The sequence below is a fragment of the Petaurus breviceps genome, unplaced genomic scaffold (assembly GCF_028583685.1).
Source record: "Petaurus breviceps papuanus isolate PSGF00001 unplaced genomic scaffold, PetGlider_PUasm1.0 37, whole genome shotgun sequence".
Lineage (NCBI taxonomy): Eukaryota > Metazoa > Chordata > Mammalia > Diprotodontia > Petauridae > Petaurus > Petaurus breviceps.
In genome coordinates, this window is record NW_027186296.1 from 48,948,124 (window position 1) to 49,020,212 (window position 72,089).

At 36.7% G+C, this 72,089-nt stretch overlaps 2 protein-coding genes and 1 pseudogene across 6 annotated transcripts; all 3 read left to right on the forward strand.

Annotated features, from left to right (window-relative positions):
* Positions 1-2,369: 2,369 nt before the first annotated feature.
* TARS3 (threonyl-tRNA synthetase 3) lies at positions 2,370-36,906 on the forward strand. Its single transcript, XM_069098442.1, has 19 exons — positions 2,370-2,762; positions 6,899-6,991; positions 8,007-8,197; positions 9,405-9,528; positions 13,785-13,906; positions 16,678-16,795; positions 17,955-18,019; positions 20,271-20,349; positions 20,725-20,871; positions 22,326-22,424; positions 25,658-25,824; positions 26,726-26,888; positions 27,659-27,796; positions 28,494-28,571; positions 28,660-28,760; positions 31,364-31,468; positions 34,257-34,329; positions 34,645-34,759; positions 36,279-36,906. The coding sequence occupies exons 1-19, from the start codon at positions 2,481-2,483 to the stop codon at positions 36,425-36,427; spliced, it is 2,409 nt and encodes an 802-aa protein (XP_068954543.1). The 5' UTR covers positions 2,370-2,480; the 3' UTR covers positions 36,428-36,906.
* Positions 36,907-41,212: 4,306 nt separating this feature from the next.
* On the forward strand, positions 41,213-49,693 carry TM2D3 (TM2 domain containing 3). Of its 5 annotated transcripts, none has more exons than XM_069098446.1 (7): positions 41,222-41,357; positions 43,732-43,907; positions 44,314-44,471; positions 46,121-46,295; positions 46,789-46,864; positions 48,296-48,352; positions 49,016-49,693. In XM_069098446.1, the coding sequence occupies exons 3-7, from the start codon at positions 44,340-44,342 to the stop codon at positions 49,179-49,181; spliced, it is 606 nt and encodes a 201-aa protein (XP_068954547.1). In that variant the 5' UTR covers positions 41,222-41,357; positions 43,732-43,907; positions 44,314-44,339; the 3' UTR covers positions 49,182-49,693. The 5 variants fall into 5 exon arrangements, with proteins under 5 accessions (XP_068954544.1, XP_068954545.1, XP_068954546.1 ...); XM_069098447.1 differs by lacking the exon at positions 41,222-41,357 and adding an exon at positions 43,299-43,465; XM_069098443.1 differs by lacking the exon at positions 43,732-43,907 and having other exon boundaries at positions 41,213-41,357.
* A 4,150-nt stretch (positions 49,694-53,843) lies between these two features.
* Positions 53,844-53,958, forward strand: LOC138169699 (U6atac minor spliceosomal RNA; annotated as a pseudogene).
* Positions 53,959-72,089: the final 18,131 nt, after the last annotated feature.

Here is a 72,089-nt window from a genome sequence, read left to right on the forward strand (position 1 = left end):
AACCCTTAGGGTTGCATTAACAAGCTAGAATGCTGTGTGTACCTTGATTGACCCCCATCAAGCATTGGGGGAAATCTGTGTTTGCCTTAACTGTGCCCTATTGAGGCTTGAGGAGAGTACATGAGCTGTACCTGTCTCAATTAACCCCATTGAGACTCAGAAGTAGTTGTCCCCCCTTCTCACCAGCCCCTGTGAGAAGGGTGATGAGGGAATGCTATAGGATTTGGTACTAAGATTATTAACCCCTCTGAAGCTGTCTTCCTGTCCTTCCTATCTGACCCAATCAACAGTGAACCTGTGCTAGCAGCCCTCCTCTTTCACAAACTCTAAGGACCATGGAATCTTTCCATTTAATTTTTCATTTATATTTATCTCCCCCATTAGAATGTGAGTTCCTTGAGAGCAGTACTTTGGCTATTTCTATTTCCAAACCTCTCATGCATCCAAATGCTTCCCTCTACTCATTCAGCTACCACCTTAGTTCAGGCCCTTATTACTTCTTAAGCTTCCAATTGGTCTCCCTGCCTCAGGCCTCTTACCACTCCAGTCCAGCCTACCTACTGCTGCCAAAGTGATTTTCCTTAAGTGCAGATCTGACCATGTCACAATGCTATTCAATCTAACTACAATAGCTCATAATAGCTTTTAGGATAAAATATAAACTTCTCCATTTAGCTTTTAAAATCTTTCACAATCTGTCTGCAGCCTATCCTTCCAGCCTAAATGAACATTACTTCCCCCTCCTATACTCTTCAATCTAGTTAAACTGGCTTTCTCTCTGCTCCTCACACACGGCACTCCATCTCCCCATCTTCATACCTTTCTTTTGGACATTGGCCATGCTTGGAATGCACTCCCCTTTCCCCTATGGCTCATATAACCTCTTTTCCTTCAAAATGCAGCTTATGAACCACCTACAAGAATCCTTTTCTGATCCCACCAACTGCTAGCATTCTTCTACAGTCATTTTGGGGAAGGGTCCAGGTCTGCCAACTTTCATTCCCCTCCCAGCTTCTGACTTTCTGGAATTTAGCTGCCTTGAAACTGCCCTCTGGTGCCTAGGGCCTCCTCACTCTGAAACATCTTGTAGGATCTCCATTTTGTGGAAAGGCCCTGGTGGTCTTCACCCTGTCCCTATAATTCTCTCCTCCCACCCCCACCCTCCATTTTCAGCTCCCTTTGGCATGATACCTTCTTCCATTAGAACATAAGCTCCTTAAGGGCAAACACTATTTCTTTTTGCTTGTGTTTGTATCCCCAGCTCTCATCACAACCACTGGCACATAGTAAGCGACTGGCACATAAATAACGGTTTGTTGCCTGTTTGTCTATTCTCTTTGTATTTCTGAATACCTATATATGTAGAATATAAGCTATATGTCCATGGTACATGCTAACACAGGGCTAAATATCTGCTGATTGATTGATAAAAATGTTGAACAGAATAGGACCAAGGAAAGATGCCTGGTTCACTCCACTCTACCTTCCTATAAAAAAAATTGACTCATCAATTACTATTTTTCTTTAATCTGATCATTGAACCGGCCTGAAGCCACCTAATTATGCTTTTATCTCCTCTCTCATTGCCTTCGGTCCACCCTTTGTCAAAAGTTGTGCTAAAATCTAGGCAATCTAGACTGCAGCATCCCCCGATCTACCAGCCTGGCGACCCTGGAGGAGCGTTTGCTTTACTTAGGCAATAGCTCCTAGTCTTGCACGACTTACACCAGGCTTTGCACACTGTAAACACTCCGTGACTGGGACTGCTGCCCCCTGCTTTCATGGTCGAGTCTGAGGACAAGGGAGAGGAGCACAAACCAAGCCGCAGGGCAAGAATGAGCACAGTGTTTTCAAGGGGCGCTGCTGGGGGCTCAGGGTCGGCGCTGAGGAACGTGGGGGGAGATCGGGCCGCACCGGGACACCGGAGGCAGGCTGGGGGAAGCCTCGAACTTCATTGTGTGGCCAGGGGAAGTCAAACCGCCCCGCTTCAGAAAGATAAACCACCACTGCGTGTCCTGCAAAGTGGGTGGGAGAGAAAGGGAGCATCAGCAGGTCGTGCACACTTGGGTCTGCGTTAAAGCCGACGGACCGACTGGTGGGTCCAACGTTGGTGACGGGGAAAATGGTGATCTCTTTTTCGGAAGGAGAAGTCCACAGAGGGAGGTGGCAGGGAGAGAAAAGGCGATTCCTGTGTAACGGCTGCACAGGCGCCAAGTCCCCGGGGCGCTCTTGCCTCCCTTTCCTTATCCGTACAGTGAGCGGCTCGCCCTCGGTGACCTCCAAGGTTGCTGCCAGCTCTACCGCCTGGGCTGCTCCAACCCCAGGAGTCCCGACGGAGGGCGTCAGTGACCGCGCCCGCGCCTGCCCGCGCTCCGAGCTACCGGAGGCTCGGCGCCCCCAGCGCAGCCACACCCGCACCTCCCTCCCTGGCCCAACCCCCCTGCGGCCCGCGGGGCGGCGGCGGCGACGGCGGCGGGATCATGGCGGCTGACGCGGTGGCCTCTCGCCTGGCGCGGCAGGAGCAGGACATTCGCTGGCTGACTGCGGAGATCGGGCGCCTGAAGGAGCAGCAGCCGCCGCACCCTGGGCGGGAGCCGGGGCCGGAGGTCTGGCCGCGCTGGGCGGGCAGCCCCAGCCCGGAGCTAGAGCGTCTGCGCGGCGAGAACGAGAAGCTGCGCTACCGGCTCCAGCACCTGCGGCGCAGTCTGGAGGCTGAGCTGGGCCGGCGGCCCGAACAGCCCCGCGAGGCCGCCGGAGCCCAGGTAAAGCGATGCCGAGGCCGGGGCGGCGGGGAAGTGCGGGCCGGGGCCGGGGACGCGGGCGCGCCTGGGCCTTGACCTTGACCGCGGAGCCCCGCCCGCACCCGGCCTCTGGCCTAGAGTGACATCTCGGGTCTGGGGATTCCCCGAGACTTGGGGCGGGGGCGGAGGCTGGCGCTGGAGCGCAGATTACTGGGTAATATTTCTTCCCTGCCCTCTCTGCGTTCCCTCTTCTTCCCGTTAGGCCCAAACGCGTGCAAGTAGTAACGGTAGCAATAACATTGCTCCTTTGCTATTGAGGATGAAGGCACTGACTTCAGTCCTGCACACGTGGGTTGCGTGGTTATGTCCGGAGCAAGCACCATGCTAGGCCCTGGGGAGACTAGGAAGCAGTCCTCCCTTCTACCTGAGCTCTCCGGTTTTCCGTAGGGTGGATGTCTGCTTCCCCAGTCACCCTCAAGGCTCTGCCAGGGGCTGGCTTCTCTGACGTCACAGGGACCACGTGTTCAATTCCCATAAGTAGATGACTAGCCACATGTCCAGTGCTCCTCTGTCTCCCTTGCTACAATCCCTCCTCACTGTCTGCTTGCTGGACATGTCACCTGGATAGACACCTTACATGAAAATGTGAGCTCTTGGAGGGAAAGGTGTCTCCTTTTGTTTTTTTAATCTTTGTACTTGGAACTGATACTTAGTTGGCACTTGGTAAATTCTTGTTGATTGATCCCAAACTTAACTGTGCAAAAGAAAACACTTGGCCCTCAAGCTCATCCTTCTCGTCCCTCCCCCTATTCCCCACCCCCAATGCTGACAGGTGGCATGACACATCCTGGGGAATCTCGTTTTTTGTTGAGGGTACCACTGTTCTTCCAGTTACCTATGTTCTATAACATGGGAGTCTTCCTCAACTGTTCACTCTTCCTCATCCATCTAATCAGTTAAGTGTGGTTGATTCTACTTCCACAGCATTTCTGATATCTGTCCCCATCTCCAATCATGTGCAAGACGTCAAACTTTTCACCAAGACTATTGTAATAGCCTTCTAAATTCATCTCTCTGCCTCATATCTGTCCTGCTTTTAATTCATTTTATACAGTTTCACTCTCTGCTCAGGAAGGTCTAGTGACCCCCCTTCTTGCCTGTAGTTTAAGAACCAAACTGCAAAGGCTTGGAAACAGATGGCATGGTACATCCTAGGGAATGGCTAGTAGGCTACTTTGTTTAGAATTTACAGTGTGTGATATGAAGATGGGTAGAAGCCATATACATATTTGTATACCAGGCTGAAGAGTTTGTTTTGTCCCAGAGGAAACATGGGCTGGTCTTATTATTCTTGCTGACCATCCAGGGTCCTGTCAAGTACTGTCAATTCTCTATAACATATTTTATATCCTATTCTTCTGTACTCATTGGGCCATCACCCTAGGTCAGACCCTTATCATCTTCCATTTGGACTATTGTACTTTCCTGTAAATTAGTCTTCCTGTTTCTGGTCTTAATTCATTCTCCACACAACTGCCAAAATAATCCTGGGTTGCTCACCTGGGATCTATAAACTTGTTTTTGAAAAATATTTTGATACCTTTATTTCACTATAACTGATTTCCTTTGTAATCCTATGTATTTTATTTTGTGCATTGCATAGGTTCATAGTCTTCATGAGATTGCCAAAGGAAAGAAGGAAACAAACATTTATTAGGTGCCTACTGTGTGCCAGGCACTCTGCTAAGCTAAGGATTCCATGACATAAAACCCTCCGTTCTCAGGCTATGTGAAGTATAAATATATGTATGTGTTTATATATATATATATATATATATATATATATACACATATATATACATATATATATATGCACATATACACATATTTGCAGGTTGTCACTGTTCAGTTGTTTCAGTCATGTCTGACTCTTCATGACCCCATTTGGGGTTTTCTTGACAGAGATCCTGCATTTTACAGATGAGGAAACTGAGGCAAATAGGATTAAGTGACTTGCCTAGGGTCACACAACTAGTAAGTGTCTGAGGCTGGATTTGAATTCAGGTTTTCCTGACTCCAGGCCCAGCACTTTACAGTTTGCCATCTAGCTGTCCCTATATTTGTTTATATGTATATGTGTAAATTGGCTCCTGAAATAAATACTTTGTAAGAACAGGGAGTACTTTTACATCTCTCTAGAGTCTGCATGGCCACCACTTACAACTCACTTTGTCCCTGATAAAATTGTATTATGGACTAGATGTCATCTCAAATCTTTGATGGGGGTTTCATGAACATCCACATCCACTTTGGGTTGCTGGCAATAATGAAAGGGAGATAAATTTACTCCAATATAGGAACCATTGATAAAATAGAATTCATTCTTTCTTTTTCTGGTTTCATCAGTTGCTTCCTGGGTATCTCTCCTTGCCCATAGACATTTCAAATTTAACATGTCCAAAATTGAGCTCATCCACTATCCTGCTAAACCCACCATGCCTCCAAACTTCCCTTTTTTAATTATCTCCCTCCTCACCGAGATTCATAACTTTGGCATCATCCTTAACCTTTCCTTCTGTCTCATCCTTCATATTCCATCAGTTGCCAAGTCCTGTCAATTCTCTATAACATATTTTATATTTGATTCTTCTCTACTCACTGGGCTGTCACTGTAGGTCAGACCCTTATCATCTTCCATTTGGACTATTGTACTTGCCTGTAAATTAGTTTTTCTGTTTCTGGTTTTCTTCATTCTCCACACAACTGCCAAAATAATCTTGAGAGACAAGTTTGACTAAATTGCTTCTCTGCTGAAAAACCTTTGAGAGCTCCCAGTTAGTTGCCTCTGAAATAAAATAAAAACTCCATAGCCTGGCATTTAAGGCCATCTATAATCTGGTTCTACTCTACCTTTCTAGTTTTATATTTCTCCCCAATATGCGCTCTATATCTCACTTTCCTAGAATGTACTTTCTTTTCTTATCTCCTTAAAATCATCACTTTCCTTCAAGGCTCAGCTCAGATATGACCTTTATGAAGTCTGTGTGTTAATGTTCTGCCCTCCACAGATTTCTTTTATTTGCTTTCTGTGTACATGTTGCATACCTTTAGTAGGATGTAAATTCCTTGGGTGTAGGGACTGTTTCCTCTCTGACTTTGCATCCCTGGTGCTTAACACAATGCCTTAGAGATACTAGGTGCTTAATAAATGTTTGTGAAATTGGGTTGTTATTGAATCATATTAGGAGCCAGTATGCTAGTCCCTGACAAGGGTAGGCTCTGTATTTGGCTTATTGTATTATTTGCCACTTCTACCTATCCCCTCTCAGAAATTTTCTATAACAGAAAAAATATCAGTTTTATGTGCTTGGAGAATGCCAAAGTATCCCTCATTCAGTAGACTGTTCAGTTAAACTAAATGTTCTGATGGTTTCTCTTCTGGCTACTCTACATAAAATCCCCAAACGCCATTATTCTTATGTCTTAGCCCCTCCTAGCCTCAGTCCCTATCCCTCCTGCTCTACCCTAGGCCTGGCTGAGGCCATAGGAGCCACAATAAGTGATAAAGGGCTGAAGGAGTCCTCACTACCATTTCAGTACAGGTAAGGCGCAGAGTGGAGGAAGAGGATTTTTCAAATAACCAATTTATTAAGCAACCTCTTTGTTAGTTGGGTACTGCCTATATGTAATGCCCTCTCAAAGGCATTCCATCAAGTATGAGTGCAGCCTATAAGTATCATCATAGATGAAAAATATTCATTGTTTCTAAGGGGCAGCTTTATAACTATTTTCTAGTGACATGAGTGGTTATTTTTCCAATGATGAAAAATCCCAAAACTCCAAAGAAATTTGTATCTCTTGAGCTAAGGTATATGTATCAAGTCTGTGATGAAGTAAGGATTGATGGTTGGTTAGGCCATTCTTTCTCAGTCAGTCAGTTGAAGAAGTTTCAGCATAAGTAACAGATATGAACTTTGTATTTCTAGAACATGGAATTCTTGTTCGGTACTACCCCCAGGAACTATCAGTAATAATAAAGAAATAAATAGCTTATATTTATGCAGTATTTTATTGTCTTCCCTCAGGTATCTCAATTACCTTGTCTTGTCCTGCTTTTTGTCATCTGTATGAGTGCTTTTTAATATTCTGTCTTTTAGCTTCCTTCTACCACAAACCAAAAAGATGTCCAAAATAAAAATAAAAAGGAGAAGAAAAAAGAAAATGAAATTGTAAATGGCCTGAAGAGTGAGGTAAGTAATTATTAATAAGATTATACTAGAAAGGGCTACCTCTGATTTTTAATACTTTGAGTTAAAGTGTGATTTATCTAGGTACCTTAAATTAAATAATTTATAATAATATTGTACGTAAAACTGTGCAGAACTTAGGTTCATTTTTATATGTCTTAAATGCAGTAGGGTATCAGTTATAATAACTTGCTTCAAAGATTTGTGATTTCTTCTGTATGGGTATGCCTTTCACCAAGGTAGATCATAACCCTTCTAACTTTTAATGAAGTTCTGTATTTGAAAAATTCACGTGAAGGCCAGCCCTTTTGTGAAATAACTTTGCTAACTTAGGCAGGTCTTTTGGGGACAGATGCTCAGTTATTGGATCTATACTTGAAACTTACATAAGTAGTTTACTCAAGTTGAAATAGTTGCTCCTCCTTTATATAAATCAGCCTGTTAGCCAGTATTTGTTGGCCCTTGTGTGACCATCTCATCTAAGAAGCATTTATTATGTATCTACTATTTGAAATACATTGTTCTAGTTGCCTAGTATACAAAGACAAAAAGAACACTGTTCATGGTCCTGAGGAATTACAATCTGTACAACTAAAACTAACATGAACAGGCCAATTTAAGAACAGTGAAAGAAAGTATAGAGTGTACTATCAAAAATCTTAGTGTAATTGTAAGCTTTAGTAGCATAAAACTGGACTCAGAATTTTGAGACACCCTATAACTAATTAAGTGCTGATTTATATAGTACTAAGTAAGTAAGAAAAGAGAGAGTAATGGTCTGTAATTGTCATGGAGCTGTTTATGGAAAAGGTAGAATTTGAACTGTGCTACTTAAAGATAAATAGGATTTGGACAGGTGTAGAGGAGGTAGAGAATCCAAGTGAGGGAACAGTATGAGCAAATGCATGGAAAACGGGAAAATAGGGGGTAGGAAGAACTAGCCAAGGGTCCATATATGGGAGTAGTAAGAAGTAAGGTTGCCTATGTGTTTATGTCATTGTCTTGTAATGATTTACAGTTATGTAGTGGGCCAAACTTCATAGAAGATAGACTGATGCTTTATGAAACATTGAAGAGAGAGCATGACACCTTGCTTGCCCATAGAGCAGCAAACGAGAGCAAATTGATCAAAATAATGCTGATTGATGGAAAAATAGTTGAAGGGGAGTCTTGGAAAACAACACCATATCAAGTGGCTGCTGGAATTAGGTAAATTGTAGTGTAAAGAAGATCATGGGTACTAATTAAGTAATTGAACAAAAGACTGATGACAATATTTTTTCCCCTGAGAATGCCATTTTCTTTGATCAATAAGAATAAATTAATGAGAAATAGGTTCTTCACCAACACCACCTTTGGACTTCTTAGGAATGCCATTTAAATTCAGGAAAAGTATAACTCAGAATATAATCCTGTTTTTTTCCAACTCCAGATACTCAATTTTTCAAGTCATAATTAACAAAACAGTTTGTCAGAGATAACAGAGAAAAATATCTTCTCTTTTCCTTGACTTAATAATATTGTATTATTTGAGTTTTTGGAAGCTTTTGACTTCTTTTTAAAAAGTAGATAATTTTCATGAGTTTTGTGTATGGGCATATGTATATGTGTATGTTTCTGTATGTACACACTTAGGGGTGGAAGAGGAAGGTTATGATCTGGACTAGAATTCAGAAGACCTGAGTTCTGATCCCAGCTACATCACTAAGTATGTGATCATTGGCAATTCACAGAATCTCCGAGCATCAGTTCACTCATCTATAAAATGGGCATGATCATATTCATGCTGTCTGCCTCAGATAGCTGTTGCAAGGGTTAAACAAGATAATGTATGTGAAAACATTTTGAAAGGTATGAAGTGCTATACATTTAGGAGGCAGTATGGTACATAAAGAAGCCAGAGAACTAGGTCCAAAGCCAACTTTTATGTACTTATTATTTAATAATATATTCATATTAGTGACCTTGGGCAACTCTCTGAACCTCCATGTCCTCATTAATAAAAGGAGGGGGTTGGATTAGATCTCCTCTGACATCCCTTCCTACCCTAGAGCTGGGATCCTATGAAATAAAAAGCATTATTATAGGTCCAAAATCTTTTTGCCCCAAAAGGACAAAATTATGACATCCTTGAGATTATACAAGAATTTGGCAGAGGCTCAGAAGGTAGGTCCAAAAGAGGAGTTCCAAATATTTTCTAATGGCAACATTACTGAGTCATAGCCTTAAGAGATTACTGTGAAGAGAACAAGACTTATTTGAGTGTGTGACATATTTAAATGTTATATTACTTTATGTATATGTATTTATCCTACATATGTAGCATGTACTTTTGCAGCCTGAGTTGTTTTAATCTTTGTATACAAATAACATTGGACAGTAGAGTTTAATTTCAAAATTATTTTTCCTTCCTTAGCCAAGGACTGGCTGATAACACAGTAATAGCCAAAGTAAATGATGAATTGTGGGATTTGGATCGTCCATTAGAAGAAGATTCTACATTAGAGTTACTTAGGTTTGATAATGAGGAAGCTCAAGCTGTAAGTATATTTTAAGAACTGATGTCTAAATTTTACTTAAAAGCTCATTATGTAAATAGCAGTTCATTGAAATTTAGAGAGAGATATGGTCTTGTGGTACTCTAAGACAGTGGTGCCACACAAATAGAAATGAATTCCTGAGTCATATATTGACTTAGAAAATCACAAATTAACATTATGGCATAATGTATTTTTATTTATGTTGTTAAATATTTCCCAATTACAGTTTAATATGATTCAGCCAGCTGCACTTTGGGAGTTTTGTGAACCATGAGTTTGGTACCTCTGCTCTAACAGTTAACATTTATGTAATAGATGTTTAATATACTACAGATAGTTCTTGTTTTATTTAAGTGGACTGTTCTGCAGACCTCTATGTAAAGTTATTTTTACTTAATTTGAACTAGTCCACTGATGTGAGGAAGGAAAGCCTATGTAGTGAGGGGACTGGCACAACACATGGTTCAAGGACACAGAGGGTCTGGGGACAGAGAAGTGACAGTAGGATGAGGATCACACAAACTAGGGACAGAAACCTGTTATCCTAGCACAGAAAGACAGAAGAGAGGCTTTTTTTTTTCTCTCAATGAATATTTTCTCTCTATATGCTACTGAACTTGTTTTGTAGACAGACCAGTTCTGCTTAATTTTCTTTGTAGAATAAGAATTAAATTCTGATTCATTTAATTCTAGAACTTTTCATGGACACATGCTTTTATCTTATGTTTTTTACCCATGTGAACATAATGTGTCTTTGATTACATTAACAGAGCATTTTTGTTCTTGTGTCTATTTATAATATTCCCATTACTTGCCAACAACAAAATATGAATTTAGATGCTAGTCAATAAATGAACATTTGTCAAATGCCCATTGATAGACAGAATTGTACCAATGTCCTATACTTCAAGGAAAGCCATTATACAAAATCCAAATTTACAGAAATATTTATTTTATTAAAGTATTACTTACTTTAGAAAATTTATTTTGGTATTTGTTTAAATAACAGATTATTTTATGGTAACAAATTCCTTTATGAGAACTTCATTCACAAATCTCAGAAGGCATATATTATGAAGGGTGAAACATACCTACAATTAGCTCTATGCTGTAAATTAAAGACTGAACCCTCCCTAATTTTGTATTCTAAAAAGGAAATAGAGAAATGTACTTCTCAATCTACATCTGTATGGATATAGATATATACATATGTGTGAGTATATATATTCACATATATTTATATCTGTCTCTATTATTGCATTTCTATGTAGCTATAGCTATATCTTTCTATCTTATCTACCCATCTACCTCTCTGTCTCTGGGACTGCATGGTCCTCAGATCAACTGATTTCCATTATTATTGTTAAATTTTTAGCCAGCTACATATATTTCTATATAAACTGTAAAGATCTATATGTACATATAGATCTATAATTCATTTTAGTAGCACAGAATGCCATTTCATGCCATTTAGTATAGAATGTACATATGTAGCTATACGATAGTATAGGTATATATAAATGCTTAGTATAGTATAGTTATATATTAATATAGGTACATACATTTATATATGTGTATATATACACATACATACATACATATACTAAATAGCATTTCATGTTGCCATAAGATGATTTTCAAGCTAAAAATTCATAGAACCATAGAACTACAAGAAACCTGTAGTTACAGATCAGTCTGATCCCCATGCAAAGTATAAATCATATCTATATCATTTCAGTTAAGGAATCATCCAATTTCCTCTTATCTGCCATGACTGAAATTTCCAGTCATTCTAGATAGTTAGGGGCAGCTGTAATTGTTAGGAAATTTTTCTGTAGATTGAACTGAATTTTACCACTGTGCAACTTCCATTCTATGACCTCAAACCAAGCTCATTCCCTCTTCTGTATGATATTTCTTTAGGTATTTGCAGACTGCTATTATGTCCTGCCTTAGTCTTTCTTCTCCAGGTCAAACATTTCTAGTTGTTCAGCTAATCCTTATCTGTTTTGCTTATGCTGGATACATTAGTAGCCAATAAAAAAGGTATATTTATATTTCTGTCCATTTTTTCCAAAGGTAACAGCTACATTACTAAATCATATACCTGATAGAAAACGTGTGATTTTAGAGCTAGAAGGGACTGCAGTGTTCCTCTAATCCAGTGGTGTCAAACTCAAATAAAAATGGATCCCTGTGTGGCTGCATATTGACTCACAAAACTACAAATTAACATTATCTATGTTGTATTGTATTTTTTTGTTTTGTAAAACATTTCCCAATTATGTTTCAATCTGGTACATACAGGTTGTACTTTGTAGACTATGGCCCCAATTGTGGCTCCCAGACTAAGAGTTTGATACCTTTGATCCAAACTGTGTCTCAGAGAGGTTGGCTGAGTTGTCCAAGTTTGTGCAAATGATTTAGTACCAGAGCTATCTAAGAATTTGAATGGTTAATATTGTTGGACTGGTTTGAACTTTCTGGTCATATCCCAGGGGTTTACACGTTTAGCTGTGGTGCACAGTTGTGATCTCATGCCCAAGAAAACATAAACACCTCCCATTTGGAGGTGTAAAAATTCACACCTCTAAAAATAAGAGAGGATAATGTTTTGCATCATATGTTGTAGGTTTTGTAAAGTTTTCCCAATAATACTATATGAACTCTCCCTATACATTCAGGATACTAATAGATATGTTATTGGCTTCTAAACTTAATATATGCATGTATGTATATATTATATATGTACATACATATAAGATATTGTATATGTACACACAACATATGTAATACATATATAATATGCATATATTTTACAGTTATATAGAATCAAAATTGAAAATAAAAAATTAAACTTTAAAAAACTTTACCCCATTTTAAATAAAATTGGTTATGCTCAGGATTCAATTGCCCATTTACCTAAAAATATGAATGTCATACATCAGTGGCTAAATGTTCTATAGAGATATACAAAATTATTTAATGTATGTGGATTATTTTTTAGTTATTTTAATATCACTGAAAGCAAATACCTTGCCTGATTCTCTGCCTCATAGACACAAAAATGGGTCAAAGTTCTTCATAAAGTTATTTTGTTTCTATGTTCTGTGAGAATCGTAGGGGATTGCATCTTCACTCTGTACTAAGTGATTAATTCACTGATTCAACAAGCCAGTCAATTGGTAGATATTTATTAAGTGCTTCTTATGTACCAGGTATTGTCCTAGGTATTGGGGATATGACGACAAAAATGAAACAGTTCCTGCCCTCAGAGAGCTTACTATCAAGGTGATATCATGTGTATATTGAAATATATACAAAATAAGCACAAGGTGATTTGGGCAGGGAGTGAAGACAGTGGCAGCAGGGAGATCAGGGAAGGTCTCACATAGAAAGGGGCAATTAAGCTGAGCTTTGAAGGAAGCTAGGGTTTCTAAGAAGCAGAAGCGAAGAGAACAACTATTTATTAAGGGAAAATTGCTGTGAAAGGTGCTGGGGAAGACACAGGGATAAAATAATATATGGTCCCTGTAGTGTGAACGGGAAAGTACTATTTTAACATGAATCCCTGGCTATAGGAGAGGCCGGCGCAGAGGCCATAACAGACAGACAGAGAGCCCATCTTGGGACCAGGAACACTTGGTCTCAAGTCCTGTCTCTGACAATAATGGTTGCGTAGCCTCTCCTATAGCCTAATGCTAGGGCTCTAGGCAACAATCAAAACTGTAAGAGAAAGGTGCCAACCTGCCATTATATGGAGTTTCTTATACTAGGCAAATCACAGTTCCAGTCCCTAACCTGATTCTGTAGGAAGAACAGCTCAAGCCTTGGAGCTAGACAGTAGACTTTGCTGGGGCCCAGTAACAGAGAGGATATGGAAGAGCCTCTTCTCCTCATGTGCAGGAGTAAAGGACTGAATTTCTTGCTCTGTTACATAAATGAGCATTATTACTGAAAAGTCAACTTTTTTTTCCAATTTTTATTAAATCTCTTTATGGATGACATGACAGAACTTCATCTGTATTTATTCTTCTGTCATATTTAAAGATATTGATTCTAGTGTTGCATTTGGAGAGGATTACTAATATTACTAATTTTTGGATCTCTACAGGGTTGTTGGGATGTTTAAATGAGACAATATATGTAAAATGCTTCATAGACATTAAATGTTATATTTGCTATATAAATGTTAGCTATTTTTATTATTGCAATTATTTTTAACAATATGAATTCTTTCTTTATATGGTCTATAGGTGTACTGGCATTCTAGTGCTCATATTCTTGGAGAAGCTATGGAAAATTATTATGGAGGCTGCTTGTGTTATGGCCCACCTATTGAAAATGGGTTTTATTATGACATGTTCATTGAAGACAGGTAACATTTGATTAATTTAGTGCTTATTGTAAGTATACTGATTATCAGAATATGAAGAATATTGATTGAAATGGATACAAATCAACTAATCGTATTCTTTTTATCATTTCTGGAGGGTATTCATTTCAGTTAAAGAAACATTAGGCACCTAGTATATGCAGGTCACTGTGTTAGACAGCTGGATGTGATAAAAAGTTTAGTTTAAAGATATCATCTTCAAGAGGCTTAAAGTCTGGTAGGGAGCCGAGACATATATACACAGAAAACTATATAACAAAAATATGTGTGTATGTATACATATACACACACACACACACACACACATATATATACATATACACACACACATATACACACACACACACACACACATATATATAAATAGAGAGACAGAGATATAGATATATATGTATATATATCTACGCGCACACATACATATGTGCATCAGAGATAGATTGATAGAGGGCTATGGGAAATCCAAAGGGAGAAAGGTTATTAGCAACTGTATAGCAAAATACTAGACACATAGTCACTGCTTAAGAAACACTTGTTGAATTAATGAATTTGGGATAGGCAGAAATCTAGGAAGGCGTCCTGAAAGAAGTAGCATTTGAGTTGGGCTTTAACATGAATAAGAATACATTAGGCCAAGAGCACAGGGTGAACAAAGGCTTGGAGATCAGGAAGTGTCTGTATGAGAGGCTTTGAATAGTACACTTGGGTTCAAGCTTGAAATATATAGAAGGACAGTATTAGTAGATAAGACTTAGAAAACTGAGCTATTATTATGCCAGTATGTACTATGGGCTCAGTTCTATGCTTGGCACTGTAAAAGAAAAAAAGAAAGTCAAGTCATGATTCCTGTGTTTAAGTAGGAAACTAATCACTCATTCTCATGACTCCTTTAGGGGACCAAATATAATGATTTGTCAAGATAAAAAGAGAACAACACAAATCAACAAATAGTTTGGTTTGGAAGGAATTCAGGAAAGGAAAAGATGAGTATAGGTTGGAGGAGTTAGTAAAGGGCCTCAAAGAGGAACTTCATAGATGTGAAACTTGAGAAGGCCCAGAAAGACAATCTAGACCAGCGGTGGGGAGCCTGCAGCCTCAAGGCCACAGGTGGCCCTTCAGGTCTGTAGTAGCAAGCACCCTAGCACACGCAGGATGGCTTGCTAGCACAGGTTCTTTGAGCTGCTTTGCTAAAGGAAAGATAACTTTTAAAGGGGCCAACAATCTTACTTTAATTACATTCTCTGGTTCAGGGGAAAGGTCAGCACCCTGAATATGGAGAAAATACAAGCAGAGAAATTAGCACAGAGATTCAACAGACAGGGCTCTTACTGTCTGAAAAAAGTAATACAACCACCTACATACATCACTGGATCAGGAGAGCACAAACCTCTGAGTAGTTAGGTTGGGGGGGAAGGGGGTTCTTAACAAACAGCTACTCAAGAGTCCCATCCAGGGAATCAAAAGGTCCTTCTCATAAGTGAACCCCCAAAGCAAAATGCTAACCTCCCAGAATATATAACAAAGACTCGGCATCTGATTGGCTGAGTGCCGAGGAGCTTGAGAATCCTTATGCCCCAGCACTTAATTGGAAACTCCCTGTAGCTCAGAGCCTCATTAGCTCAGAGCTCATTACCATGTGCCTATTAATGGGCAGGGAAGATCTTAAAATTCCATAAACATTACAAGGTCCTCAAATGATGCCCTTTGACTGAATCCAAACTTCACAGAACACATCCTTTTATAAAATTTTAAACAGGCTGAAGACCAGAATGAAGAACTTTCAGGAAGTGGGAATCATAAGAATTAGAATACCATGTGACCTTGGGCAAGTCACTTAACCCCAATTGCCCTATCCTCCCCCCTCCAAAAAGCAAAAAAATTAAAAAATTAAAAAAAAATAAGAACTTAAACAGAAATCAATACATTTAGTACATTTATGGCTACTTTGAAGTTAATAAATTATTTCAGCTTCAGTTTATTTTTCATATAACATTTTGAAGTGTATTCAATCATTTGTTCTTTCAGTCTGACAAATGTTGCCTTGATCATAATGGAAATATTTTATTCAAGTATTAGGATCATAGACTTAGAACTGCAAGACAAGATTACAAAAATTATTTCACTTTTCACCTAAATTATGATTTTAAAAATAACTAAATAAAAAGTGTATGGAACTTAACTTTGAAGTGAAAAATTTTAAAGGATTAACTGAGAAAACATTTTGATTATATGATGACAGCTTGAATACAAAATTATAACTATAGGATTATGTTTTCTTATGGTCTAGCAGAATAATTTGGTGCTCTCATCAATTATTTCTGGCATATAGGCAAATATCTTAGGCTATTCCCCTCTCCCCCTCCCCTTTTGTGAAGGAAATGTCTACTTACACTTTAGAAGCTTTTAAGGATCAGATAAAGTTCCCTTGACACTTTGAAAAAGATACTATAGGAGCAGCTAGGAGGTGCAGGGGATAGAACAACGCCCCTGGAGTCAGGAGGACCTGAGTTCAAATCCTACCTCAGACACTTAACACACAAAAACTAGCTGTGTGACCTGGGGCAAGTCACTTAACCTCAATTGCCCTCCAAAAAGAAAAAAAAAGAGATACTATAAAACCTCCAATTTTTTGTGCTTACAAAAAGTAACAATTAGAGATATAAAACATAATTACAAGTCATATAAGAAGATAATGTACAATGTCTTCTCAAAATTAATTTTTATTTTTGTTAACAAAAATACTATTTTCTCTTTAGGGGAGTATCCAGTACAGAATTTCCAATATTAGAGAACATGTGTAAAACTATCATGAAAGAGAAGCAACCTTTTGAAAGATTAGAAATCAGCAAAGAAATCCTTCTGGACATGTTTAAGGTAATTTATTGAAACACTCAATATTTAGAAGTGTTCAACTCATGTATTTAAGAATAATGCAAGTGTTTTTAACAATTTTGCAAAAAAACCAAACAAACCCTAATTTCTATAACTCCTGAAATACATTTTTCAGATTGTTTGACAATGGGTTCTGTAAGTAAATGAACAGAACCAGTAACTCCTACATTTACCTTGCCATGTATTTCCCAATAATTCTAAAAATATGTAAGAGAAGGGTATCTATCCATGGCACCAATCTAGCTTTATGTAGCTATCAGTGAAAAGAAAGTTGTTGAAAGGATTAAACTGCCAATCTAAAAATAAGCAAATTAAAATCATTGGACTAAAAGGGTCACACATTCCTTCCGGATTGGAGCTTAGCTTTATTTCTGGTAGAGAGGTAGGTAGATAAAGAGTCAGGTGGATAATTTTTGTGTGTTTTTATAGCTTATTTAACTTTGTAAAGGCACTGTCTCTATTCAACTATTTTTTATAATTTAATATGTAATCTCAGTTTTTGCTATTTTCTCTGGAGTTTCTTGTTGCTTTTCTTTTAAATTATGTTAGGCATAAATCTGGCAGTCCCTGCCTTTCATTTGTGTCTATGTTCCTATAGCATCTCCATTTATAAATATTGATAATTTTATTTTTTAAATGATACATTTAAAAAAGCATTGGTCTTATATTCTAAATACTGTACAGAGAGTAAAAAAAATTGTTTATTTGGGTTGGAAAATAGTCTCAATATTCTACTTGTTAATGTATGTATTATGAATACTTTAAGGACCATAGCTCAATAAAATCTTAATACAGGGGAAAAATTTGCTGATTATTTCTCTTAAAATTTGTAGGTATGAAGCCAAATTAACACTGATCAATTATTCCTTTCATAACTATATCCATTAAATAGATTTTTACTGTAAAATGCCTTGTACCTTGCAGAAATGAAGGCAGAACAATACAAATAAATATTTTGCCATTACTTTTTTGATGTTCCTCTTTATTTAGATAAATTTATATTAGATAAATTAATATTTAGATAAATTAATAATGAAGCTTTACTTTTTGACCTTTTTTCTATATTCAATGTAGTATCTTTTTTCCTGAATATGGGTATTTTTACTTAGTTTATGTACTAATATGCATGTTTTCTTTGTAGTATAATAAATTTAAATGCCGAATCCTGAATGAGAAGGTTAACACCCCAACTACCACAGTATACAGGTAAAGGGCAACAAACAGCTTGTTGCTAAATACTCCATTATTAGGAAGCACTAGAACAATGACCCTTTTAAGGCATCCTGTTCTTAACTTTGTGCTGTTAAATTGCCATCATTTATTAAAGACACTTAAAAAAAAACTATGTGTGTTCAAAATAGATGAATGAAAAAAATGTATAAATGGTTTTAAGTAATGCTATATTATTATGCACATCAAGGCAAAGCCTCAAAATGTCATCCTTGTGGAGTGTTTTCATGCTCTCCCTTCATTTATCAGGTAAAATTAGGAAGCCTTCTTTTCTCTAGTTCTTAAATTTAGCTGCCTCCTTTGTGGTAGCTGATATTGTTCCCTAGTGGGCTAGACTTTTTATTACAGTTTAGAAAAATAAGTGTATCTGTAATTTGAGAGTGTTGGACCATATGATTTCTAAGGTTCTTTCTATCTTAAAATACTGAGAACCAGGAGCCTTTTGAATAAGGGAACTGATATACAGTTGGCACACGGGTCCAGCAGGTGATCTGTAGAATACTTGGCATGGACCTATGTCCACTTCCTAGCATATGGTACAACACTGGACAGTGAACAAGATGAGTCAACAATCATCTGTAAGCCTTCCCTGTGGAAGTCACTTCTTTCCATCTTTCCAGCCTTTCTTCTTGCTTTGCTGATAGCTTTGATATGGACTTTGAAGCTATAAAATCTGTTTTATAATTTTCTTCCATTCCATCATTTTCCACAGGAAAGAGTTTGCATTGCCATAGATTTGGTGATCTTACTAGAAATAGCCTGAGCCTTACTATGAAATGTATGGAATTGTCAGTATCTATCTTTTCTTTACATTATTTAAAAAATTCACTAATTTTGTCACACTGGGTCTTCCCACTCCACTTTGCTTCCTCTCTGTATATTTAAAGTTCAATAAGCATTTTGAAAAGTTTGTTTATAGAAATTGGTCCAAAAATAGACACAACTTGTAAGATAATTAGGGTTAAAGGAATGAATAATCCCTAATCACAAAATATAAAAATCTGATGCGTGTCATAGGCTGATTACCTAGCATAAACAGGTTTTGGTGCTAGTATTTTCTGCTCTGATAATTTAATTTCTATGTGTAAATTACTATTGGTCATATTTCAGTAAACTAGAGAGCAGTAAATTCTTAACAGAACTTTATTACCTTTGGTATAAGACAGTAAACCCAAAGCTCATTTTTAAAGGGATGTTTTCCTCTTCGTGCAGTCTGACCTTGGTATATTTGACCTTGAAGAAGCGTCATGGAATGTGTTTTGTATTGGAGTCAGAAGGTGTAGGTTCAAATCCTGACTCTGCTACTCTGCCTGTGTGAGTTTGGACAAGCCACTTAACTTGTCTGGGCCTCAGTTTCCTCTTCTCTAAAGTGGGGAATTGGAAGAGATGATATCAGAGGAAACTTCTTTTTTTTTTTAATTTTTTTTTTTAAAGCAATTGGGGTTAAGTAACTTGCTCAAGGTTACACGGCCAGTTATTTCTGGGTGTGGTGCTGAGTATCTGAGCCCAGATTTTTGATCCAGGTCATCCCGACACTGGAGCCGATGCTCTTACTCGCTGAGCCACCTGGCTGCCCCTAAGCAATTGGGGTTAAGTAACTTGCTCAAGGTTACACGGCCAGGTGTTTCTGGGTGGGTGCTAAGTGTCTGAGCCTGGGATTCGATCTCCAGGTTTTCTCAACACTGGAGCCGGTGCTCTTACTCCCTGTGCTACCTGGCCGCCCCTCAGAGGAAACTTCTAGAAGTTTTCTAGTGCTTAACCCAGGGTTTGGCATATAGGATGCACTTCATAAATGTCACTTGGTTGACTGATTGGTTTTAGAAATTCATGGGAAATAGGAAAGGTGCTTTTATAATTTTAAGATCACTGAAGGACTCCCTGGGGTGTGGAACTTCAAGCTCTATGTTTGCTTTGTTTACATAGGTTGTGTATTTTGTAGGGTGTACTGTAGTTTTTGGTTTCAGGTAGGTAGGCGTAGACTGGGAGATGACTTTCTGAGTTTAGGTTAAATCTTCACTTCATACTAGACATTGAAAATTTCTACATAGAATTTGATTTGAAAAATTGAGAAAAAACAATAAAGTCTCTCCAAGAACAACAAAAAATTGCTGTGATAATACTTTATAAATATGTTAAAGCCAATGCAATAAAGCACATGGTGGTACATATGTATACTGAATAGCCAAAATAACAACTCTGCTTGAATATCTCAATAATTGTATTATAGGTGTGGCCCACTGATTGACCTTTGTAGGGGTCCACATGTAAGACACACTGGAAAAATTAAAGCCATAAAAATATTTAAGGTAAGCATTTATATTTCTTTTTTTTTTTTGGAGGGCAATTGGGGCTAAGTGACTTGCCCAAGGTCACATGGCTAGTTTTTGTGTTAAGTGTCTGAGGCCAAATTTGAACTCAGGTCCTCCTGACTCCAGGGTCGGTACTCTACTCACTGCGCCACCTAGCTGCCCAAGCATTTATATTTCTAATAATATTAACTGAAGACTAATTAAAAGATGGCTAGCATATTTTTTTTTTAAATCTTCCCACCAGCCCTGGAGTCATAATCTTGGCATCAGTATCACAATTAGAAAATTGTGAATATATTAAAAATAGTTTTATTTCTCAATAAATGTTTGTTATAGTTACTAAAATATACATTCCTCTCATTTTAATTTTAGAATTCCTCAACCTATTGGGAAGGAAGAGCTGATATGGAGACTTTACAGAGGATCTATGGCATATCCTTTCCTGATAATAAGATGATGAAAACCTGGGAAAAGTTCCAAGAGGAAGCAAAAAACAGAGATCATAGGAAAATTGGAAAGGTATGCCCCAAATACATAATTGCTACTAATACAATAATGTTAATTTTAATGGGATGTCTGGGCAATATATTCCGGGAAAAATAGCACCTCTGGTGTGAGATCTTGCACTACTCTTGTCAGGGCTGCTCATCTACCTTTGGTGACCACCATTCAATTCTCACCTGTGGCTCCAAGAAGATATAGCTTGTGCAGTAGCCATACCCCAGTGAATCGTCTTGGCAGATGAACTAGATTAGGTTAAGGGTTACAGACTGGCCTAAAACCCATTGGTGAATTAGGGGAATGACTACCCCAAGAATGTGAAGACTTCCCCCAGTGGAGTGGGCACGTGAGAACGATTTGTTCCAACAGCCATGAAGGCAGCTGAAGTAGGTGCTGTGGAGCACTTAGAGCTTGGTCAGACATGGAAGACACCAAGTTCATCCACTGCATTTTGGGCCACTGTCAGTCCTCTTGACTTTTGTTTTGCTGCTGAACTTTTATAACTGGAAGAATGAGTGAAGCTAATGACTTTGTACAACTCTACCTCATTTAAATCAAATTCATGCTTGAGTCAAGACATCACCCTGTGATGTCACTGGTCCTCTTTGAAAATGAAGGACAGGGGATAATGAAGGGGATAGCTAGGTGATGCAGTGAATAGAGCGCCGGTCCTGGAGTCAGGAGGACCTGAGTTCAAATCTGACCTCAGACACTTAACACAAAAAACTAGCCGTGTGACCTTGGGCAAGTCACTAAACCTCAATTGCCCTGCCTTCCCTCCAAAAAAAAAAAAATGAAGGACAAACAACAATCTTGTCACCATTGGTAGGTCCAAAATATGTCATGCAAAGCTAAGTTTTTTTTTACAATAATCTTCCTTTGTCTTCTTCTTTCCCCCCTTGTTTTACTTCCAAAAGGACAAAACTAATTCTTGCACCTGCCTTACTATCCTTGTCCCACTCCAGTTTCTTTCCTTGCTATTCAAATTAATATCCTATATACTATCAACTATCCCTGCAAATTCACTTACTGTAGTTTGAAATTGTGTTTGTCTCTTTTAAAAGCCTTATTCTTGAATAATTAAAATTATTCTACATAATGGTTACCCCAGATAAGGTACCTTGTGCAAGAAACCATTTCAATCTGAATTAGTTGGGTAATGAATACTTTTCCTTCAAAATATTTTATTAATAAATAATTTCTTCATTAAAATACATATCAGGCATTGCAAAGTAAGAAAACTAGAACTATATAAGAAAATTTTAAAAAGAGAAAATGAAAGCTTAACAATGCAAAGAAAATCCAGTCTTAAACTATTAAAAAGGAATTACTTTTTCATGTATGGGATTCTGTTTCAGCCGTATATGAGAAGTATGGATTATGTAGTAGAAATTTTCCATTTTGTCCCAAGTATACTATGAGTATTCAAATTTTTTAAGAACTAAACCTGAAATATGATTGTTTTAATGTAGGAACAAGAACTTTTCTTTTTTCACGATCTGAGCCCAGGAAGCTGTTTTTTCCTTCCAAGAGGAGCTTTTATCTACAATACACTTATAAATTTTATAAAAGTAAGTGCATTTATTATTTTCTAATATTGTTTTGTTAGCATTTGGTATCTTCATTTTAGCAATGTAAACTTTACAATATTAATCCCTTTACACTTTGTTTTCCTTTTTTAGTAAACATAGTTAATGAAAAATTCCAAATTACTTTCATTAGTTTTGTTTTCAGAACTAATGAAATAGTTTGTTTTCTAGCAATTTTCAAGCTAATTTGTCACTATAGGATCTAGAGTTAAAAAAGACCTTCAGAGTCATCTAGTTCACTTCCCTAATTTTACAGATGAGGAAACTGAGTACTAGGTAGGTAAGGTGATGTGCCCAAGCTTTTATAGGCAGAACCAGAGCTAGGATAAGAATTTAGGTCATCTAATGTGCAGTCCCAAGAGTTTGCTATGTGGTGTTTTTTTTTAAATGGAAGTATCTTTATTTTCCCTAAGAAAAATGAAAATGTTTGAATTTTTCCTAAACATATATTTTCTAAATTATGTCTAAAATCTATATACAGAATCAAAGATAGTTATATTCATTAAGCACAATGATTAGATCATTGTCTCATTTCATCTTTGTATCTCTTGCCTAGCATGGTGCCTTAAAATTTTTTTTGACATTTTTTGTTTTTATATTGTCTTCATTTCAAAATATATCTCTCCCTTTTACCCACCCAAAAAGTTATCTCTTTTAACAAAGAATAAAAGAGAGGAAAATAAGTGACTCAGCAAAATAAACTGACACATCAATAGAATCTGAAAGTGTATACAAAATTCTCCATCAGTAGTCCACCACCTCTACAAAGAAGAGAGGGAAATACATTTGTTCATGCCAGGTTTGGCTATTATAATTACACAGTGTCAGTTTTGCTTTTGCTGTTGCTGTTTCCATTGACATTGATATAGTCATTATGTTTATTGTATTCCCTAATCTATGGATATCTACTTTGTTTCCAATACTTTTCTATTACAAAAATTGCTGTGTTGACTATGTTGATATGTATGAAACATTTTTTTAACTTCCTTGGAATGTATACCTAACAGTGAGATCCCTGGGTTAAAGAGTATGGACATTTTTCTTACTTTCTTAGTATAATTCCAAATTGCTTTTCCAGAATGATTATTTCAGTGCACAGCTCCATCAACGGTATGTTGATATATGTACTTGTCTTCTGGAAGTCTCTCCAGCATTAACTATTTCCACCTTATGTCTTTTTTGCCAGTTTTCTGGGTTTGACATAAAACCACCCATTGTCTTAGTGTGATCTGGAACTATCTTACATATAATTATAACAGTTTCCAGTTTTTCTTTTGAGAATTGTTTGCTCACATCCTCTAACCATTTGCCCACTAAGCAATGACTCTTGGCCATATAGATTTGTGTTAGATCTCTATATATCTTTGATATCATATCCTTATCAGAGATAATTGGTAGAAAATGCTTTTTCCTAATTGACAGTTTCCCTTATCCTTGTTACATGGATTTTATTTGTGTAAAAACTTTACATTTTCATGTAACCAAAATGGTCTTTTATTTTTTGTGATTGTCTCTATCCCTTATTTGGTTAAGAATTCTCTCCTTAGAGTTAAAGAGAGTGACTTTTACAAGATGCTTTTACAAACATCCATTCAAAAAATTTTTAAGTGTAGACTATATGTAATATACTATGTTAGGCGCTGGGTGAAGCACACAATTTATATAATCTATGGGCCTGGTCTTTGTAGAGTTTTAGTTTATTAAGAAGATGTATTCACATACCCCCCAAAAAACAGAGTACAAAATAATACATGAGTACATTAGAAAAGTGCAAATAAAGTGGGTCACAGTCATCACTGGTAACAAAGTCAAGGAAGCCTTCCAAAAGTAGGTAGCATTTGACTTGGACTTAAATGGAGAAGAGAGAAAGAAGAACATCTGAGGCATAGATAACAGGGTTAACAAACACAGGGAGCTGGGAAAATATAGGTATGTTTAGATGATTGGAAAGTAGTCCAGTTAATCTGGATCTTAGAGTGCATAAAGGGGAGTTTATTATGAGATTAAGACTGGAGAGGTAGTGTGATTGTAGAATCATGCCACTGAGTGGCAGCAAAGGAGCCTGAAATGTACTCATTAAACAGGAGTGCTATGACATTTTGCAAATAGTAGGCACTTAAACAAAATTTAATTGGATTTAATAGTACTTCCCATGCAAAAAAAAGAAGAAAAGAAAAAAAAATTTCATCAGGTATAGAGGTTTAGAACATTTTATCATACATGTTACCTGAAAGAGCAGCATACTTAGGCCTTCTTGTTTTAAGAACAAAAAAGGATTCAAGATAAAGATCTTCTCTAGAGCTAATTTTCAATTCTAGTGATTCCATAATGGGAGTTGTTAGGAAACAAGTGCTCTGATAGACTTCATTAATTGATCAAATAAAGTAATATATATAAAGTGTTTTTAAAATGCCATATAAATGTCAGTTATTAATGTCTATTATTAATCATTATTACCACATATATGGGGAGAGCCTTCTACGTTTAGGTAATGAATCCTCACCACTTAAATTTTTGTAGTTTAAAACTCTTCAATTAAAATTGGAAAATAGCAAAGACTATGGAATTTAGTTATAATGAATCTTGGCCACAAACTATCTAAAGAACATAAAGTAAATTTTTTTTTTATACAGAATACTCAGAGAAAAGGTTTTTTATTCATTACTATTCTGGTTCATTGAAAATTAGCATATTTTGTAACCCACAGATGGACTTTTGTTTTAAAGAATTAGATTTTAATTAAATGCTTAACATAACACAACAGCAGATATAAGTTAATATTTTTATATAATTCAAAAAGCATGATCATTTTGACCTTAGAGTCATCATTGTGAACACTAGTAATCACTGCAGAGTACTGTAGATGTGTTTTGTGTGGGACATTGGGTTTATTGGTATTGACTCCATATTGTACCTTGGTAGAAGATGTAAAAAAAAAATCTCTAGAAAATATACTTTCCTCCTTGCATTGGAGAGGTGGGGAACTTTGGGTGTGAAATGATGCATATGTTGGCAAAGCAATGGATGTGTTGGTTGACATACCAATAAAAAAAAGTCCACCATGGTAAAAAATGACTTTAATGTCAGGGTCATTTAGCCAATGATTAATGTCATATATGATCATAAGTGATGAAAAGGTACATTGCTAGTCTTTTTATTTTGCTTGAAAGAGATTTATTCCTTAATTATTTTCTTTAAATTAACATATTTCACAGGAGGAATATCATCGGCGTAATTTTACAGAAGTGGTGTCTCCTAATGTCTACAATTGTAAACTCTGGGAAACATCGGGACACTGGCAGCATTATAGTGAAAACATGTTTTCTTTTGATATTGAGAAGGAGACATTTGCCCTTAAACCCATGAATTGTCCAGGGCACTGGTTAGTATTTTCAATCTAATTTCAAATGACTTTTCAACTTTATGTATCTTTGTATATATGTAGATACATCCTTACATTTATTGTGTTAATATTTGTGGAGCTTGTTCTGAAGACCTTGCTTCTAAAGAGGTCCTTTTAAAAATAATTCTTGGTAAAATTTTTATTGATTTATTTCATTTCACAACTTTTACTTTAAAATATGCTCAGTCATTGGCAGGAGTAGAATAGTTAACTGGAAAATTTGAGGTTTTTGTTTTGATGGTTGGGGGAAATTGCTCCTTAGGATAGAATTTTTTATTTTCTATACTTAAAAGTTTGTTCAATTAACCAGCATTTATTAAACTTCCACTACGAATCAGGCACTGTGCTAGGCACTGATGATTCAAAGGCCAAAACATGGAACAATATCTACTTTCAAGTTGCTTCCATTCTCTCTCTCTCCCTCCCTCTCCCTCTCCCTTTCTCTCTCCCTCTTTGATGAAATGGTTATGGTAGCATTTGACTCTCAATCAATAGCTTCAAGGCTATTATGAGGCTCTATTGAAATACTTAATGGGGTCTGAAATGATACATTGTAGAATAATTGGGCCACTCTAGGAATGTGGAGTTATGTCCTTTCTCTGTTTGTTCAGACGGTTGCGAGTTAGACATGCTCTCTGAGGAAGAGGGATCTTTTTGGCTATATATCTGATAGGGCTCTTTCTCCCTCAGTCTGATGCTATGACATATGATTCAGTAAGACTCATAAGAAATGGATATCATAATCTTGTTTGTGCCCTTGAAGCAGCTTGAGGAATTCAAGATTTCTACCTTGAATTCCAGTTTCAGCCACATAATCTTTAGAAAGTCACTTTATTTTTCTGTGCTATGTGCAATCTTCACATAATTGCATCTGTCTTAGTCTGATCTTTGCTCATCGTCCACATTCTTGGAGGGAAATGCCTATCAGACTCGCTGATTTTGGAGTTCTTCATCGGAACGAGCTGTCTGGAACTTTAAGTGGTTTAACACGTGTCAGACGATTCCAGCAGGATGATGCTCACATCTTCTGCATGATGGAGCAAGTAAGCAAAAATACAAAGCCAGACTGAATCAATGGAGCAGCGATCTGTTCTATAGTTTTCACCTGCTTTGTTATTTTCTCCTCAGTTTCCTTCTAAAATTATAACTATTTAATTTTAGTTGTTCTAATAGAACACATAGGAGGTTTTATGCATGTTTGTATCAATTATTTTTGTTTTCCTGAATTATTTATAATTAAAGGCTCATTTTCTGAGATATAAACATCAATAATAATGAAATTGTGAAGCATGGAAAGATTGACATTTAATAGAGGCTTCTTAGATAGTTTACTTCATAAAAGTTCTGTTAATTTTATAGGCTTTTAATAAACCCAATTACTAACTAAAGTTTCTTCAGTAACAAGTAATTTTAGTTGTTCACTTGTTTCAGTCATATCCAACTCTTCATGACCCCATTTGGGTTTTCTTGGCAAAGATACTCGAGTGGTTTGCCATTTTCTTCTCCAGTTCATTTTACTGATGATGCAACTGAGGCAAACAGGGTCAAGTGACTTGCCCAGGGTCACACAGCTAGTAAGTGTCTGAGGCCAGATTTGAACCTAACTCCAGGCCTGGTCCTCTATCTACCACACCTCCTAGCTGCCCAAAAGTAATTTTAGTAGGGTGTGATAAAATGTATTGTCTAGAAACATGCTGCAGTTTTTGACATTTTTCTAATATCAAAAATATTTTGATACTTTTGAGGGAAAAAATAGGTAGCAATGCTTAACATAAAGTATCTATTTTAAATTCACCATTTGGTTAAATTTCAGATTGAAGAAGAAATAAAGGGATGCTTAGAGTTTTTACAATCAGTTTATACAGTATTTGGGTTTTCCTTTCAATTAAATTTTTCTACACGGCCTGAAAACTTCCTAGGAGAAATTGAAATATGGGACCAAGCTGAAAAGGTACAAACCAAAAACAGTTTACTATTTCCTTTTATGTTAGTTCCTTGTGAGTCCTCATCACTTTGTAATAGAATTTTTTTCAATTATAATTTCTTTTTCCACTGTTAATTGTTTATAGGACTGAATTACCCCTGGCTAGATGGCTTGTGGGCTGTCATATACATCATGGGAATTTACTCAATGGTGGATCACCTGTATACCATTTTGCTTTGATTCAGGTTTTTTTTTTTAAGATTCAAGTTTTAAAGTAATATTAAGCTTTTAAACTAGGAGAGTTGATTTTAAAATATTTATTTTATAGAGTCTTTTTATAGCAGACTTAACTTTCTTTGTATTTAGAAAACTAAGAATAGAGTGCTTATTTCTTATCATTCAGCATAAAAAATTATTAAGGGTATCTCAAATTAGTTTGCTTTGAACTATTTAAATTGTATTTTACCTTTTTTTAGCTAAACTTTTTACTGCTTACATTTATTTTTAGGCATATTAACTTGTACTAAAATAAATTTATATATATATATATATATATATATATTAAAGGAACATTCTTTACTTCAGTGATTCTTGCTTAACCTTAAAAGTGACATGCATATTCAGTAAAATATTTTATTAAGCTTCCTTCATAATACATGGAAAAAGTAAATCTACAATGCAATAAGGGGTTACAGTGTTCTCTTTATTTTTTTTTTAATGTTAGCAACTTCAAAATAGCTTAAAGGAATTTGGAGAGCCATGGAAATTAAACCCAGGAGATGGAGCATTTTATGGGCCTAAAGTAAGTAAAGTAAAATTACTTCTCAAATAGCTCATGAAATGTGGGTTGAAAAATCCTTGTATCTTACAAAAAATAATTTAATTTACAGATTGATATAAAAATCAAAGATGCCATTGGCAGGTACCACCAATGTGGCACTATTCAGCTTGATTTCCAACTACCCATCAGATTTAACCTTACATATGTTAGGTGAGTAGTTGAATTATTATCATAAGTACTATAATAATTTTAATTGATTTGAATTTGATTGTAGATTTTAATTGTCATTTGAATGATGACAATCTCTTTGTTCCTTAATAAAGCAAAAACATTAGACTGGGCCTACTGCCTCACCTGATATATGGTATGTTCTTAATAAATGATTATTTTTTGATTGATGATTCTCTCATCACATAAAAACAAACACATTAGAATTAGCCTATTTTCTTTCCTTTCATCCCATTCCAACTTAGTGATAAGACATACCAACATGTTTTCTGTCCCTCAAATTTATAACCTGAATTATGTTTTATCATTCTTTACTCAGCCACATTTATTTTTTGATATATAGTTTTTGCTTGATGCCATTTCAATGGAAATTCCAATTTTGTAAAATTAAATTGTTCTATAGATATATTAATTTAAATGTTATTTATGAATCCTTTATATAATTGGCTATACACACAAACTTAGAATTATGACATACCTTAGAGATCAGCTAGTCCAGATTCATAATTTTACATATAAGGAAACTGAGGCCTTAGAGAGCTTATCTTATGTCATCAGTATCCTTCTCAAAATGAAGCATCCAGATCTGGATAGCAGTCCAAATTTAGTCTAACCAGGGCAACAAGATTATCACCTCCCTAGTCTTGAACACAATGTTTTTCTTAATGTAGCCTAAATTATATTAGTAATACTCTTAGTAGGGTAGAACACAGTAGGACTATCATCTCTTTATATCAGGAAGTCAGACCTTTCAATTCAACCTAAGGTTGTATTAACTTTTTAGACTTCTATATTACACTGTTGTTTCAAATTGAGCTTTCAGACCACTAAAATCTCAGTGATTTTTAAACAGGAACTGCTGTCTAACCATACCTCACTCTTGTCCTTGTGAAGTTGATTTTTTTTAATCCAAATGTAAGACTTACTGAAGTTCATCTTATTAGCCTTGGCTGTGCAAGATCTTTTGGTATCCTGTTTGGCATCATACAGTATGTTAATTATCTGTCCAGCTTTGTGACATCTACACATTTGAGAAACATATCTATGCTTTTATACAAGTCATAATTAAAGGTAACCAGTAATGGGCCATATATGTATCCCTGAGGTACTCTACTGTAAACATCCTTCCAACTGGACCTCATTCTATTAATGATTGCACCCTAATAGTTCAGCTATCCAACCAGTACCAAGTCTATCTGACTGTAATATTGATCTCCCCATCTTTTCCATGTGAATAGCTGAGAAATTTCATCAAATGTTTTGCAGAAATCTAGTCCAGCTCTTTCTATAGCATTCCTTTGATATACCAATGTAGTAAACTTGCCAAAAAAAAAAAGTAGGTTAGTCTAGCATGACCTGTTCTAGCCTGTCCAAATAAACATTGAAGAAGAGTTTAGAAAATCAGGGGCGGTAAAAGATCAAATCATATGACTTTTATCTTCATTCCATATTATAAACATTAAGTAATTAGCAAAATCCAGTATTGTTTTCTTTATTTTATGGCTCAGCAATACACATTCACTCTTCTTTGACAACAAAAGTGCTAGAAGGAGCCTACGAGAATAACAACTTGGATTTTAAAACCCTGACTCATTTTCTGTGTATTTTGTCAGTGACTAATTCCAAAATTGCTGAATGCTATGACAAGTGTTCCATTACATAGAGAGGATCTAGTGCATAGAGCAAATGAATGACAAAGACATCAAATCCTAAATTCCTTGGGCTTCAGCTTTTGTAAAATGAGGGGGTCGGACTGCATGGCCTTTGAGGTCTCTAGCAGTCTAGAGTTTAGCCTTCTTGTCTCTACGAGCTATTGTCCTATAACTTGCTTCCCCTTTCCCCTGAGAAAGTTGTCTATACCCATTGCCTTCACCTTCTCTCCTCACACTCTTTGCCTTGGTGTTTCCCATGCCTAGAATGCGCTCCCTCCTCACATTTGTCTTTTGCCCTAATTTACTTAAAGGCTTGGCTCAAGTACCATTTCTATATGAGGCCTTACCCGATGGTCCTATTTGTTACTGTCTTCCCCTCAATATCTTTGTATCCATTTCATTTATAATTATTCACAAACATATTGTTTTCCTGATTAATATGCAAGCTCCTTGAGAGTAAGAATTAGTTTCACTTTCGGCTTTGTATACCCATACCCTAGTGGAGCCTGGCACATGGTAGGCACTTAGTAAATGTTTATTCCTTGGTTGATTGAGTTCTCCTTTTAGTGAGTTTTATCCAAATATTGTTTTGAACATGTTTCTTACAATTGACTTTTATAAAAATAATTAAAATGCATATAGTTGAATAGATGGAAAATTTTTAAACTATTATCACTACTTTTTCGTAATAAGGTATGATAAAAACAATTCATTTTTGTTTTTTAATTGTAGACCCTGGCATTCTGAAATGAGTAACATTTTTTCAGAGAGAACCATATTTTCAAATAAAATATAATACATATATAAAGGTTTTAGTGCATATCAGATACATAACATTTTATCATATTTTGTGAAGGAGAAAACTGAAAGACAAGAATATTGTTATTATTACTAAAATATGAAAAATGTCTAACACTATAATTTTTATTTCAGTAAGGATGGTAATGATAAGACAAGGCCAGTGATCATTCACCGAGCTATTCTGGGATCTGTAGAGAGAATGATAGCCATTCTTTCAGAAAACTATGGAGGAAAATGGTAAATGATAAGAGAAAAAATGTTTTTTAATTAAAAATGTTATTGCTGTCTTTTATTTTAAAATTACCTTTATTTCTGCATCTATCACTCTGCTCTCCCTACCCCTTCTCTCTTCATACCACTTTACCTAGAAAGCCATTCATTATAACAAACATAAAAAGAAGGAGAGCACTGACCCTAGAGTCAGGAGGACCTGAGTTCAAATCTGGCTTGAGACACTTGACACTGACTAGCTGTGTGACCTTGAGCAAGTCACTTAACCCCAAATGCCTCCCCAAAAAAAGAGAAAAAGAAAACAAAGAAAAGCAATGTAGCAAAACCAACCAACACATGAACCAAGTCTGATACCATATGAAATGTACCATATCCCTCCATTCTCCACTTCTGCCAAGAAGGAAGAGAGATGTGTTTTCTCATCTCTTCTTTAGGGTCAGGCTTAACTGTTATATTACATCCTCTTTCTTTTCCTTTCTTTTTTCTTTATGTAGTTGTAATTGTTGTGTATATTATTTTCTTTGTTCTGGTTACTTCACTCTGTATCAGGCCATAAAAGTCTTACCATTCCATCTTGAATTCTTCACAGTTATCATTTCTTGTGGTGCTGTACATATGCACTATATAATGTGCTGTAACATATAGACAATGTTTTTTTCAGAAGACTTATACATACATGTAGAGGCAGCTGATGGTGCAGAGTATGGATTGCTGGGCCTGGAGTCAGGAAGACCCGAGTTCAAATTTGACCTTAGACACTTACTAGTTGTGTGGCACTGGGCAAGTTTCTCAACTGCTGTTTGCCTTAGTTTCCTCAACTGTAAAATGAGGATAATAACCAAATCTACCTCACAGGTTTGTTGTGCATCTCAAATGAGATAGCATTTCTAAAAGGGCTTAGCACAGTGCCTGGCACATATATGCTACATTAAAAGTTTTTTTTCCCTTCCCTTCTCCTATAAGTACATGTTTAAGTAGAGAAATATTGGTTTGAAATGATGCAGTAATTACATCTTCATAATAAAAAAATTTTCCAAATTTTGCCTCAAAATAATAGAGACTGTGTTAGAGAAAATCAGAACGGCACATTGACATTTATTAAGCCCAGTTACTCTAGTCTTTATATTAATTAGTTAGCAGAAATGAGAATTTTAAAATATGACTGTTTTCGGTTTCAAGTTTTGGATAGTTTCCCAAACTCCAATAAAATTTAGTCTACCAGTGTGCAAATGTTCATTTAGCCTACCATATGTAGGTTACCACTAGTCATTATCATAAAATGCCTTTTTTGAAGGGAGGGAGTCTTAGCTTGTGATTTCATTGGTGTAGGGAACTTGTATTGAGGAAATTCCCTTGTCCAAAAAATCATAAGCTGTTCTGCAGCTTAAAGTCTTAGAGAGAAGTCTGGGGCTCTGAGGGTTAAAGGGACTTGCCTTGGGTTACCCAGCCAATATGTGCTAGAAGTGGGACTTGAACCCAGGTCTTTCTGACTCCAAATCCAGCTCTCTATCTGCTCTGCTTTACTGCCTTTCATCTTAAAATGTGTGAAATGAAAACTCATAGTTTACATTAAATTTTAGTTGGGGATAAAAGCAAATATTATTTGATAACATAGATTGTAGGTTATAGAACTTCTGAACTAGAACAGACATTAGAGATTATCTAATACAACTGCTCAGTTTTTCAGATGAGGAAACTGAGGCTCAAAAAAGTTGTAACTTGCTCAAAGTAGCAAAGATAGTTAATGGCAGAACCAGGGATAAAACCCAGTTGTCCCTATTCTATTCTAGTGTTCTTTTTGCTAAAAAGTGGCCCTTCTTCTCTAACACATAGAAGCCATCATCCTGTTTACTGATAAACTCCTAATTTAGACTCTGTTATTCTGGAAGTCATGCCATTTGGAGAAAGCAGTTGTAGTTGAGTATTGAAACCAGAAGCCAAATGGCAAAGAGTTGAGAAGTGAGTGAGAGAGGAAAGTGGAAGCAACAAGTAGAGGCATGTTCTTCTAGGAATTTAGCTGAGAAAATGCAGAAAGATACAGGATGCCAGCTTGAGAAATGGAAGGGTGTAAAGGATTTTTAAGGATGGCAAAGTTCTGGGGATGTTTGTAGGTAGCAAAGAAGGAATTAGTAGACGGGAAGAGATTGGGAGGCAGTGATGGGAGACAGTCTGCCAGGGAAGATGGGAAAGGAGGGTGTTGAGAGCACTTGTGGAAGGATTGGACTTGGAGAGGAAAAGAATCACTTCATTATCAGACATAAGTAAAGGGAGAGAGAGGAGGAAGGATGACAAGAATTTTTGAGATGAAAAGAAGAGAAGAAGGAGCTTATATTGAATAGCCTCATTTCTTCAATAAAGTAAAAGGAGAGGTCCTAAGCTTTGACCTCTGGATGGAGGGAGGGAGAGGTATGGAAGGTGAGAAGAGAGAAGAGAAGGTCTGAAACAGCTTCCCTGGGGATTGGAATGGGGAGTTAATTGGGGAGGAGAAGAAGTATTGCCTTGCATAAGACTTCTTCCTGTCTCATAGGGTTGTAGGAAAAAGAATTTTCGGAAATAAAGATTTTTGAGATATAAGTGTTTCTAGTCTTTCTTCAGCAGCACTTTATGGTCTGCAAACAGGAAGAGGAAAAAAATAAATGACAGAGTGATCCAGAGATAAGCAAATTTAAAATTAATTTATGACAAACATATGTTCATTTTAAAATACCTTAAAGATTCTCTCCCATGTTTATTATTGGAGTTTGCATAAATAACAAGAATGTTCTTTTAAAAATACATCATTTATATTTTTCAGGCCTTTCTGGCTGTCTCCACATCAAGTAATGGTAATCCCTGTAGGGCCAACTTGTGAAGAATATGCACTACAGGCAAGATAAAAAGTTTTCTCTAATATGCACTACATAGTAACTTTGTCCTATATTTCTCATAAGGGCTTTTAAATGCTGCAAAATTAAAAATTATTATATTAATTCAATAATTAGAAACATAGCCCTGGTTCTGAATAGAATTAAATCTCTCTAGTAGTAAAACAGATAAATCACTATGGGGCTTAGGTGCTTTTTAAGATTGTTTTAGAATTATGTTTATAATATTTATCTTGGGATGAATTCAAGGTACCATTTTGCATACTTTCTATTAAAATAAATGCTATAATAAAAGAATTGTCTGAAATTTCCACCTAGATATCTGAGGAATTTTTTGAAGCTGGATTCATGGCTGATGTTGATCTAGATCAAAGCTGCACACTAAATAAGAAAATCCGAAATGCACAACTGGCCCAGTATAATTTTATTCTAGGTAATTTACATTTTTTACACATGCTTTGCACTCTCTGAGTTATATAGACATTTTTACAAGGTTCAGAACATTTGGAAATGTGTTAGAAGGGTATTAACCTGCTTTTAGTTTGGCTTCATATCAATAAAAAGGCAAGAATAAGGGTAAGTATTTAGTTTTCCAGACATTTATACTTGCATTTTAATGACCAATAAAATGACCAAAATTGACCAATTAAATGACCAATAAAGTGACCAGTATGGTATCATTATTTTACTTGGTGATCATATCTTAGAACTGCAAAAAGTAGTTTTATGTTAAACAGACCCTGAGGTATGACTTGTTTGCTTATTTGTTGGAAAAATCCTTACATACTTTTTATATGAATGCTATTACTAATCCAATGATGAAGAAAATTATTTAATGGATATTGATTGTTTAAGTAAAAACTTTTCCATGAAATAAAATTCCTCCATTTTAGCCACTTAGTGGAAGTAGAATGATGTTTTGCCTTTTTGATTTATAAGAAGTTTTATGGATTGGACTAAGGGGTATAAGTGGCAGCACTAATTTAAAATAATGAAAAAAGAGGATTTGGATGTCAAAATAAAATTTGTTTAACAATCAGGAAAAGTAATTCTTTAGGGAGTAGTTGAATGCTAATCCTTGAACTTAGTTTCAGATCATAGATGATGCAGAAATAAGAAATTGTATTTGTATACCAATAGACATGATACTACTTCCTGTGAGACTTTGAAAAGTTCTTTTTCTACTGAAAATAATAAAAAATAACTAGCCTAATATAGTAGCAGGTTGGCATAATGGATAGAGGTCTGGACTTCAAGTAAGGAATCCTGAGATTGAACATTTACTTCTGTTTTGTTTTGTTTTGTTTTTGCCTTTTGGAGGGCAATTGGGATTAAGTAACTTGCCCAAGGTTACATGGCTAGTTTTTTAGTGTGTGTGGGTGTTAGGTGGCTGAGGCTGGAACTGAACCCGGGTCCTCCTGACTCCGGGGCCGGTGCTTACTCACTGCACCACCTAGCTGCCCCATGAACATTTACCTCTGACCTCTTGGCTTTGTGACCCTTCACAAGGTGCTTAACTTCTCATTGCTCCAGAGAACTACCTAAGACTGTAAGGTACAGAGAAGGTGACCATCTGCCTGGGTACAAGTCATTTCCTTACTAAATAGTTCTCTATACCATTGATATCACAGAGCCAGTCCAAAAAACATATATGTATGTATGATATATATGTGATGTGATATATTTACATACATATAATTTGTGATTCCAGATATATTATCATCCCAAATGTTTTTCAACATCTTTAGGATGTTTAATGTTGGGTATGATGGGTTGTAGAGTTTGGAAAAAGATCCCTTCTTTAGGGAACTTACAAAGAAAAATATAATGTCATTAATTTTAAAGGAAAACACTCAAGATAAAAACATTTTGTGACATGTTAAAATGTCTAGGCTGTTGACTAAACTGTTGAATAAAACCAGAACATGCTTCTTCTTTTCCTCTTTAAACAGTGGTTGGAGAAAAAGAAAAAATAAATAAAGCTGTAAATGTTCGAACAAGAGACAACAAAATTCATGGAGAGACTTCAGTAGCTTCCACCATTGATAAACTGAAGAAACTAAAGGAGTCGCGTACATTAAATGCAGAGGAAGAATTTTGAAGTTCCTGTCTTCTACTGGTCAACCTTAAGGCATTTCTAAGATTTGTAGATGGAACTACTTTCCTTAGCTTCCTGAAATTTTACTCATTGCCAGAGCTTTGGATTCACCAATAACAAAAAGGCAGAGGCAGAAAGGAAAACATGGATGATTAAATTTCAGTACCTAGTATTCTGAAACAGTTGTAAATTATGCAGGTGTTTTTGTTAGCAATAAAAGAAAACAGTTTAGGGGAATTTTCAAGGAAAAATAATGCCTTGGTGTGTGTTTGTTAGGCAAAGGAATTTGTTTTATTGAAAAGGGAAAATAATAGCAAATGTACATTTACTAAGAGTTATTTAAGCCTTTTAAAAAACAGAAGAACTTGAAATAAAAGCCTGTGAAGCTTTTGGGTATACAAAAATAATCTTATGTTATTTTTTGATGATGATATTATGTCTTAGGTATTTTATGGTTGTTGAATACAAAATTCAGCAAATAATTCATGCGACAAATATTTAGGACCTTTTTTTTTTGTAGATGATGTGTACACAAGTTTAAAAAAAAAAGGAATCTGAATGAGTCTTGAATTCCCCATTACTTTGGATAATAGAGAACTTCAGAGTAGAGTGTAGAGGAAGGTATATTGATACTATCCATATTGCATACATTAGAGACTGTCAAATATCTTCACAGCTTAGCTAACTCCCTTTTTTTTAAAATAAAGTAACATTACATTTTAAAATACTTTATTAAGCACCCTAGTAAATGCTCCAAAACATTTTCTCAATCAAATTATATCTTTGATTAAATGAGAGTCTGCTTATAATTTTCCTTTTAAATAAATCTGTAGAAAAAATAAGCAGATTTCAGTATTTATTGAGGAAGATTAACCCATTTTCCATGAGCAGGACAAGCTCTAGGCAAAATAAAAAATTTGCCAATCAATATGTCTACAATCCTAGATGTGGGGTACAAAAGAAGTAGAATACATGTTCTCACCCACAAAGAGTTTGAAGTTTTATTGGGGAGACAAACTATAACATTCATGAAAGTTTTAACAAGGAGCTAATTATGTGGAATAGAAAATAAGGTCAAAGTGAGTTAGAGAAAGTAGGCTAGAGTTCTCTTGGGATACTCTTCAGTAGTGTTGGAGCTTGGGCTGGATATTGAGAACTAAATTGCATTTTGGCTTAATAGGAGTGGGGAGAATACTAGGATGGAGGAATGATATAATCTGTGAGGAGAAAGAATAATGAGCTTCCTAAATATAGCAGAGAAGATTCATATTTAGGAGTTAGTAGAGATCCATCTGGATAGGTAGGTGGGACCAGATTAAGAGGGCATATAGAAATTGGGGTAAAGAAGTTCATATCCTAAGGAGACAGTACTTTAACCCAAAAGTATGATTTTATTGGTGTTAATTTCAGGCACTGTGGTAGACCTGAGGATGTTGGGGTCGTTGTTGCATACGTGTACTAAGAGGTACTATGGTCCAACCTTTGAATTCCTAGATGTTTAATACCTTTTAATTAACTACACATGAAGGCTATATGATTTTAAGAAAAGATTAGAAGAATTTGTACAGTTAAAAAATGTAATTTTCAAAATCTTTCCTTGCCTGTTATTATCTTCTTTATCACTTGGTTTATATAATAGTAGTATCATAGAATTATAGTTTTAGAACTGGAAGGGATTTAGCCCTCCTAATTTTATAGATGAAAACTAAGGCCCAGAGGCTAATCAACTTGCCCAAGGTCCCCTTGGCAGTTAATGGAAGAGCCAGAACTCAAGTAAAAATCCAGTCCCTTGTACTGTAGGATGGGGGAGACTTTTGGTCCTGTTTCAATTTATTCCACAAATTAGTTGCTTACTTTGGAGATGCATAGGGCCAGTTCTTCCTGGGCCCATCCTAACCAGTAGAATCAATGCAATGCAAAATTGTAAAGTCAATAGAATTTGTATTTGTTAGCCTACACCCCCCCCCCCACCCCTTTTCTATTCTCTGTTCTGCAGTGGTACCTCCTTTCTTTAACAACTCAGGGACCTGTAGGTCCCGCTTGTTCTCTCCTTGAATAAAATTTAAAAATATATATTTTCCCCATCCTCTTGAAAATCTGCTCTCAGGAAATGCTCTGTCAAGTCACATCACACTATGATTTTAAAGTCAGTGTATTACCTGTGCTGGGGAGTGTCTTGTATGCTTTTGTGTTTAGGCATGTATCTTGTGTTTGTCCTTCATTCTTGAAGAGGACCATGACATCAGGGAGATGATGACATGACTTACACTTGACTTTGATTTGAGTGAGGGAGGGCTTTAATTGTAAAATGAAAGGCCGTCTAGCAGGAAAAGAATATTCATTGGTTTTCTGAGTCAAAAAGAACTTGATTTGAAGCCACACCCTTATTACCCTTGAATGATACCAGGAAAGTCACAAGTTCATTGTGAGTTCATTCATTTAGAAGTAGAAGAGTACCAAAGAGATCCAGTCCAATCCCCTCAATTCAAAGGTAGGATTCAAACATAGTATCAGTGAAATTCACCTATAATCCTATGATACTATTACAAATCATTGGATCACAGCACTAGTACTGAAAAGAACCTCAGAAGCCAATTAGTTCAACTCCCCTTCGTTTTATTTGAGGAAAATGAAGTTAAATGGCTCCCTTAGGGTCACATAGTTAATCCCCAAAGGTAGAATTTGAACCCATGTCCTCTGACTCCTGAACACTCTTTCCACTGTACCTTGCCAATCTCACCGGTTTTAGTGCCCTCCCATCCCAATTGTCCTTGCACTATACTTGTTTATATGTTGTAGCCTATTAATAGAATGTAAGCTCTTGAAAGCAGAACCTATTTCATCTCTGTTTTTGTATCCCCAGCAACTATCACAGTGCCCTGTATGCAGTAGGGTTTTAATAAATGTTTCCTGAATTGAATTGAACTGAATCATTGGGTAAGGCCAGTCCTTCAAACTTTTTCTGAAGAATTTCCCAGGGGAGGCAGAGAGGGGATATCGAGAAACAAGTAAGTGAGGAAAAAAAAGTTTTTAAAAAAATATGTTTTTTACAAACATTTATTATCTTTCTTCAGTGTCCCTCCCTACAATGTTAATGGGGTATAAGATCTTCCCCCTCCCATTAATAGACTTCACTATGGAGCCTATTAAGGGAAGCTTGCTTAGGGGAGGCTTGCTTATAGGAAGTCTTTCGCACATTTTATTAATTTCTGATTAGGTACTGAGTCAGGAGGGTTGTGATGTCCTCTGGCTCTAAAAAGGGTATATATACTCTGAGGTTAGCATTTTGCTTTGGGACTCACTCATTGGAAGAGTGTTCTTGTGATTTGATCAGATGAGACTCTGGGTAGGCCCCCACCCTCCCTTTGGAAAACCCAGCTGTTGGTGCTTCTCTCTGGGGTAACTATGTATGTAATACCTTGGTCAGACAGTTGAATCTGTCTGTTGATCAGTGATAATTTCTCAGACAGAAGCCCTCTCTGTTGGTCTTTATTTCTCTGCTTGTATTTTCTCTATTTCCTAGTGCATATTTTCTCTCAAGTTCAGGGTGCTGGCTTTTCCCCTGAACTAATGAATGTGATTAAAAAAGATTGTTTACCCCTTGAACAGCTATCTTTCCTAGTAAAGCAGATCTAAGAACCTGTGCTAACAGCTATCCTGGGTATGCCGGTATGATTGCTGCTACACTCTCTAAGGAGAAAAACATCATAAACCCTTACAATAAATCCTCACAGTTTTGCAAAACAATTCTCTCATTGGTTGTGTCCAAATATGCATGTCTCATTCTGGGATTCTGGTCTATAGCCTCAGAAGTAGGAAGCGTGATTCATGGTTTATCATAAAATGATCTAAGTGCTAGTCTTTCAGAATTGTTTTTCTCTATAATGTCGTAAATTTTATTGGTCCTGAAACCATCTATTTTCTCATTTCTCACATTTCATCACATTCATATACCCCAATTTGTTTTGAAATTCCCCAGCAGATTGGCACTCTTTAGTTTTCAGTGTGTGAGAAGCTACTACAGAAAGAACTGCCATTAAATATTTCTGTAGGACTAGGTCCTTTTTTTTTTTTTTGGAGGGGGAAGGTAGGGCAATTGGGGTTAAATGAGTTGCCCAAGGTCACATAGCTAGTAAGTGTTAAGCATCTGAGTTCACATTTGAACTCAGGTACTCCTGACTCTAGGGCCGGTGCTCTATTATTCACTGCCACCTAGCTATCTCCTAGGTCCTTTTCTTACTTTGATTTCAGCCTAATAAAGCTATCCCTGGATCAAAGGGTAAGCACAATTTAATGCCATTTTGGGCATGGTTCCAAATAACCTTCCAGAATGGCCCGACCAATTCATTGCACCACGAACAATGCATCAGCGTGCCTGTTTTCCCACAGCCACTCCAACATTTGTCATTTTTCCTATTTTTGCCATCTTTGCCCTATCTGGTGGATGAGCTAGAACCTCGGAGTCGTTTTAATTTGCATGTCTTTAACTATTAGCATATTTTGTTTTGTTTGTATAGCTATAGATAGCTTGGATTTGTTCTGTTTCTCAGAACACCACCCATTCACGCCCTTTGACCAGTTTATCTATTCGGAACCAGACTTTTAAACGCCTTAACAACTCTGAGAGATCGGTGTTTGTTTGCACATGCGCCCAGGGACTCTGCTGCTACTGGAGGCGGGAGTGGGGGAGGGGCAAAGGCGCGCCTCGTCGCCAGCCACTGAGAAGCCGGCTCTTGGCCCCGCCTCACTCCCCGGCCCTCTCTCGGACTCATCCCATTCGCGGACTCCTCATCTTCATCGGCGTGTGACGTAATGACACGGAAGTGAGAGCACGCCGACAAAATGGTGGCCGTGGCGGCTGGTACTGCGGAGTTCGGGGGACTGAGCCGCGTCCTGCTCTTCCTCTCGCAGCTCTACATCTTAACGGGTGGGGGTGAGTCGAAGGCTAGTGTCCCCACGGGAGACTCGGGAGTCAGGCGTGGCTGGGAGAGGGACTGCCGAGGACGGCGAGTGCGCGTCTCGCTGTGATTCGGAGCCCCGCAGCGGGTAACTGTGTGCGGGGGAAAGCCGAGGAGGGCGGGGGAGGCCGGAGAGCCTGCAGCCCTGATGGGGGCAGATGGGGCTGCTGCCGCTGCTGCAGCTGGAAGAGGGAAGCACTCTGCGCCCCTCCCTTTCCCCTCGCCCCGCCCCTGGGGATGACCTCACCTCCCGCTGCTCTCGGACCCCCTACTTTCAGCTTTTCCGGGTTAACTGAGGGAGGTGGCAGAGGGGCCCTGGCAGCTGGGTTCCGCGCCGCCGCTTCGCTAGCACCTTAACTAAAAGAAATCAAATTGGCAGCAGTTTGGGGATGATGGGGCCCCTCCCCCTTTCCCTCTCCTCCATCCTCCTGCTCCCGAAACGACGCGGATGGGTTTTGTGGTTTTTCTCTGTGAACCAATCAGAGATGGCTAACAATTAACGAATAACTTATTTGAGGGCTCCACAAACCATTATTAGCCCTGCCGTTACAATTGAAGCCACAGTGTTCTAAATATCTGGCTAAAATTTCTGTAATCGTAGAAACCTTAAGCATTCTGGCATAGGCAAGTAAGTGATCCAAGCCCAACAGTCCACATTTATTAATCGCCTGCTATATGTTGTGTTGGACATACAAAAGAAAGGCAGAACACTCCATGCATTCAAGGAACACAGTCTTTTGTGGGAGACTGTGCAAACTTCGTACAAACGTGCTACATACAGGCTAAGTGGGAGGTAACCTCAGAGGGAAGGCTTCTGGAAGAAGATGGGACTTTAGCTGGGACTGGAAGGAAGCCAGGAGGTGGAGATGGGGAGAGAACCATCCACGCAGGTGGAACAGTCACTGAAAATGCATGGAGTCAAGAGGTGGAGGGTCTTGTGTGAGGAAGAGCAAGGAGGCCAGTGTCAAGGGAATGTAGAGTTGGTGGAGGGGAGTGAGGTACAAGAAGACGGGAAAGGTATAAAGGGACCAGGTTATGAAAGATTTTTTTAAAAGCCAAACAGGATTTTTACATTCCATCCAGGAGGTATTAGGGAACCACTGTAGTTGATTGAACAGTTATGACTTGGTCAGGCCCCTGCATTTTTAAGAAGATGAATTTGACAGCTATGTAGGATGGACTGGGGTAGGGAAGCAGCTTGAGGCAGGGAGATGAGCTAAAAAGGCTATTGCAGTAGTTCAGGTGGAAGGTGATTAGGGCCTGCACCAGGTGACAGGGTCTGTTGGAAAGATGTTACAAAGGTAGAAATGACAGGACTTATCACCATGTTGGCTATGTAGTGTGAGAGGGTGTGAAGAGTCAACAAAGACCCTTAGGTTTCAGTACTTGGGTGAATGAGAGTATGGTGATGCCTTTCAACAGTAATGAAAAAGTTAGGACAGGGCAGTATTTAATAAACTGTTGGTAAAACAGGGTGTACAGTACAAAATATATTAGCTGTCCAGTCAGAGAACTTCCTCCAGCAAAATTTATTTAAACTCCCTGGGCTTCATTTTCTTCCTTTGTAAAACCAGGAGGTTTGAATAAGTGGTCTCAGAGATCCTTCCAACTCTTGAGCTGTGATTCTAAAACTGAATTCCAAAACAATCAGTTATAAGTACTGTAGCAATTAAGTTTTATAATCAGTTTGGAGTCTAGGAAAAGTTGACCAACAGAGCAATAATTTATTCATAGTCATCCAAAAAAGAAGGTGCCAGACTAGGTTGGCAAAAAATATCTGATTTGTTTATCAAGTACACTGCTCTTATTAATACTCAGCTTGATGGAACCTGAAACTATTAAGGCCATCAACTCCTGTGACTCTTTGCAAAACAACCTAATGTTATTAATTTGATTTTCTAGGTAGCCTTTCCTATTGGGGAGAGAATGAACTACTGAAATCCAGACCACTATACAGTTATTCTTATTGTACATTGGCAGTCACATTTATTATTTGGTCTTGTGTGGTTAGTGAGAGTCTGCTCACTTCTGATCCTTCTCATGAACAGCAGAGTTTACTACCAGATCCTTTAACTCTTAAAAGGTACTTCTTCTGTCTTTTGAAGCCCAGGCTGAATAGCCAGTCGGCCTCTTTTGTTTATACTCTTTGTAACACTTGTTATGGTTTTCACTTGTAATATGGTTCTACAAAGTTATAGTAAATGCAGAAGATAGAAATGTTGGAAGTATTATCGCCCCTTAGATGTTTAATTAGCATTCTACCAAAGATGACACTAAGATCTTAGGATTATAGGTTCAGAGTTGGAAGAGACCTAACAGCTCATCTAGTCTAACCTCCTAATTTTACAGATGAGAAAAATGAGGCCTGTCCAAGGTCACGCAGGCAGTAGGTAGCAGAGTCAAGATTCAAACCCAGATCATCTGACATCAAACCCAGGGGGATCTCTTTCCGTTGTAGCATGATGATTTTCAGTAATATGGTGACGACTCTTGTCACCGATACACTGGGCAAAATAATAAAGAAGGTAAAGATTATATTTAATGTCTTCCCGCCTCCCATTTCTGTGTTTCTCAAATGCTTTTTTGTATCCTTTCTCAAATTAGTGAGTAAAAGTTTTAATAGATCTATTTTATTCTATTACCATATTTTGTGTTTAAATAGTTTTTAATGAAATAGGTTGTCAGATCTTTATCTCGAGTCCCTATCCTCCAATTTTCCATAGACTTAATAGGTCGTTATATGATTTTTTAAAACTGTATTAGGAAATATACTTTCTTCCTCTATTTTCAATGTAGTCGTTGCCTCTCTGTTTTGTTTTTATTTTTACTGCTGATAATTAGGACCTTTTTGCTAGATTAGGACATTACTAATATTTCTTTTATTCTAAATAATTTTGTGAGAGAATAAGCTTTTTTTTTTTCACCTCACAGAAAGTACAGAAACTCCAGCTTATGTGATGAAGTGTCCAAGCAATGGTTTGTGTAGCAAGCTTCCTGCAGACTGCATAGAATGCAAGACAAATTACTCTTGTGTATATGGAAAACCTGTCACTTTTGACTGTACAGTTAAACCTCATGTTACATGTGTTGTAAGTATGGAAACATTCATCTTAATGTACATCAAAAATAAACAAAATACAAAACCAAACTCATGTTAGGCATAATTCAGTCTTGATATTTTATAGAAGAAAAAAATCTAAAAAATAACCATAAGTGCTATGTATTTTGCAGGTAGTACTTTATGAAAAAAATTATTAGTGGGTTGAAACCACTGAAGCTAAAAATAAATTTTTGTTGTCTGTCAAGTCATTTAGTATTTTGTAACATGTTATTCACAATTACTGAAGACCTTGTGGAAAATTGAAATTCCTACCTACTGTTGCTCATTTAAGATGGACTTCCCTCCTCCCCCCTTAAGAAAATTCATTGAGCAGTCTGACTACTTTGCATTTTAGGGCTGGTTTGTTTATTGTGCTATACAGGAACCTGATTAAACATATGGAAGTCATTCAGAATTTTAAAAATATGTATTTTAAAGAAAGTCAACCAAATATAAAACTCACAATACTGGTGGAAGTATAATAACAAATATACTGCTAAGTCTTATTTCCTATGTGGAGTCCTTACTAGCATTTTTACTGGTTCTCAAGAATATTATTTTCCTATATTTCTTGTAACTTAGTAAATCAGTAAATTGTTTCTAGTGTCTAAATTTTATTTGGTTGAGATGCCCTCTTGAAATGCACTGTTGGTAAATACAACACTGAATAAGGTAGTGAATGGGCATATCAAAAAATTAGATTATCACTGAAGTAGGAAAGTGGGAAGAAAAAACATGTTTACTGATGGTCTTAGTGAAATCCAAGAGAGATTTTCCCATTACCATTGTGCCTATTATCTTTCCCCTCCTACCTGGGTAGGTGTGTGAGAGCTTGCATGCACGTGCATGCCTTCACCTGTATCCACACATGCGCACATGTTCCCCTGTCTTAGATCCCTTCACCCACTGTGTTTCTCCTTTTACTCTTTTTGTTTCTCCTTTTGCCACCTGACTGCTTAGAGTCCAGTCACTCCCTCAAGCTTTCTAGACCTTCTTGTTCTTTCATTTACCTGTTTGTGCTTCCATCTCATTCGAGTTCCTTTTCCTATTAGGATCTCTATGTTTTACAGACATAAGTAGGAAGTTTCAAAGTGTTATCTAACCTAAACCAAATATTCAGATTTGAGTTTTTATCCATTGGGAGGAAAATTGCTGTGCTTAAAAACAATTAGCACTATTACTGAAAAATCAATTACGGCTAAAGTCCTCCAGCTGTTTCAAGTACCTAGGCTGTCCTAGCCTGATAGAAGATACAGCTGATTATCTCATCTAGTTCCTCCATGAAGCCATATGTCACTGGCTGCTCTCTTTAATCTAGGAATCAAGAAGAAAGTTCAGGAGTAGAAAATGCAAGAATTTGAGGGGTTTCTTTGTCAGATTCTACAAAGAAAAGTGTGAGACTTCACGAGGGTAGCAGTGTGGTAGAACAAGTCATCATTTAATTAGTTTGTAAAACGAAGGTGGATTTTTATTAAGCTTCTGTGATGTGTAGTGCCCTTGTTCTCCAAGTTCCTTCCAACTCTATAAAGTCCAATGATTCTGTGCTTTTGAAACCTTGTACCATATAGCAATGTAAACTGTTCTTGACACATTAACAGATTATTACTATTTTGCCAATGCTATGTCTTTTATGTGTAGGATCAGAACTTCACAAAGCAACATAATTTCACAATCAACATGACCTGCAGCTTTTGCTGGCAACTTCCAGAAACAGATTATGAGTGTTCCAATGCTACAAACTGTATGACCGTCTCCTGTCCCCGACAGCGTTATAGTGCCAATTGTACAGTTCATGATCATATTCATTGCTTGGGTAAGTTAATGTTTTAAGGAGATAATTTAGGGCTGCTAAACAAAAAAAATTTCAAGTACTTTTTATATGGAATTTTAATTTGCATTATAGTGTCCCTTTATAGTAATTATATACTAGCCTCATGTTTATGCCTTATGATAACAAAGGATCTAACTTGTTAATGAATTAATAAGTAGATTCTGAAAATGAGCTGCTGTATCATTAGAGGGTTCCATATTACAGTGGTAGCTTTTTTGTATATCTGGTTTTTCAGATATATAATTGTTAGTGTTATATTTATTTATTTTATTTGTATCTGACAAGCAGTTAAAAGTATAATGGGTAAAAAATTTCTTGGGATTTTATTGTTTCACTGAATAAAAGTCCATTTTTACTAAATAGCATTGGTTTGTAGATTTGCAAATTATAGGATCCATTAATCACCGTTAACTCTCCTGCCACAGTATTACTTGTTAATACCCATTTCCATTGTAGATTGTGTTCCTTTTTTAAGGTAAACGTACCTTTCCCAAAATGCTGTACTGTAACTGGACTGGAGGTTACAAATGGTCTACTGCTCTGGCACTAAGGTAAAGAGTTACTAAAGATTTTAACTTGAATTTTTAAAAAAGATGTGCATCCCTTTGGCATACAATATAATCTGATAAACATGCTGAGCTAAATGAAAGTAGTCATTGATTCAGATTCTGCCTTGTGCAAGATAGATACTTTGGAACATACATTAGCTACCAGGAGACATATAATTGATTAGATTTATGACTTACTAAGAGGGACTTAGTAGACTGGAATTGTCAACATTAATCCTCCCAAGATGACTGATGTCTTAGAAATAACTTATTCAGTTGTTGATATTTGTATTCCTCTTTGGTTTAACTATATGCTTAAGTTTTAAATAATGTTAATAAAATGGTTTTTTTGATAGCATTGTTACAGGTGACAGTAGTAGACCATGACTGAAATGGTAAAATATTATCAAAGGTTTTTTCTTTAAACGTAGGGTGTTTGGTTTTAATTTAATTTTGAAAATTTTTCTTAATACTCTTTAAAATAGAAAACTGAACATACTGATTGAAAGATATTCACAGTCATAGATTTAGAGTTAGTGGAGATCTTAGAAGTCATCTAGCTCAACCCCTTAATTTTACAGATGAGTAAATTGAAGCCCAAGGAGAGAAATTAACTTAAGTAGTAAGGAGCTGAGCTAGGATTTGAATCCCAATTCTTTTGACTCCAGATATTAGTATTATTTTTTTCTGTACTTCATTCTCTGATTCCTAACAAAACTCCTTACTCCAGGTATAATGCTTAATGTTAATAGTGTTAAAAATATGTGCAGAAACTGAGTTTTAACTGTGGAGAGAAGAAAAAAATAAAGTAATGCTTTGCTATTTTGAATTCACTTAATAATAATTTTTTAAATGTTTTCTAGTGGAAAAATGTTTTTAAATATTAGAATTTTAGCATTTAGTAGGATCATGTAATCCATCCCTCTTTTTGGAAATGAGGAAACTGAGATCCAGAAAAATTAAGTGATTTTCCCAAGGTCCCATAACTAGTTAGTACCAGAATTAGGACTAAAACCTTTACCTCCCACTACCAAGCTCCTTTTAAATCATTGCATTCTCTACATAGATTTGAATTTTTACTTGTTCTGGACTTGTGCTTCTGTCAGTGTAAGTAACTTTCATTGTGGAAACTCGGTAGACTGATGCACATCAGAAATTCTTTAACTTATTGTCATCTGGACTGAATTGGTCTCCAACCTGTGGGTGGCTGGAGCTGAACAGAGCAGGCTAGATAGAGGAGAGCTAGCAAGGAGGCAGATTAGACACATGTACTAGCCCTGCTCCTACTGGGGGGGATCCGCTTTAGTTTGGCTGAACCTTGATTTATATATTTGCAACAAGACAAAGAATCAAATAGTGTAGTGTAGCAACAGTAGTGAGGCATAAGAGTAACAGTTAGGCAAGGTTATCTAGTGACAAAAAGTCTGTTTGTAGCAGGATTTCCTGTCTGAACCTGTTGGTGCCTAGGCTCGGGACCATGAATTCCAGAAGGTAAGTGCAAAGGATTGTTAGTATGTCAAGCCCAGGGCACAACTTGCTTGCTGGGCCTTAGCTTTGGAAAAGTCTTAAGGAATCTTCTAATAGTATCTTGACATTATAGTCTTATAGAATTGCCTAAGACATGAAGAGCGTTAAATGAGTTGCCAATTCTCACATAGCTGGTATGACTTAGAGGCAGGCCTTGTACCTACCTCTTCCTCATTTGACCTCTACTCCATCCTGTGTTGCTTCCAATGTCCTTTTAAAAAAAATATTTTTCATTGTTGAAAGTGAAATGACACGGTTTTTTTTTTCTTTAGAAGAAATCAAAAGTTAGGTTATTTAATAGAAGTTTGATGCTAGAGTTCTATCCTACTACCAGGTTGATTTGTTTCTACTTATTTTGTATATACATGTATGTATATATATATATATATATATACACACACACATGTAGATATTAAGTCCTTATACCTAAGGTTTTTTTTTTCCAGCTGCAGTGTTGAAAATTAATTTGTAATGGAATTATTTGTTTGAAGTTTATGACAGACATTTATTTGTTGGAATAAATTGTTTGTAAATGTGAAAGGAATTTCTTTTACCTAGAATGAGTTATGGAATTAGTTTATAGTCAGTTATAACTTAATATTAATCAATCATTGTTTTACATTATAGCATTACCCTTGGTGGATTTGGAGCAGATCGATTCTACCTGGGTCAGTGGCGAGAAGGTCTAGGCAAGCTGTTCAGCTTTGGTGGCTTAGGAATATGGACTTTGATAGATGTTCTGCTAATTGGGGTTGGCTATGTTGGACCAGCCGATGGTTCCTTATACATTTAAAATGGTTAATGTGCTTCAGAAAGGGAGCAACATTAGAAAAGTCCTTAAGAATGTATAAATCAGTTTTAATTATGTCACGTTGTTGCTATTTGTATGTTTTAATGTACAGTATCTGTACTTTGCCTGCCTTAATTAAGGTTAAATAAATGAATGTCATTGAACCTTGTTTATTTGGAATTTGTTTTCCTTTGTAACAAATTCTTTTTTTCTATGAAAAGTGTTTAAAGTTGCACAGTTAAACTAGAGGAACAAATTCTGCAGTGTTTGAACAGCCATTCACTCTTTTGACTTTAGTTTTGTGTTCTATATAACTTATTCATAAAACTTGTCATTCAGATATGTGATATTGATGTAATTTGTCTTGCAAGAAATGTCAAAAGGTTTTATTTTTTAGGTTAACCAGATAAAATTATATGCCTCAACTCCAGCTGTCTATATAAATTTTGCTGTTAATATATCTATTTACGATGCCTGGCACATAGTAAACATTAAATAAATGTTTGTTGACTGACTGACTTTGGCCTTTTTATTTTTAACAATAGGCTATGATACTTTTATATCCTATTACAGTTTGTTATATATGCCTTTAAAGAAATGCATGAATAATGACATTTACCAGTAATATTTCAGGTTTAAGAAATATTGAGAATCTGTTTCTAGTATCATTTACAGTGATCTATATAGAATTATCCCATTCCTTTTTGTTGAATGTTATTCAACAAATACAGAATGTTATTTCGTTTCCCTTATGCCTCCTCAGGAATTTTTCTTTTGTTGTTTTGCGTATTTATGAGTATTGCCTTAAGATACCTATATATATTGTGATCATTAACCGCCTCTTTAAGACCTAAAAACTGCAAGATGCTTTCTAGTCCTTAATTGTCTTCCCCAAAAATGGTACCCTTTTAAAATGATTTGTAAACTTAATTTTTGATATTGTTTTGTATTTACATCACCTTTATTTTAAGATATATCCTTCCCTATGCAGTGAGCCATTCCTTGTAACAAAGAGATATTGGGGAGGGAAGCAGCTCAGTAAAACTGACCAGCACACCAACAATCTTAGCAAATTCTCATAGTCTCCCACTTATGCAAGGAGGGGATAGTGGTACATTTTCTCAACTCTTCTGAGGTCAAGGTTGGTCATCATTATACAGCATTGTTTCTTTTTATCATTCTATTGTAGTCCTCTATATTTCCTGGTTCTGCTTATCTCCAGCATCCGTTCATATAAATCTTCTTGTATTCTCTAAATTCTTCATGTTAATAATTTCTCTCTGTTGTAAGTTGGACCAGACCTCTGGTAGTTTAAAGCCATGTTGGAACAAAATGAGCCACTGGTAGGCCATCATTTAACAGTCTAAAGAAGGTTTACTTAGTCTAAGCATAGAAAGGCTACTCAACAATGATACAGAATTTAGCTTAGGCTTACCCCTCCATACCGAATGTGGAGGAAAAATTGGCAGGATTTGACCTCATTTGTCTACAAAACAGAATTATTCACCATGGTTTTATAAATGAAACTGACCATGTCATTCCACTGCTGAAAAAATTCCATTGGTTAATTTTTGCCTCTAATATAAGACACAGATTTTTGGTTTGGCATTCAAAGCCCTACACAATCTGGCTCCCATCTCCCTTTCCATGCTTATATGTTATCCTTTATGTGTTGTAAATTCCCTCAAAACTAGCCGGCTTGCTCTTCCTTCTACATAATTATCTACTTCTGTTTCTGTGCCTTGGCACAGATTGTACCCCTCCACCCTCCCCTTCCCCATGTCCAGAATGACCTTCCTCCTTCCTCACCTCTGCGTCTTAGAATTCCGCTCAGTTCAAGTGCCACCCACCTCCTAAATGAAGTCTTTCTTGAACCCTTATCTTGTATGTTTTGTATTTACTTGTGTATATATGTTTTTTTCCTTTGATAGAATGTAAGCTTTGTGAGGGCCATATACTGATACTTAGTACAAATGCCTGACAGGGTAGTTACTTAATAAATCCTTGTTAATTCACTTAACACTTTAATTTGTTAAGTGCTACTATGTGAATTATAACTAATAGTGCAAACTACTGCCAGACACTAAGGTCAATAAGACGTACTCTGCTACACCTGAAGGAACTTAAAATCTAATAAGGAGATAAAATAGATGAAAAACTTATATTGGAAAATGAAATCATTTGGATTTGAAATCAGAGGATTGTTTCAAATTCCTTGAGCAAGTCATTTCACTTCTGGACTTCGGTTTCTTCATCTGTAAAATGAAAAGGCTGGTCTAGATGTCTTTGAAGATCCCTCCCAGCTCTATGATCTTGTTTTAAAAAGAAATAACGCTTTATATAAAAATCTGATAAACAACCCTGCAGTTCTAATTATGATCACAAGGTGGTACTCTTGCCTTGCAATTCTAAGAAAAGAATAAATCAGGCCTAGCAATGTCCAATTTAAGTTTGTTTTTCTTACTGGGTTTTTATAATTAAAATTTATATAATTTCAGTTCCAAATTCACTCCCTTCCCTATTCAGAAGGCAAGAAAAAAAGTTACATATATATATTTATGCAAAACAAATTTCCTTATTAGCCATATCAAAAAAAAAATATGCTTCAGTTTGAGCTCTGAGTCTACCAGTTCTCTATTTGAAGAGGATAGCATATTTCATCATGAGTACTTAAGAATTGTAGTTGGTCATTGTTTTGATCAGTTACCAAATCAAAGTTTGTTATCTTTACAATACTGCTGTTATTGTATAAATTCTTCTGGTTCTATTCATTTCACTTTGCATTAATGCGTGCAATCCTTTCATCAATTCTGTTCTAAAAATAATAAGTTTTTCTGAAATAAACCTGATCTTCATCATTTCTTATAGCACAACAGTATATTACATTCATATACCATAACTTGTTAAGCTATTTCCCAGCTGATGGGCATTCCCTATGTTCCAATATTTTGCTACCACAAAAAGAACTATAAATATTTGTGTACATATGGGTCTTTTTTCTTTTTCTTTAATCTCTTTGTTGTATATATTGTATATATCCTAGTAGCAATATTGCTAAGTCAAAAGGTACATGCACAGTTTATTAGATTTCGAGGTATAGTTCCAAATTGCTTTCCAGAATGATTGGACTGTTTGTGTATATACATGCATGTATATATGTATCTCTATAGACACATGTATGTATGTGTGTATATATTAAATATATATGTATATACATACACCCACACCCATATACACACACAGATTTATTAACAGGAAGGCTGATGTTATATTTCAGTCTTTTGATAAAACTTGAGAAATATGCTCTAAATCTATATATACACATACACATTTACATATACATTTGCATAAACTGTTTATGGGTAAGGTACTGTTAGGTGCTAAAGATTAAAAAACAACAAAGGAAACTACCCTTAAGGAACTTACAATCTACTGGGGAGAGAGAACATGTAAACAGGTAATTAAATACAAAATAATTTGTGAGGGTAGTATTGAAGTGGCTTAAAGTAAATCAGCAAAAGTCTCCTTGCTCTTTTGTTTAGTCCACTCGAGCATCTGTTGGTTTTTCTTAGACTAGTGGGAAATCTTCTCCAGAGTTAATACATGGTTAAATTTTTTTTTAAAGCAATAGGGGTTAAGTAACTTGCTCAAGGTTACACGGCCAGTTATTTCTGGGTATGTGCTGAGTATCTGAGCCCGGATTTGATCCAGGTCATCCTGACACTGGAGCCGGTGCTCTTACTCGCTGAGCCACCTGGCCGCCCCCATGGTTAATTCTTGAGGGAAACTGATGTTGCTTGCAAGGAGGCAGTCCTGTTGCCAGCATTACCATTCCTCTAGATAGAGCCGGATTTCTTGGTGAGGAGATACTCTTGACTGACCAGAGATGTTGAAAATACAAGCTATTAACGAGGGCTAATTTGGAGATGATGAGTAGGTCATAATTAACCTTCTGGGGACTTCACTATATGGCACACGTATCTCTGGAATAGCTAAATTAGCTGAGAGATGGGAATATGTGCTATGATAAAAACTAGGAATCTTTAGTTCAGAAAAGTGAAGGTTAAGAGGTTGGCATAGTAGAAAAGCTTTAGAGTCAGAGGACCTGGGTTTGAGTCCTGCTTCTAGTTTTATCTCTGTCCTTGAGCAAATCACTTCTATCTGGTCCTCAGTTTCCTCAACTGTAAAATGAGAGAGTTAGATTAGATTATATCTAGCTCTAAACCCTAAGGTCCTGAGTGTCAGGTGACATGACTAAAATGTTTAAATGCATGTATGGCACAGGCAAAGTCATTATGCACTTGTGCCCTTAAACTTGAAATACTAGGGTAAGGGGCAGCCTCTTAGTGGGGATAAATTTAATATAAATAAAGGCTATTTCACAGAGAGGGAAAGAAACTTATTGCCCCCAGAGGGTAGTAGTGGCAAGAAATTTTAAAAAGTTCTAACAGATTTATGAAAATTAAAGCCATAACTATCTAGTATTGTTTGTCCTCCGTTCTTGAAGAGGACCATGACACCGGGAAGGTGATGTCATCACATGCAAGTGAACTGGATTTAAGTGAGGAGGGGCTGTGCAAAGTCACTGACCTCACTCTCCTCTGGAGCCATCTGGGTCCAGTGGCAAAATATAGATGAGGATGACTGGGAATGGCCCCAGATGAAGTGGGAGACCAGGTTAGCACCCCCTTTGATAAGGATGGAAGAGGTTCTTGTGGCCTTTATAAGACATACATGGTTAAGTCATTACCACCTACTTTGTGGCATTTAACTGGCTACTGGGAAAAGCCTAGACATAATTAATCCTGAAAGTTGACATAAAGGAAAGCAAGGTCCTAACAAGATGCCCTATCAAGTTTCATCCTTTGTGTCAATAATGCTGGGGCAGATGCACAAAGGTTAGAAGCAATATGGCAACTCTTGTGTTCCTATATGAATCACAGTTTTAAAAAGATCTGCTTCTAAAGAATTAAATATTGCTTAAAAGGGCAGATAGGTGGCACAGCGAGTAAAGCACCGGCCCTGGAGTCAGGAGGACCAGAGTTCGTTTCTGGCCCCAGACACTTAACACACACACACACACACACACACACACACACACACACACACACACACAACTAGCCGTGTAACCTTGGGCAAGTTACTTAACCCCAATTGACCTCCAAAAAGGCAAAAAAAAAAATTATATATACATATACATATTGCTTCAAATCCAACTGCTTACAGCGTAAGGACAGTACTTGGGTATCATAAATAGGACAATACCTCTGTTAACCACCAGATGGCATTTCTACAGTTTGGGTATAGCTATGCTTAGGAAAATACAAATCTCTTCACACTGCAGACCACTGGGTATCCACAGCTTTGTGTCAAGTATTCCCACCACTATTTCTTCTATTACTTATATTCTCTCTCCCCTTACTAGGCACTGGTCATCTGGTTGACAGCAGAGACTATATATTATTCATGTTTTTATCCCCTACATTGTTTAGCAGGGTCAATGCCTTGCACAAAGTAAGTGCTTAATAAATATTTGTTAAATGCACAAATATATTTCATGGACACAAAAAACAAATATGCAAAGCTCTAACTAGATCATGCAACTAGGGCTTTGCCTGAGGGCAACAGCTGATAGCCTATAGCAGGCATGTCCTTCTCCCCACATTTGTCCTCTAGATTGGCCTTGTGATCCTCTGCTTTCTACTACATCCAACCAGACTTTCTCACCCAACCCTGGGCCTTCATCTCATGAGGGTCTAGTTGCTATCAGCTGTCTCTAATGATTACTGCCATGGCCTATATGGCTTCAGGAACTGGACCAGTGGCCAGGGGGGTGAGAGGGAGCTATATTCCTGGGGCCCTGGGATGCAAGGTCCTGCACTGTCTCTACCCCAGGATGGGTTAAATCTGCCTGACTCACATAAATCTGCCTGACTCACCTGCCTCCTGGTTCTTTCTTTAGGGGAGAAAAAACATGCATAGAATTTAAAGCATCTTAAAGTTTACTGAAGGATATTATTTGTAGCTATTAGAGATCTGGGAAAGCCTAGAGATGAGACAGGCCTATGTGTAACAGCTAAATGGGTGAGGGATTTGGAAAGGTTTCCTATAGAACATTTGATTTTAGCTGGAACTTGAGGGAAGACAGAAATGGCAAGAGGTAGAGGGGAGGAGGGAGAGCATCCGGGTATGTGAGAGAGTGAAAATGGTCCAGTTGGGAAAGATAATGTCTTGTTTGAAGAATAAGAAGAAGGCCAGAGTCTCTGGGATTGGGGAGGGTGTAAAGCTTGAGAAGACTCTAAAGGTAGGGAGGGACACCAAATAGTATTTTATGTAGGGAGCCACTAGAATTTATACTAGTGATAATACTACTTATACTAGGGAACCAGTGGAATCTATTGACTACATGTGGGCAGGGGGAATTTGGGGGAGGGAAGGGGTGCAGGTGACCAAGGTCAAATCTAAGCTTTAAAAAGATCTCTTTGACAGCTGGGTAGAGGATAGACTGCCTTAGGGAGACTCGTGGTAAACAGTCTAGGCAGCAGGCAGGAGGTAAGGAATCCTTTCAGTCGCTCAGGCTCATAATCCCATCACCCCAAATTCTTCTCTTGTGCTTATCCCACATACCCAACCAGTTGATAAACCTTGTAATTTCTTACTCTACCAACATTTTTCATCTGTTCCTTCTGATCACAGAGACATCACCTAATTCAAGCCCTCATCACATCTTACCTGTAGCAATGTAGCAATAATTTTCTCATTGTTGTCTCTGACTCATGCCTATTCCAATCCATTTTCCACTCAGCTGTCAAAGTGATTCTCCTAATGTATAGGACTGATTTTCACACTCTTGCTCAATAAACTCAAAGAGTTCCTATTCCTTCCATAATCAAATATAAAGTCCTTTGGCATTCGAAGCTTTTTACAACCTGCCATCTTCCTACCATTCCATTCTTATATTCTGCTCTCCTTTTCATGCACTACATTACAGTGATACTGGCCTACTTGCTATACCTAACATGCCATTATATCTCCCATCTCTGTGCTTTTAAACATGCTATTCCCCTTGCTAGGAGTGCTCTCCTTTCCAACCTCTGACTCTCTGGATGCCTTTAAGACTCAACTTGAATATCATCTTCTCAAAGAGGCCTTTCCTGGTCCCTCTCAGCTCCTAATCCTATCTCCCTTCTAAGGTTACTTTCCATCTCCTCTATATTTGTCTTGCATGTTCTAATATCCACACATATGTACATACACATATGTATATTTGTGTATATATACACACATATATGTATGTGTGTGTATATATATGTATATAGTGTCCTACATTAGTATGTAAGGTCCTTGAGGACCAAGAATGTTCTGCTTTTTGTTTGTTTTTTAAATATCCCCTGGCACTTAATACAATATCTGGCACATAGTGAGTGTTTAATAAATGCTTCTTGATTAGTTGATGGATTCATGTAACTGCCTAACGTCTTCAAATTCTAATCAAAAAGAACTTTAAACTGACAAAAGAAGTTTGTGGGAGAACTTAGGTTTACTGGAGAGAAAACTAACAATATAAGGATAGTTGTCCAGAGAAATAATGTAAATAGAGCTGTCCAAAAATTCATAGAGATCCAAGAAAGAACTGGTAATGAAGCTAATGGTCTCAGATGCTACTACAGGAATATAAAAAGTATGGGTAACAAGCAAAGACTATTTCAAATGCAATATCACATGCAAGTGGGCAAGTGTCACTTGTTTGTGGAGATCCATGACCACTATGGCTCTGGAATGGTAGACCTAATTCAAAAGGATTAGGATAAATTAAAAGGGTGATTTGGGATAGTAGATATCCTTAAATGAGGAAAATCCAGAATGAGTAAACACAATGAAGAACATATGAGTGAAGATTAACAAAGGCAGAAATAAAAGCAGTATTGTCATTGACTTATATACTGCAGATCATTTGGACAAGAAGAGCCAACAAATAAGTTTAAGGAACAGATAGATCTTGAACCCGCACAGACCCATGATATAGTTATGATGAGAGATCTCAGTTATACAGATTAAAGTTGCTAAAGCTTCTAACAATTTCTTTGATTGCTTTAATTATAATTACACTCTTCAAAAGAGAGAAAACAATAAGCAGAACTTCTATTTTGGACCTGATTCAGAAGGAATTGGTTGCTGGGTTGAAAATGATGGGAACTTTGGGGGCTGATAGCTTCTCCATCTTAGAATTTGTATTAGGGAAGAAGAGAAAAACCAAGAATGGTCTAATATATACCCTAGATTTTGAGGGGCTCAGAGAAAGATGGGAAAGATCCCATGGACTAAAATTCTACAGGAGGAGCTGGCTAGAAGTGATGTACAGCCCTCAAGAATGAAGTTCTAGACACAAAGAGCAATAATTCTTTTGAAGAACAAAAGAAGAGCTGTTTAAGAACTTAAGAACCAAATAAGATTTTGTTTTAACAGTGTACTTTTTTTTTTTGTTTTTATGTCAGTCATTCTGGGAATACTTTGATCCTTCAGAAATGAACTTCTATTACAACAAACAAAAATAATTATGTAGAAATAGCTGATAAAATGATAATATCTGACAATATATGCATTATCTTGCCCTTATAGCTCTGGGTCCTCTCAGCCAAGAGGAGAAAGCTATGTTTCATTTTGTTTTTCTGTGTTGATTATTTGTTTTTTAATTGCTCTAAGTTAAGCTTCCTTTGCATGGTCTTTTCATTTACTTTGTAGTCATTTTGTATCTCTCCTGCTTCTCCTTACTTCCCTCTTCAATGTAAGCCTTATATTCATATAAGTTCATATCAGTCTTTCCATGTTCCCATGAATTCTTCATATTTGTATTTTTTTTTACTGCACATTTAATTAAGCCATTCACGAGTTGATGAGTACACACTTTCTTTCCAGTTCTTTGTCACCACAGAAAGTTCTACTATGTATATTTCAGCATATATCAGATCTTTGTTATTGTCCTTGACTTCCTTGGGTATAAAAGAATGGGATTGCTGGGTCGAAGGGCATGAATAGTTTAGTTTCTTTTCTTGCATAATTCCAAATGTATATATCTAGAATCATCCAACCAATTCACGAATCCATCAACAATGCATCAGTGTGCTTATTTCCTACAATCCTGCTAATATTAACTATTTGTGCTTTTGATCATCTCTACCAATTTTCAGAGTGTGGGGTAAAACCTCAGAGTCATTTAGTTGGCACTTTAAAATTAATACTGGCTTGGAGCATGTTTTCATATAGTCATTTATAGTTGAAATTCCCCTTTTAAAAACTGCTCATTTCCTCTCAGAACTCTAATATTGGGGGGCTAGCTGTTGGTCTTATATATTTACACTCTTCCATGTATATTTTCTTAAATACCATACTTTTATTAATGATATTTGATTCCTCCCCTGGAAACTTTCTCTTATTCTCTCTGTACTGTTTTTATTCATGCAAAACCTTTTAAATTTTATGTAACTGAAATTTTCTATTTTGTCTTCTATGACAACCTCTATACTCTACCATGTTTGGCTAAGAATTTGGTGATAGTTGTAAAATGTACCTTTTTCTGTTTTCCTCTATTTTTTGATGATATGACCTTTTATGTTAAGTTCAAATATACATTTGGATCCTATTTTAGTGTTTGGTGTAAGTTATCAGCCTAAACCTAATTTTTACCTAACTACTTTCTAGTTTTCTTGTTAAATAGAAAGTTAAATAGAAGTCCTTCCGTCAGTACTTTATATTCTTGGATTTATCAAAAACTGGGTGACTGTTTTCACTTGCTCATCTAATTTGCTTCAGTGATTTACTTTTATTTTGTAACTAGCACTGTGTAGTTTTTATGATTGCTGCTTTATTATATAATTTGAAGTGTGACCAAATGCTATCTATACCCCTTTCATTCTTCCTTTTTTCATTATGTCCCTTGAGATTCTGTACTTTTTGTTCCTCCAGAGGAATTTTATTATCTAATTTAGATTTTTAAAAGACAGAAGATGGAAGCAAGTACAGGTAATGAATGATAAATTAGAAAATGAGACCCAGTTCTCAGAAAAGTGTCTGGAGGGCTAAAATAAAAATAAGCTGAGGTTGGTAGGGAAAGCTAAGGACAATAGAAACAAAAAATCTATTATTATGGCTCTATGGAAGAAAGAGTAGGATCAAAGAAATGATAAGACTGATACTCATGGTGGGACAATGATATCAGATAATGGAGAGAAGGCAAAGTCAGTCCGCCCTATTTTGTTTTTTTGTTTTTTATTACTCTTCCCTACCCTCCCCAAGGAAAGAATGATCTTTGGCCTGGAAAGTATAGGACAGAATGGCTAATAGGGAGTTTTGCTGTTGAAGCTAAGCGGAGATATGGTAAAAAAAAGCCTTTGATGGATTCAGGTCACCAGGCCCAGATGAAGGTAACTAAAGTACTAGAAGATGTGATCACTAAGCTACTTTTCAATGATCTTTGAAAGACTGAGGAGATTAAAAGTATCTTCAAATTGGAGAAAGGCAAATGCCTTCATTTGCAAAAGAGAGGAAGTGAACAGATTCTGGACACAGGAGGGCTTGACTATGATTCTTGAGAACATTCTAATGTATTACTAAAGAGATGATTAGTGACCATCCAGAAAAGAAAGTGGTGATCACAAAGAGCTAGCATAGTCTCATCAGGAACAAATCATACCACACTCATCTCTGCCATTTTTTTACATGATTCCTTGACTGATCAATTACAGAAATGTGATTGCTTACCCAGGAAAAAAATAAATTAGCTAAATTTTAGTAAAGCACTTGATGGTATTTCATGCTCTTCTTGCTGAAAATATGGAAAGATATGGGAGTAGATGATAGCAAAATTTTGTGTTGTTCAGTTGTTTTCAGTCATGTCCAACTCTTTGTGACCCCTTTTGGGGTTTTCTCCACAGTGATCCTGGAGTGATTTGCTGTTTCCTTCTTCAGTTCATTTTACAGATGAGGAACTGAAGCAAACAGGGTTGAGTGACTTGCCCAGGGTTACCCAGCTAGTTATCTTGAAGGTTCAGAATGGATTCAGTGGCCCGATTCAAAGAATTGATATCAATGGTCTGACATTGATTTTTAGAAAAAGGCCTCTAGTGGAATGCCTCAAAAATCAATGTACTTTTTAGACATTTTTATGCATGCATAAGTACATGGAGGCATGCATAAACTGTATACTTGTCAAATTTGAAGATGACACATCGCTGGGCAGGGGGAAGAGATAATTAACACATTGAATGACTTAGAATCAATACCTAATATGATTCTGATTATCTAGTACATTGAGATGAGTCTCACAAGATGAAATTTAACAAGGGCAAATGTAAAATCTTATACTTGGGTTAAAAATCACTTTCGTAAGTTTAAGAAGAGTGAGGAAAACAAACAGTTCATTTGAAAAAGGTCTGGAGTCCTTAACATACAATAAACTCAATAGAATCAATAGAATGATATAGCAACAACAATTTAAAAAATAAGTCTTAGGCTATATATTTAGAGAGTACAGGATGGGGGGAGGTGATAATTATGGTGTACTCTACTGCAATCATCTTCTATCTGGAACCTTATTCAGTTCAGAGACCTTAATTAGGAAGGATATTGATGAACTTGAGGGTAACCAGGATGGTGAAGGGGACCTCAAGATCATGCCTCATGAAGACTGGTTGTAAATAGTTGGGATGTGGGAAAACAATGGCCATCTTCAAGTATTTGAAGGGCCATCATGTGGAAGAGGAATACATCTTTTCTTTTTGGATCCAAAGGGAAGATCTGTGAGCAATGGATGAAAGTCACAAAGAGGTCATATAAGTAAACGTAAAGAAAAACTTCTAACAGAGCTATCCAAAATTGGAATGGTTTGCCTTTCAATGTAGAGATTTCCCTACATTGATTTCATTGATAAACATTTTCTGAGTATGTTGCAGAGGGGATTCTTATTAGCTGATGGATCTGCAAGTATTAATTAAATGCATATCGTGTGCCCTGGCATCGGGCTAAGGGCTGGGTATAACAAAGAATGAAATAATCCCTACTCTCTAACGGAATTCTAATGGAATTTTGCACAGAGCCTGATTATACTTAAGGTCCCTTCTAACTCTTGAGATAATGTGATTCTGTAAAGCAAAAATATGTGGCCACAACTCCATAGAAACCAAATTTCTGCCAAATTCCAAGTCATAATTTCAGTTCAAGGATAAAAGTTTCCTTTTGAGCTAAAAACACAAGGGTCAAGTTGTCTTGCGACTTACAAAAAGAAAACAGGACTTTTAACATCTTGTGCTTCAAGTGGTGAAAATCTTTTCTTTTTCATACTTTGATACTTTGTTTTAATGTATGATTTTTCATGCACTCTCCTAGGATTAGATTGATTTTTGAGTCTCAGCTAATTTGTCAATGTTTCAAATAATCACTTAATCCTTGTATGGCAAAGGAAGTATGTCTTGTGTGACCTTTAAAACAATACTGGTTTGAGTTTTAAATGAAGGCAAATCCCTTCTCTTTTCTGCTCTTCCCCCCCTTTTGTTAGGCTCATTTACTTAATTATCTACTTGATCAGTTGCATGTAGTTTCAGAGTATGTGGATATGCCAATCAATAAAATCAATACACCTTTATTAAGTCCCTATTCTGTGCCAGGCACTGTACCAAGTAGTGAGGATACAAAAAGAAGAAAAAAAAAGTGTCTGCCCTCAAGGAGCTCACAGTCTGATGGGGGGTGCAACAAGCAAACACACACATAAAAATAAGTTATGTATAGGATAAGAAGGACATAATTAAAAGAGGGAATGCACTAGAATGAAGAGGTGTTGGAAATATATGCCTTGGAAGGATCAGTGGGTGAGCATGTGTTTGCATCTGCTGATATATGGTGGCAACACACTGGAGAGACAAGGGAATATGAAAGCTTGAGGCCAGGCTAGTCTATTTCACTGAGGATTCAAACATTGCCATACTTTAGTACAGTTTTTGCACCAAGATTTAGGCTCCATCCTGTAGGTCCACAAAGCTATAGGATCTAATTTTATGAGTTCTAATTTATCTAGTTATCAGAATTAATTTCATCAGTTTATCTGATTACATCTTGGATACTTGATCTCTCTATTTTAAAAAAAAAGTACATTTTTTTTTTTTCTGATAACAAGTATTTATTTTCTATCTCTCCCACTCTGGGGGAAAAAAGAAAAGAAAAACAAAAACTTTATAGCATGTAAGTGTAATCATGCAAAACAAATTCCTGCATTAGCCATGTCCAAAAATATGTGTCTCATTCTACATATTTAATCTATCACCTCTCTTTTAGGAAGTGAGTATCATTGTAATGTCAATGTGATACCCACAGCAGCTGCTATGAATATGCACATGTATTTCCAGGGTAGATTCGCAAAATATAATAAACTCTCTTCCTCAAAGGCAAAACCAAAATATTTTTTTTTGGAACATCATTCTTAGGATACACAAGAAGTAAGATTTAGCAAGGTACTCATCACTAATCAAGGGAGCGCCAACATCTCAAGTATTCTTTCTGTCAGTCCTCCACACAAACAAGTTCCCCTAGGCAAGTTCCTCTCTCCACTCTCTGCTCTTTGCTCTGTTTCAGTCTCACTCTCTGCTTGATTGGGCAAACTCCTTCTATGCTAGGCTCCATGTGATTCAGGCTGCATCACAGTTGTGAACTGGACCAGAGCTCAAACCAGGTCACATAGACCTATTAATGGGTGCAGAAGATCTTCCTATTCCATTAACACTACAATCATTCACATCTTTGTGTGAATTGACTAAATCAATCGTTTTCTTCATCCCTTTTAATATTAATTAGGGAACTGATGAAGGTAAAGAAAGACTGAAGAGCCAGTAGAATGTAGAACATTTAGAGGAAAATGGTAGAAGATGGAAAGGTGTGATGGCAGAATGAATGCCAGACTTTGGAATCAAGAAAGATCTAAATTTGAATCCTTCTTCGTAGTCTTAATAGTTGTGTAACCAGGGGCAAGTGACTCAAAGTCTCCCAGCTTCAGCTTCTTCATCTGTAAAATGGGGGCAATGATATCTTTAGTACCTACCTCACAGAAGTGGAGTTAAGGTGCATAAAAGCACACTATGAATACCAGCTATTTTACCTGAGGCTGTTAGGGAACAAGATGAGGGAATTAAGTGCTTGGGGTCTTGGAGAATAGGTGGCCAAAACTAACTTGGAGTACTTCAAATTTTTGCCTGGGGAAAAAAGCAATAGAAAAGGAATAAGGAGATTGAGGTCAAAGGTCTGGTTCAGCTCAATAGTTGAGTCACCCAATGACATCTTCTCTGTGTGCCTTAATTTCTTCATATTTAAATGGAAATTGCCATGAGGGTAAATTGTTATAATAAAATTGAGTACAAAAGGCTTCAATAATAGGCACACTTACATGTCCAATGTTCATCTTTGGAGAACCAGTCTTAGTTTAAATTTGGAAAAGATCATCTCCAGCAGACTGGCTAGATACCAGGGGATCTAACAATTTTTTTTTTCTGGCCATAGCAACTCACAAAAACTATCTACTAGAGCTCTGAGGGACCATGAGAAGAGGTTTGGTATAGTGGAATGAACCCTGGACTCAGTGTCAAAGAACCTATGTTTGAATCCTATTGCCAACATTTCATAGCTCTATCCATGGACAAAGGTTTTTACCTCTATGAGCCTCGGCCAAATTAATACCTGTCATATCTGCAGCATAGAGTTATTCTGGAAACCAGATGAAATAATATATATATATATATATATATATATAGCTTTGGGGATTTTAAATTAATAAACTTTTTAAAAATGTCCATTGCTAAATTAGCATCCAATTGCATGAATAAGAACAAAATAAAGCACAAAAAACTTAAACTACACAAATAAGACTAAATTATTATATATGTAATCGTACTGGATTGGGGATGGGGGGAAGAGGAATGACAACTATGGATACATCTTAGTTCAATTTTTTAGCTACTTAAGTTGAAAAAATGAACTAAGACTTTTGGGGTACCCATATTTATTTTAAGGAAACTACAAAGTCATCTTATGTATTTAACGAGGATTTTGTTGCTTTGTTGTTTAGTGTCAACTCATATTATTGTGGTTATTATCTATATTATTCTTTCAGTCTTGCTTTCTTTACTTTTCACATAATCACTTCATATAATTCTTTCAATATTTCTTTGATTTCTTGATATTCATCATTGTTTAAGGCACAATAATATTATGTTACCTGCAGATTCCATAATTTGTTCAGTCATTTGTCTATCACTGGGCACATTGTTTATTTTCAGTCTGTTACCATTATAAATAGAGCTGCAATGAATATTCCTGTACATATGGGTCTCTTTTTCCCCCCCAATCAATAAAGCCCTTAGGTTATAAACTCATACTAGGATGACAGAATCAGAATATGAACATTTTTGTTCTCTTGTCGTATAATTTTTCTTTCCAAAAAGATGGAAATAATTCACATCTTGACAAGCAGTGCATCAGCACACCAGTTTTTCTTTCTTTTTGTGTGTTTAATTTTATTGATGCATTTGATTTTATATTGTTGACACTTCCCTGCAATTCCCCTCACCCCACCAAAACCCTCACAAAATACATCCCCCCAAGCAGTTTATCTGTTTATTAACAGAAAGAAGGGGTATGTCATTCAACTTTGATGGTGTGTTACGAACATTAACCATTATATTTGAGCAGATTTCATTGTTTCTCCATCTGGACTTTATTTACAATGTAGTCATTATGTCTACGCACACACACAGGGTATATTGTACACATATACACACTCATATATATATATAAATATCAATTAGATATATAAATCTAAATATCAAATCTGGCCTCAGAAACTTGCTGTGTGACTGTCATTTAACTCTATTTGCCTCAGTTTTCTCATCTGTAAAATGAGCTGGAGAAGAAAATGGCAAACCACTTTAGTGTCTCTGCCAAGAAAACCCCAAATGGAGTCACCAGGAGTTGGACATGACTGAAATGACTGAATAACAACAGTCATCACATACTTTCTTTTATCTGCTTTCTTCAATTTGTACCACTTTATATGGCTTCTCATGTTTCTCTAAAATTTTCATTCCTAATGATATAATAATAATATTCCATTATATAAACATAACATAATTTGGTCAGTCCTTCCCCAATTATTGGACAGATGTTTTGCTTCTAACAACTAGGATTTAGATGGCACCTACTATGAGCCCCATGCCATGCTAAGTGTGTATAAATATTCTCTCATTTGATCTTCACAACCCTTCCATTCATCCTTTTTTTTTTTTCTGATGGGAGGAAGGGTGGGCAATTGGGGTTAAGTGACTTGCCCAAGGTCACACAGCTAGTAATTGTTAGGTATCTGTGGTTAGATTTGAACTCAGGTCCTCCTGACTCCAGGGCCAGTGCTAAATTCACTGTTCCACCTAGCTGTCCCCATTCATTCTTTAAAGATCAATTTAAATGACTCTTGTTCCAGGAACTCTTCCATATTCTCCCAGGTAGGAATGATCTTCCTCTTCAGATTTTGTTCTATAACTTAGTAGGGCTAGACAGTGTACTATGAGTCACATCTCAAATTTGTTTTAATTTGATTTTCTCTGATCATTAGTGATAATCTAACATTTGAACATCTTTTCAAGTGGTTACTGATCATTTTCATTTTTTCTTCCAATAATTTCCAGTTCATAGGACAGCTAGGTGGTGCAGTGAATAGAGTACTGGCCCTGGAGTCATGTGGACCTGAGTTCAAATTTGACCTCAGACACTTGATACACTTATTAGCTGTGTGACCTTGGGCAAATCACTTAACCCCAATTTCCTTTCCTTCCCCCCTCCGAAAAAATAAAAGAATTTCCAGTTCAAATTTATTGACTGTCAGTCTCTTGGAGAATGGTTCTTATTAATTTATATACATTCCTTACAGGTTTTGAATGTTAGTCTTTTATTAGAAATGTTTGATAGAAACATTATTTTTTCCCCAGTCTGCATCTTGTTTTCTTTTCCTGGCTGCATTGTTTTTAGATGTACAAAAATGTTAAAGCACTTTTTACTTTGATAGACAACATAAAAAGAATCCTGAATTTTGAATCAGACCAACCTATGTTAATATCCTTGACCTGCTCCTTGCTAGCTGTGTACTTACACTTAACCTCTCTGAGGTTTGTTTTTTTTTTTTTTAATTCATCTGTAAAATGGAAATAATATTTGTGCAGACCTTACAGTTGTTGTAAGTTTCAGATGAGACATAAAGTGTTTCATAAATCTTAAAGTGTCACATAAATGTCAGGTATAATTATTGAGATTTATAAGTGACAAGAGTACTCAAGTGGATGAAATCACTGATCTTTGAACTATGAAATATTGAAATTCTACTAATATAGAAATTTCCTGTGATAGTGCAAGTATCTCAAAATATCATTGCTATATAAGATGCAACCTTCCAGAGTTGATACAATGTTCAACTAGTGAATATTGAGTTGCCCCCAGATGCTAAGATAAGTATCTTTTTAAAAAATTGGTTCTTGGTTCTCTTGCACTAGAAATATGTGCCATATAGTTTTTTTTTTGTTGTTGTTGTTTTTATTTTTTGCTTTTTGGAAGGCAATTGGGGTTAAATGACTTGCCCAAGGTCACACAGCTAGTTCGTGTGTTAAGTGTTTGAGGCTGGATTTGAACTCAGGACCTCCTGACTCCAGGGCCGGTGCTCTATTCACTGCGCCACCTAGCTGCCCTGGTACCATATAGTTTTTAATGTCCCCCAAATTCTGTTATGGCCAGTCCCTTCTCACAAAGCCCTATTCTGACCCATGATATGGGATAAGTAAAGCAGTGTTGTTGTGCTATATTAACTTCTAAATTTATGCGCTTGATTCATAATTTGAGTCCATAATAGCAGCGGTTATTCATCAATTATTTCCCTGGTTGTCTCTCTCTCATCAATGAAGGTTTCCTTTATTATATATTTGCAATTGTTTTTAGGGGCAATCATCTGATCTTGTATCCCCACAATAAACCTTTCTGTCAAAACAACAACTCACCTTATTTGAGTTATAAATTAGACTGAATTTTAGCTACATAGTTGTAATCATACTGCTACAGGTAGGTAGGTGCTGTGAAGTTGTTTTGGTTTTGTTTGGTTTTTTTGCCACACCTAAATTTGCTTTTGAACCATTTTTACATCTTTTGCTGGTTTTTACTTCATCTTCATAGGTCTGAGTGCTATAAAACTGTATTTTTTGAACTGTTTATAGAGGTTGCAATCCTGTGAAAGTTATGCTTCTATTTGGGAATCTGGTAGCAATAGAGAATTAATCCTTATGTGACTTTAGGAAGTTCTTAGAACTTTCTCTCCTCAAATAATCTTGTATTTACTTATCTGTGTATATGTTTGTATCCCTCCTACAGAATAGAAGCTCCTTGAGGGCAGACACTGTTTTGCTTTCATTTTTGTATCTCTATCACCTTGCACAATTCATTGTATATAATAACCTCAGTTGTTATACATGCACAAAGTATAGGAATCTGGTGTGAATTTTTTTTTTTCTGTTGAGTCATTTTCACTCGTGTCAGACTCCTTCTGACTCCATTTAGGTTTTCTTGGCAGAAAAACTGTAGTGACTTCTAGGACTGTATTCCAGAGAGATCATACAAGTGGGTAAATGACCTGTATGTACAAAAATATTTATAGCAGCTCTCTTTGTGGTGACAAAGAATTGGAAATCAAGGGGATGCCCATCAATTGGGGAATGGCTAAACAAGTTGTGGTATATGAATGTAATGGAATACTATTGTGCTATAAGAAATGAGGAGCAGATGGACTTCATAATAACCTGGAGAGACTTATATAAACTGATGCTGAGTGAGGGGAGCAGAACCAGGAGAACACTGTACACAATTACAGACACATCTTATCTCTGATGACTAATAGACTGGGCTCTTCTCAGCAATGCAAGGTTATAAGACAACTTCAAAAGACTAGTGATGGGAAAGGCTATCCTCATCCAGAGAAAGAACTACAGAGTCTGAATGCAGATGGAAGCAAACTACTTGCTCTCTCTCTTTTGTTTTGTTTCTTCTTTCTTGTTGTTCATTCTATTGGTAATAATTCTGCTTTACAACTTGACTAATGTTTAATGTGAAGGTATATGTAGAACCTGTATTGGATTGCATACCTCCATGGGGAGGGGAGTGGGAAGAGAGGAAGTGGGAGAAAATTTGGGACTCAAAAACTTATGGAACTGAATGTTGTAAAATAAAAGTAAATTTTACTTTTGATTTTTTTTTGGAGGGGAGAAGGCAGAGCAATTGGGGTTAAGTGACTTGCCCAAGGTCCCATGGCTAGTAAGTGTTAAGTGTTTGAGGTCACATTTGAATTCAGGTCCTCCTGACTCCAGGGCTCTATTCACTGTGCCACCCAAAGTAAATAAATTAAAAAAAAAGAATGAAGGACAAGAAAAAATACTGGAGTGGTTTGCTGTTTCCTTCTCCAGCTCATTTTACAGAAGAGGAAACTGAGGCAAACAAGGTTAAGTGACTTGCCTGGGGTCACACGACTAGTGAATGTCTGACATCAGATAAATATCTGTGACTATCGTACTTGATTCCAAAAGAGTTTTGCCATCCTCCACTTAGACTCTGTTTTCTGACCTGCTCATGAACAAAGCAGATATTCTGGGGTTTGCTCACCATAGATTGAACCATTCAACTCCTTTTGTCTACTTCAGGAGAAAACTTCACAGCTCCCTAATATCCATGGCCTTCTAGAACTGGTTGGTTGCCTGATTTAAGCCAGTGACCTGGAAGCCAGCCACACATATGTGTGCAGCTTCCCTTCCCCAAGTCAGACAGGGACTCAAAAGAGCTATGAGACAAAGCTTATATGTGTCTTAGATTTTTCTTTGGTAAGTGGTTTATATAGTGCTATTCACTAAACCCTGGAATTAGAATAAGATGGTTTGGTTAGGTCTTGTTTTTTTGAAATACCTGAATATGAATAACAGACATACCTACCTTACTTGTAAAAGTAAATCCTGGATATCAACACATTTGGTTAGCTTTCTAAGGTCTAAAATTCTGGATGATGCTGGATCATTCACATAGAGCTAGAAGGGACTTTACAGGTCATTTAGTACAACCTCTTCATTTTACAGGTGAGGAAACTGAGGCCCAGAAGAATGACATAACTCATTGAAGGTCACACAGGCAATTAGGGGTAAGCTAGAAATCAAACTCAGGTCTTTGGAGTCTAATTCAGTTTTTCCTCCCCACTTTACAATGTTGTCTCCTAGGAATGCTAGGAATGAAGGAATTTATAACCTTGTCATAAGCTTGTAGAGTTAGACTTCATCTAATCCCCATCATTTTATGGTTGAAAAAAATAAGGATCAGAAAGGATAAATGCCCATAGTCTTATCAGCAATAAGAAGCAGAACCAGGATTTGAACCCCAGTTCTTTGATTCTAAATGTAACATTTCCCCCCATTGGATTATGCTACAGGAAAACACAAGAGAATATTTCTGGTTGGCTGAGCTATTTTGTTTGAATTCTGACTAGAGATTTGTCTATATTGTTTTTGGAGTGGTGGGATAAGAGGATATGACCATAGATGATGCTTGCTTGCTCCATGGAACCACTAATTAGAGATGAATTAATGAATTTGATCTGTGAAATACAAATGGATAACCAGGCCACCCTTTCAGCACTATGATTATCTGATCCCAAGTCAAGTAAAGCAGATTTTTTCCACCATCAACAAAACTTGGAGTCAGAAGGAAAGGCTGGCTCGTAAAGACTTTGGTGCTAGTTCTTCTAGGACAGCTAATCCCAAGAGAAGTTTAGCATCAGAACTTCCACAGCTGGTTAACAGCTAACATACAGCCAAAGAAAATAGCCCCACCTCTAAGGCAACTGGACCTCTGCCTCAGTAATGGACTCAGAATTTGAGAGTGAACTGGGACCGAGTGATTGATGCTCAAAGACAGACAAGGTTGAGTTCCTCTCTATTTCTCTCTGGTCATGAAATTGAGGAAAGGAAGGAAAAGATGGATGAAGGATTTTTATTTGGAAATTGTGAAAATGGGAAAAACTAGCCTCTGAACCTTCAAGAAATTATCCCCTTGTGTAAGATAGCAGTTTTTTTTTCTATGTATTTGTATTAACAAATACCACTGTGTAAGAAATCTCCCTGGGTGAGAGTGACTCACACAATTCTCGTGTTAGAAAATATTTGGCTTTCACTGAAGGGCGAGACTTTTGAAGGGAGGTAGGAGGTCATGCAGAATTCTTACTGTCTCTAAGAGTCAGTGTCACTAGAAGATTGAAGTGGTTTTATGTCACAACTCATAGCTGCTGAAAATGGGGAAAAAATATAGCACACCTATCATCTAGCACTAAATATTTCTCTCTCTGGAACGAGCTTGGAAGAAACCCCAGTCTTATGAGAAGGTTGCTCGCTGCTTTTAATCCTTGCTAATTCAATGGTGTGTTGTCCCTACATTCAAACTGAGACCCACACCCAGAAGCTTCTGGTCTCCAAAGGCATTAGAGCCAGCAACAAGGACAATGAAGCCAGATATGTCAGAGACAGCTGCGGACCTACTATTTTGCCAGTACACCCGCAGACAAACGGAATTTGAGAGATGTGGACTTGATCATTGGTCAAGTAATTGGGGAGTTAGTTGACTAAATTAATAGGAGATAGCATATTGTAGTGGAAATAGCACTGGGTTTGGAGCTTGAGGACTTGGGTTCAAATCCTATCCCTAATATTTTTTATCGAGTCTACCTTGTGCAGGGCATTTAATTTCTTTGGACCTGTTTCTTCATCTGTAAAATGAGGGAAGTTGGACTAGATGACCTCTGAAATCTCAACTCCAAATCTATGATCACAGTCCTAGGTTCCAATTTAGCAAATATTTATTAACTGCCTACTTTGTGATTACTGGTCCATTTTGGTATGTAGGCTGGATGCTAGGGATATAAGAATGAAAAACAACATAATCCCTGTCCTTAAGCAAATTACAGTCTAAAAGAGGTGGAGAAGATGGGCACAAATAGTTATAATGCAAATTAGATTGTGATATTCAACCTTTTGGCAAAGATCCAGTGATCCCTCTGGGGCAGGAGAGATCAGATAATGAGAGACTTGAGAGGAATCTCAGTAGACTGTTAAGTTCCTTAAGGGCAAGGATGGGCAGCTAGGTAGAGCTGTGAAAGAGTGGTAACCTGGAGTCAGGAAGACCTGAGTTCAAATTTAGCCTCAGACACTTAACAACTGTGTGACCAGAGTCACTTAACCCTGTTTGCCTCAGTTTCCTCATTTGTCAAATGAGCTGAAGAAGGAGATGGCCAACCACTTCAGTAGATTTTTACCAAGAAAACCCCAAATGGGGTCATGAAGAGTCAGATACAACTGAAAATGAACAACTAAGTGCAGTGTTTTTGTTTGTTTTTGTCTTTGTATCTAGCACGGTGCCTTGCACATTTTAAAAATGACACTTGTGAGTTCATCAGCATTGAGAGCTCTCAGTGAAGACTTTTCTTTACCAATGCAAATCAGCACTTTCTCTGCAACTTGAAGTAGGTTAAGTGATTTGCCCAGGGTCATATAGCCAATATTTCCAGAAGATTGCCACCTCAATCATTCATTCTTTCTCACAAATCTTCATCATGTCCTTATTTACTAGATGCTTCCTGTCATGGTTTTCAGTTAAGTTTTGGCAATACTTTTAAAACTTCATTAATCCAGGCATGTGGCCATGAGGATAAGGGCAAGCCTAGACTGAATCAGTGAGAAACACAAATCATAAACTTTTTGGAAAGAAAATCAACTTTATTCAGGGTTGTTGTGAGAATCAAATGAGAAAGTATATAAAAGC

Coding starts and splice junctions, on each gene's coding strand:
- TM2D3 (XM_069098443.1), top strand. CDS start 41,267: ATGGTGGCCGTGGCGGCTGGTACTGCGGAGTTCGGGGGACTGAGCCGC. Junction 41,358..44,313: donor CTACATCTTAACGGGTGGGG/GTGAGTCGAAGG, acceptor TTCACCTCACAG/AAAGTACAGAAACTCCAGCT. Junction 46,865..48,295: donor TCTACTGCTCTGGCACTAAG/GTAAAGAGTTAC, acceptor GTCTGTTTGTAG/CAGGATTTCCTGTCTGAACC.
- TARS3 (XM_069098442.1), top strand. CDS start 2,481: ATGGCGGCTGACGCGGTGGCCTCTCGCCTGGCGCGGCAGGAGCAGGAC. Junction 6,992..8,006: donor TAAATGGCCTGAAGAGTGAG/GTAAGTAATTAT, acceptor AATGATTTACAG/TTATGTAGTGGGCCAAACTT. Junction 20,350..20,724: donor AAGCCATAAAAATATTTAAG/GTAAGCATTTAT, acceptor TTTTAATTTTAG/AATTCCTCAACCTATTGGGA.